Below are 72,089 nucleotides of genomic sequence, written 5' to 3' on the forward strand. Positions count from 1 at the left end.
CTCCGTTGGGTTCCCCTTTTTGGACAGAATAACACTGCAAGCAGTGTTTTTCTGTCCGCGATGTGGTGCAGAGCAAGACGGATCAGTCATGACTCACAATGTAAGTCAAAAGAACACAAAAGAAAACTGATCCGTCCCCCATTGACTTTCAATAGTGTTAACAACGGATCCGTCTTGGCAATTTAAAAGATAATACAACCGGATCCATACGTAACAGATGCAGATGGTTGTATCTTCATGACTTAGGCGTTTTTGCTGATCCATGACAAATCCAGCAAAAAAAAACGCTGGTGTGAAAGTAGCCTAATCCAGATTCAGAAGTGCAGTACATTTCTTGACAGTGTATATGGATGTTTAGCACCACCTGCTGGACACTCCAGAAAATACCTTATTATGTTCTGATCAGCAGCCCCATAATATGCTAGTTTTACCTAATCAATCTCCATGCTCAAATCACTGTGGATTAGCATCCTGTTTTGTTAAAAAATTACGTATATAACTCAGTTGAATGGCTCAAAGCATGGTGTGAACTGAGATTCCTGCAGTGAACATGTTATGAATTTCTGCAAAACCATGCTGTTATGCATTATCTTATAGATTCAGGGTTATGGTTTCCACTCTAGCTTCATGCTGTACATTATGCACCACAATGGTATCCACTATGGTAGTGAAGGTACTTTTTTCATGATGGCAAGTTTTGGGGTTAAAAGGGGCTAGAAAAATAGCTATTTTCTCTACAAACAATGTGTGGACAACTGTGCCATTATTTTTGGAAGAAAGCAGTGATTATATTTTTTTTCCTTCAAACTCCATAAGTCTGAAGCTTTCTTTGGATGGAGGAGGATGGGCTGAACTTTTTGGACCATACAGTAGTTGATGAGCCAGAGCACACCCGGAACAATGTGCTTCCTGGTTTTAGTGCGCGCAGATGCCATGACATCTGAAGGGTTAAAAGTCCGCAACCAGCATTACCACCAGTTGTTGACATTAGCTGTGGGTGTCTGCTGTATGAAACAGCAGGCACCCGACCATCATTAAAGTCCCAGCCAGCGCCATACATGTACGATGCTGGTCGGGAAGGGTTTAATAAGGGCCTTGTATAGCTTTGTCTACATAAATAAATGCTATTTGTTGAAGGGGTTGTTGTAAACTGCTGGAGAATCCAATGGGAGGGGAGACACAAGGTAGACAGCTCAGCCAGCACTCTAACCAGCACAGCCTTCTGTGCACAGAGAGATCTGCTTCCCCAGGCTTGTGCTCAGAATGTCATCAGAGCAGGGAAAGAAGGTGACATCACAGGTCATAGCTAACTAGGAGAACTGTAGCTGTGAATTGAAAATCCCTTACATTTACCTATAAACATACAAAGAACAAAAAAATAACTTGGACAACCTGTTTAAGTATTATTCCAAACAGAAGTATAGAGCCAAAAAACATTATAGTGTATACAAAATACAGCAAGATTTGTCATAGGCCCTAATTGTAATGTGAACATGGCCTAATAATACACAGCCAGCATTGCGTACAGTGGTGGTTCCTACTTGTCCCATTCGCTCAAGCCCAGTGACCGATGATATTTACAGCTCCTTTACCCTGCCGGGTACTGGTATGCAGAACAAGCCACTTTTTGTATTGGATGATTTGGAGACATATAAAAAGTACATTCCTCTTTAATTAGTGGTGTAAAATCCAGTAAAATAAATCAGTGACTTTATAATGACTGGAAAGTGTCTTCAGCTCCATTAAGTCAGTCTGCTTTTAGATGCCCGGTTAGAGCACGTTTACCTAATAGACGTCCAGCTCTTGCTTCAGGAAGACCACAGGGGCAACGGTCAACGCTGGTCTTCAGTGAACTGGCCCATAGACACTTATATGACCAAGTTCGGTTCGGTTAAGGTTTCAGTGAGTAACTGAATAATCAAAGATGAAAATTAAACATGTCATTTGTAAGAGATTCTTCAAGACTCATTGCGTATGGAGTGTATTTCTCTTCTAGCATTCGTTTCCATACTTTTACTGCAAAAAATAAAAGTTCAGTTACATTAGGCATTGGGTAAATAATGGACCCTATGATCAGATGAAGACAAGATGATGACCAATAGAGAACTTTTAGTAAGAATTAACCCCTTTAAGGGTTATTCTACTTTCTATATACATTTCAGCAATGCCATAAACTAGGGATGGCCAACCTGAAGCCCTCCAGCTGTTGGAAAAACTACAACTCCCAGCATGCCCAGACTGCTTACAGTTAGCCTACAGCAGGGCATGATGGGAGTTGTAGTTTAACAACAGCTAGAGAGCCGCAGGTTGGTCATCCTGCCATATACTAATGTGTAATAGCATAAGAATCTTCTATATTGCTTCTGAGATTACCTTAGTGGCATGGAGATGCCACCCTAACCCCCGCCCAGAATGACAGGTACCAATGTAAACACATCACAAAGTCCATAGCTTTACTAAGAGGGGAGAGCTCTGCCTTCTATTGTGCAGGCGCTGAAAGCGTTCAGCACAGGTCCATCATTTCCCTGTATCTCAGGCTTCGGTGGCTACTTAGTAGAAGACATAGTGCCATCTTGGGAAAGCTATGGACATTGCAGCTTGTTTATAGCAGTACCAATAGGCAGCAGGGGGGCAACTCCATATGGGAAAAGGTAAGCCCCAAAACAATGTACTTGGTCCATTGCACATTGGTGTATGGCATTTCTGAAATGTATGAAGAAGGTAGCCAACCATATAAAGACCCTAGACCACCAATGATATATCTTTATGACCTCTAGTTACTGGTCATATCTCATACATCCTAGTTCAATAGGAAAATTATTAATTCATGAATACCAATCATACTTTATTGGTTGCCACACCAAAGGGATTTCCTACTAACTATCAACTCTGCAACCTATGCAGGCACATCCATTTCTTCACAGGCAGAAGAGAGATGATGTAAAAGTGCAGTTGTATTTCCTGTGCAAATACAGACAGGTCAAGGATCAATACTTAGCTGGCAGATCCTTCACCAGCGCTCCAGTTCTCCTGGCTAGGATCCGTTTACTTGGCTGCAGCTGTGACATCACATCAACACCACGTGACCACTGCCCTCAAAAGTGCACCAGAGAGGCTAGTGGGTGGTTGCAGTGGTCATATGTTGTCGACGTGATATCACTGCTGCGGCTGGGTAAACAGATCCCTGGTCAATGAGAACCAACGCAGCGGTACGGGATCTGCCAAATAATAATGATCACTTCTTTATTACAGGCAGATCCCTTGTGTTGTCCGGTTTCAGGAGGCCAATTTCACACAAGCACATTTAATCAGGGAAGCACGCTCCATGTGAGGGCTGTATTTTCCAGACTCAACACTGCTCCTCTGACCTGATTTGTGATGCTGCGAGTCCCTGCTTGACCGTGGGCATACTGAACTGTACTCATTGCATTATGGGAGTACAGTTCAGTAGACACGTGGTCAGGCAGGAACCCATAGCATCACAAATCATTATGATACTGTAAGTTCATGTCAGAGGAGCAGTGTTTCCCTCCAGGGAACACAGTCCTCACATGAAGCATGTTTCCAGGACTGAATACGTACATGTGAAATTGGCCATAGGCCAGATTAGTTTGATGCAAATCTCTGTAAGGTAAGTTCACATAGGGAAGTGTGAGACTCACTGTAGTTTGGCTCATCTGTCTCTTCTATGGCAGATGCTGTAGTAACATTCAGAGACTCCTGATGGCTCTCTTCTGAGACAGTTTCCACATCATTTTCTTCCTCCTCATCCTCGTTCTGTTGCTTTTGCAAAGAGGTAATCATGTCCTTATAGTCTTGTCTGGCCTTCATTGTGAGATCATATAATTTGTGAAAATGATTCTGCAACACATATCAGACACATAAGCATATGACTGACAATTATCCTTATAAATATTTTGACATGTACAAGTAAAACCTAATGACCTTATTAAATAAGCAAAATTACACAAACCCCCAACACGCATATATTTTCTGAAAGAAGAAACACGCACATTGTCAAAATGCCACTCAGCACATTATACACTCAGACACCTTCATGCAAATTGGGGTCCATTCACATGTCCGTAGTTCTGGATTTGCATCCGTTTCGCAATTTGGCAGAATGGGTGCGGACCCATTCATTTCAATGGGGCGCAAAAGATGCAGACAGCACACCGTATGCTATCCGCATCCATAGTTCCATTCTGCGACCCTGCAAAAAAGATAGAGCATGTCCTATTCTTGCTCGCAATGGCGGCCAAGAATAGGCATTTCTATCATGGGGCAAGCAAAGTGCGGTCCACAAAATGCTCAACGCACACAGCTGGTATCAGTGTTTTGCGGATCTACAGTTTGCGGACCGCAAAACACTTACGGAGGTGTTAATGGACCCTTAGTGGGTAAAAGTGTCACAACTCCTAAAATAAAATTATGTTCAATATCTGTAGAGTTCATACATGCCACTGATGCCTAAATTTACATGCACATATCTTCATAACAGTAATCATATGGAGGTATGCAAAGCTCATATACCACAAGTGTATACATCAGTAAGAACTGTGGTCTTTAAAACATTGAAACATATATATATATATATATATATATATATATATATATATATATATATATACATATACATATACACACACACATACACACACACAGTACAGCCCAAGTGTTTGGACACCTTCTCATTCAAAGAGTTTTCTTTATTTTCATTTACTATGAAAATTGTAGATTCACACTGAAGGCATCAAAACTATGAAATAACACATGTGGAATTATATACATAACAAAAAAAGTGTGAAACAACTGAAAATATGTCATATTCTAGGTTCTTCAAAGTAGCCACCTTTTGCTTTGATTACTGCTTTGCACACTCTTGGCATTCTCTTGATGAGCTTCAAGAGGTAGTCACCTGAAATGGTCTTCCAACAGTCTTGAAGGAGTTTCCAGAGATGCTTAGCACTTGTTGGCCCTTTTGCCTTCACGCTGCGGTCCAGCTCACCCCAAACCATCTCGATTGGGTTCAGGTCCGGTGACTGTGGAGGCCAGGTCATCTTCACTCTCCTTCATGGTCAAATAGCCCTTACACAGCCTGGAGGTGTGTTTGGGGTCATTGTCCTGTTGAAAAATAAATGATGGTCCAACTAAACGCAAACCGGATGGAATAGCATGCCGCTGCAAGATGCTGTGGTAGCCATGCTGGTTCAGTATGCCTTCAATTTTGAATAAATCCCCAACAGTGTCACCAGCAAAGCACCCCCACACCATCACACCTCCTCCTTCATGCTTCACTGTGGGAACCAGGCATGTAGAGTCCATCCGTTCACCTTTTCTGCGTCGCACAAAGACACGGTGGTTGGAACCAAAGATCTCAAATTTGGACTCATCAGACCAAAGCACAGATTTCCACTGGTCTAATGTCCATTCCTTGTGTTCTTTAGCCCAAACAAGTCTCTTCTGCTTGTTGCCTGTCCTTAGCAGTGGTTTCCTAGCAGATATTCTACCATGAAGGCCTGATTCACAGAGTCTCCTCTTAACAGTGGTTCTAGAGATGTGTCTGCTGCTAGAACTCTGTGTGGCATTGACCTGGTCTCTTGGACGGGCGCATGCGTGGACGGCACTTCCGGACGCCGTTCGCCTCCCACAACGGACCCACACCTGTATTATGGGAGACTTCCCCATTCACCTCTCTGTCGCTCCACGATAGCGAGGTGGCTACCGCCCCCTCCTTCCATCTGGAATCATTGCACAGGTGTAAGGCATTATTATGTGATTATTTGATATATATATATTTGATGATTGCTATTGGGAACCAGGCACTCCTGAGGAAGCCAGCAAGTCTGGCGATACGCGTTGGGCTTTCTTTCTGACCGCCACAGATACCCCCCATCATGCCAATACCATGATAAGTATTTATTAACTCTTATTCATTGTTGATGGATTTCATGCACTTTATATTATTATATGCTGATAGATGTGGGGGTTCACACATGAATTTGTGGCGATTCAGATGGGCATGCGCCGATACACGGCTTACATGGCCCGGATTTGTTGTATACAACGATTTTAAACTTTTTTATGCTGTGTCTGTTACCCAAATAAATTTGTAAATTTTGTAGATGTGCGGCTCTTGTTTCGGTATTCTTTCTCTCTTTTCCTATATTATGGTATACATACCGAGGGCCGGCACTCTTCCTTCTGATTTTCGGATGTGCCCCTATTTTCTTTGATTGCATGGTCTCTAATCTGAGCTGCTGTTAACCTGCGATTTCTGAGGCTGGTGACTCGGATGAACTTATCCTCCGCAGCAGCAGAGGTGACTCTTGGTCTTCCTTTCCTAGGGGCGGTCCACATGTGAGCCAGTTTCTTTGTAGCGCTTGATGGTTTTTGTGACTGCACTTGGGGACACTTTCAAAGTTCTCCCAATTTTTCGGACTGACTGACCTTCATTTCTTAAAGTAATGATGGCCACTCGTTTTTCTTTACTTAGCTGCTTTTTTCTTGCCATAATACAAATTCTAACAGTCTATTCAGTAGGACTATCAGCTGTGTATCCACCCGACTTCTCCACAACGCAACTGATGGTCCCAACCCCATTTATAAGGCAAGAAATCCCACTTATTAAACCTGACAGGGCACACCTGTGAAGTGAAAACCATTTCAAGTGACTACGTCTTGAACCTCATCAAGAGAATGCCAAGAGTGTGCAAAGCAGTAATCAAAGCAAAAGGTGGCTACTTTGAAGAACCTAGAATATGACATATTTTCAGTTGTTTCACACTTTTTTGTTATGTATATAATTCCACATGTGTTAATTCATAGTTTTGATGCCTTCAGTGTGAATCTACAATTTTCATAGTCATGAAAATAAAGAAAACTCTTTGAATGAGAAGATGTCCAAACTTTTGGTCTGTACTGTATACCATGCTGTATATGTTGAAACCACAGGAATGCACCAACCAATGTTTACATGCAAGTATTGGGAATTCTATAGTATACAAGTCTCTATCCCCTATGTAAACTGTAATCCTAATTAACCCCTTAAGGACCCGAGCCGTACATGTACGGCGCAGTTGGACATGACTTGGGGACCAGCGCCCTACATGTACGGCGCAAGGTCCGCCGGGTGCTGGGGCAGGATCGTGGATGAATCGGGGTACCATGGCTGCTCTTACTGGCAGGCATCCATGCCGGGTAAGGGCAGCATGGTGTCTTTCCACCCCCAATGAAGACCAGCACATCACAGTGCCGAAAGCAGAAGGAAGCTGCGGGTCGGGGTACATGGGGAGACAGGGGACTCCAGTGTTTGGCATCCCCTGCCAGCGTTGCAATTAGCTGGAACAACGTTCCAGCCAATGGCAGCACTATAGCAGCACAGGAAAGAACTGAACCTCTCTGCAGGCAGCCATTCCTGCTGTTGACTGCATGCAGAGAGGTTCTGTGCTTCTCTGTGCTGCTTGTTGGCTTGCTGGGACTTGTGGTGCACCACCACTGTGATCTGAGTTTTTCCTGCTGAAAGAAGAACATCTGGAATTGCTGCACTGATTTTTTTTTCATTTGCAGCTGTTCCAGATCCCTAAACCACCCTCCATCCTTCCCCACCCCCCCCGTCCCTTTTTTTTACGGACGCCATTTGGCCAGTGTGCTTTTTTTTTTTTTACAGTCTTCCAGCTCTGCACCACTTTTTCTGCATGCGTGCCGTGACCGTCAAGTGCTGATCAGTCCGTAAACCACTGTTCAGCACCTGGGCTAATTTTTTGGGTGCAGATATATATTTTTTTATCTGTGCTTTTTATTTTTTAAGAAGTAATAGTTAGAAGCATTACTATACAGGTCCTTCTAAAAAAAATTAGCATATTGTGATAAAGTTCATTATTTTCTGTAATGTACTGATAAACATTAGACTTTCATATATTTTAGATTCATTACACACCAACTGAAGTAGTTCAAGCCTTTTATTGTTTTAATATTGATGATTTTGGCATACAGCTCATGAAAACCCAAATTTCCTATCTAAAAAAATTAGCATATTTCATCCGACCAATAAAAGAAAAGTGTTTTTAATACAAAAAAAGTCAACCTTCAAATAATTATGTTCAGTTATGCACTAAATACTTGGTCGGGAATCCTTTTGCAGAAATCACTGCTTCAATGCGGCGTGGCATGGAGGCAATCAGCCTGTGGCACTGCTGAGGTGTTATGGAGGCCCAGGATGCTTCCATAGCGGCCTTAAGCTCATCCAGAGTGTTGGGTCTTGCGTCTCTGAACTTTCTCTTCCCAATATCCCACAGATTCTCTATGGGGTTCAGGTCAGGAGAGTTGGCAGGCCAATTGAGCACAGTAATACCATGGTCAGTAAACCATTTACTAGTGGTTTTGGCACTGTGAGCAGGTGCCAGGTCGTGCTGAAAAATGAAATCTTCATCTCCATAAAGCTTTTCAGCAGATGGAAGCATGAAGTGCTCCAAAATCTCCTGATAGCTAGCTGGATTGACCCTGCCCTTGATAAAACACAGTGGACCAACACCAGCAGCTGACATGGCACCCCAGACCATCGCTGACTGTGGGTACTTGACACTAGACTTCAGGCATTTTGGCATTTCCCTCTCCCCAGTCTTCCTCCAGACTCTGGCACCTCGATTTCCGAATGACATGCAACAGTCCAGTGCTGCTTCTCTGTAGCCCAGGTCAGGCGCTTCTGCCGCTGTTTCTGGTTCAAAAGTGGCTTGACCTGGGGAATGCGGCACCTGTAGCCCATTTCCTGCACACGCCTGTACACGGTGGCTCTGGATGTTTCTACTCCAGACTCAGTCCACTGCTTCCGCAGGTCCCCCAAGGTCTGGAATCGGTCCTTCTCCACAATCTTCCTCAGGGTCCGGTCACCTCTTCTCGTTGTGCAGCGTTTTCTGCCACACTTTTTCCTTCCCACAGATTTCCCACTGAGGTGCCTTGATACAGCACTCTGGGAACAGCCTATTCGTTCAGAAATGTCTTTCTGTGTCAATGATGGCCTTCTGGACAGCAGTCAGGTCGGCAGTCTTACCCATGATTGCGGTTTTGAGTAATGAACCAGGCTGGGAGTTTTTAAAAGCCTCAGGAATCTTTTGCAGGTGTTTAGAGTTAATTAGTTGATTCAGATGATTAGGTTAATAGCTCGTTTAGAGAACCTTTTCATGATATGCAAATTTTTTGAGATAGGAATTTTGGGTTTTCATGAGCTGTATGCCAAAATCATCAATATTAAAACGATAAAAGGCTTGAACTACTTCAGTTGGTGTGTAATGAATCTAAAATATATGAAAGTCTAATGTTTATCAGTACATTACAGAAAATAATGAACTTTATCACAATATGCTAATTTTTTTTAGAAGGACCTGTATAATAGCTGCAGTAAATTTTTATACTGCAGTGTCTGCACGGACGCACCAAACGTCAGCTTACGTGCATTCTGCAGCCCCGAGCACCAATAAGTACATTTTTTTTAACTGGTCGCTTTTGTGCTCAGTTTTCTATTTTTTGTGGTGCAAAATATACATTTATTGTTAAATAGAAATCAATTTTAGGTAGTGTTGGGGTCCTTTCACACGAGCGTGACGGATTGGCTCCGGATGGGTTCAGTGAAACTCGCACCATTTAGCAAGCAAGTTCAGTCAGTTTTGTCTGCGATTGCGTTCAGTTTTTTCCGAATGGGTGCAATGCGTTTTAATCCATTTTTTACACGTGTGATAAAAAACTGAAGGTTTACAAACAACATCTCCTAGCAACCATCAGTAAAAAAAAAACAAAAAAAAAACTTATCGCACCCGTACTTGCTTGCGGATGCAATGCGTTTTTCACACAGCCCCAGAATATAGAACATGCAGCGATTTTCACGCAAAGCAGAAGTGGTGCGTGAAAAACAACGCTCATGTACACAGACCCATTGAAATGAATGGGTCAGGATTCAGATATCTGTGTGCGTGCGTGCGTGCGTCCGTCCTGCATCCGCTGAGTGCTGATCAGAAACATCCATTTTTCTGACTCGTCTGCTCAGTTTACGCATCTTTGTGCGTGCATCCTGCAATTTTTATTTTTTGTAACTTTTTTTCTCTCTACTCCTTTTCATATATTTCAAATTTATTACAAGCCACGTGTGAAAACACAACATACACACCCTTTACACTAAATAAAGGTTTACACATTTCACACCCCAAAAAAATAAAAATGGCCTGTCCGTCCCAACGAGTATACTCAGCTGGAAAGGCATACGCCATGCTTGCCTCCCATATGGAGTCTGCCAGTGATTAAGAGGATGCCACTTTCCTCTACACTAAACCCTCATAATCATGCGCAGGTAAGGGACCCTCTAGAAGGTGCCAGAGAACAACAGCTGAGGCAGCCCCCCAGAGTGAGCCCATATGGACCCCACCCCGTGATGATTATCAGCCCCAAATTCCGGATTTTGAGGGCAGCTCAGGAATACAGATTGTTCGGGCTTCACTGAACTAGATTTTTTTTCAAAATCTTCTCTGAAGATTTTGTAAATTTAATGGTGGCCCAAACCAATTTATTCGCCCAACAAATCATCGATCAGAACTCTACATCGGTATATGCTAGACCCCTAGGTTGGACCCCAGTAAGTGCAACAGAGATTACGTTTTGGGGACTCTTGCTGCATATGGGCGTTGTAAAGAAGCCAAACGTTAGACAATACTGGAGTTCGGACATTTTCTACCAGACTCCAATTTACAGTAAGACCATGACCCGGAAGCAATTTGAATCAATTAGGAAATTCCTACACTACAACGTCAATGCACAGTGCCCACCCCAAAACGACCTAACATTTGACCGTCTGTTCAAGGTTAGGTCTGTCATTGACCACTTTAACACCAAGTTTGCTGAGGTGTACAACCCCGATAAAAATGTTTGTGTAGATGAGTCCCTATTACTTTTCAAAGGGAGGATTATATTCCGCCAGTACCTGCCTAGCAAACGGCCAAGGTATGGCATAAAGATTTACTAACTTTGTGAGAGTAGCTCCGGGTACAGCCACAAGTTCTGCATTTATGAAGGGAAAGATTCCCGGATAGAACCCCCAGAATGCCCCCCTATCCTAGGAGTTAGTGGGAAGATTTTGTGGGACTTACTGCACCCACTGCTGGATAAGGGTAACCACCTCTGGATAACTATTATACCAGCATACCCCTATTCAAGTCCCTAACTGCCAGAGGTATTGTGGCTTGCAGCACTATGCACAAAAATCCCTAGATCCCTGGTAAGGCAACCACTGAGGATGGGTGAAAGTAGGGCTCTCCTCCATGAGAACATGCTGGTGGTTAAGTACAAGAACAAGAGGGATGTCCTTGTACTGACCACCATTCACACTAACACCAGCTCCCCTGCTTCTGTATGAGGTACCACAACCACTACCCCCAAACCAGTTTGTATCCTGTACTACAACAGGCACATGGGAGGGGGGGGGGGGATCTTTCAGATCAACTTCTGAAGCCCTACAGTGCCACATGAAAAACTAAAGTGTGGTACAAAAAGCTGGCCGTAAACATTGTACAGATGGCAATGTGCAAGGCGCACGTGCTATTTCAATCTGCAGGCCACACAGGAACTTTCCTTCAGTTCCAAGAGGTAGTTATCAAGGCCCTAATTTTTCAAAGGCAGGCCGGGGAGGGTCCCAGTACTTCAGGTAGTCATGGTGCCCATGTTGTACCAGGGCAATATTTTCCAGGTCAAGTCCCCCAGACAGCAAGGAAGTGAAGGACCCAAAAAATGCAGGGTGTGTTCCAAAAGGGGGGGGATAAGGAAAAACACCATTTACCACTGCGAAAAACTGCCCTGAAAAACCCGGCTTGTGCATGCAGGAGTGTTTTAAAATCTACCACTCATCCATGGAGTATTAATTTTATTTCACTAATTATGTACCCTGTAGTTTTACCTCCTTATATCTCCGATTTAGTCCGCATAGCTTACAGATCCCCTTTTCACCAACCACTACATATTCATTTCTGCAAAACATCTGTTAGGTCAAAAGTGCCCTTTCCATCCCTTAAAATGTTCATACAGGGGAGCTCTTTCCAAAATGGACATGGCAGCTAAAATCAATGTCTGCCAATTCAGGTCAGCAAAATCCATATTTTGCTGTTTGCCTCTAGAGCCCTGCTGTGCGCCCATACATAATTTTTTTTAGCACATATGGGGTGTTGCCATATTCGGGGGAAAATGGGGAAGAAAATATGGGGTGCATTTTGTCCTGTTATCCTTTGGGAAACCTTTTGCAATTTTTCATCTTCACTGCCAAGTATCGTATTTTTCGCCCCATAAATGGAGGAAAAACGCAAGTGCATCTTATGTGGTGAATACAGGGCAAAAACATATAAAATGTGCACCACACTGCACGGTACATCGCAGGCTAAGCTGCCTAGAAACACCAGCTTGCGATGTACCAGACATCCGTGCACCTGGAGAGGGAGAGCCCAGCGGCCACAGCGCGTGCTTGTTGATCGGGTGGTAGGGTCAGGTGGTGTGGCTGGTGCACGCTGATAGAGAACGGCCCCGTCTGGTGGAGGTTGGCAGGGACCGGCCGGCCAATTTGCGGCGAGTTATAATTAACATGGGGGAGGTCTGATTGGTGATCTGACCTGAGGCCTAATGAAAAATATTTTTTTCTTATCGTCCGCCTCTAAAACCTAGGTGCGTCTTATGGGCCTGATGCGTCTTATAGGGCGATTATATTATTATAGGGTATTTCCTAACTCTAGCAAAGACCTTTGAGGTCAAAGTGCTCACTACACACCTTGGAAGATTCCTTGAGGGGTGTAGCTTCCAAAATGGGGTCACTATGGTGTCTTCATATGCGACATAGCTCTCAATTACCATTCCAGCTAAATCCGCTCTCCAAAAGCAATATGGTGCTCCTTCCGCTCTGAAGCCTGCTGTTCATAACTGAACTGGTCCTTAAAAAAAATTGGGTTTTGGAAATTTTCTTAAAAATTTTAAGATTTGCTTCTAAACTTTTAAGCCTTCTAACATCCCCAAAAAATAAAATTTCATTTTCAAAATGATCCAAACATGAAGTAGACATATGGGGAATGTAAAGTAATAACTCTTTTCGGAGGTATTACTATCGATTATAAAAGTAGAGAAATAGAAATTTGGAAATTTGTTAATTTTTTAGTATTTTTTTAAAAATAAATAAAAATTAAATATTTTGACTCAAATTTACCCCTGTCATGAAGTACAATATGTGACAGAATGGCCTGAATAAGTAAAAGCGTTTTAAAGTTATCACCACATAAAAGGGACATGTCAGATTTGCTAAAAACGGCCTGGTCCTTAAGATGAAAAATGGCAGGGTCCTGAAGGGGTTAAAAATGATCAATTCCTAATCTAATGTATTAACTAAGGCTGCTTTCAAATCAGAAAAACTACTAGTTTCTCAAGTATATAGCAAATTAAAAGTTGTATAAAATGTATTGATAAAAAAAAAAGCTAAGCAGAAAGAAAATAACAGTGGGTATATACAATATCAATCTAAAATATCATACAAATAAAGCACACAAAAAATGCAAAAATGACAATTTTGGTCTGATGCTGCAATAAAGATTTCATTTACCGTGAGGGCCCCAATCTTTATTGCAGCATCAGACCAAAATTGTATTATTTTTGCATTTTTTGTGTGCTTTATTTGTATGATATTTGTGTGAAATGAATAGCTCAGCTCAATTTATCCTAATGGGCTGTACTTACCGTATTTATCGGCGTATAACACGCACAGGCGTATAACACGCACCTTCATTTTAAGAGGGAAATTTCAGGAAAAAAAGGGTAGCTCAGAACTTTTTTTAATTAATATTAATACCACTTATAAGGTAAATAATGTAAAAAGATGACACTTATGTCATCCACAGATCCCCATAAGTGTCATCTACAGATCCCCATAAGTGTCATCTACAGATCCCCCATCAGATGGATAAGTGTGGAGAGAGGAGGCGGGAACACTCATGGCGGGGCCCGGTGCAGTGACTCTACTCTAATACACCGGGCCCCGCAACTGTTAAACATTCAATCTGACTCTATATCTAATTGTACGGTACTTACTGTAGTACCGGAGGTATAACATTAAGACGGCGCAGACCGGCATCTCCCTCGGTCATGCGCCGCCTGTCTCAGCTCCCTCCTGATGCGCTGCCTGCCCCAGCTCCCTCCTCATGCGCCGCCTGCCCCAGCTCCCTCCTCATGCGCCGCCTGCCCCAGCTCCCTCCTCATGCGCCGCCTGCCTGCTTATCTCACTTTATGAATGAACAGGCAAGCGGCGCATGACAGAGTGAGCTGGGACAGGCGGCGCATGACAGAGGGAGCTGGGACAGGCGGCGCATGAGGAGGGAGGTGCGGCTGGCGCTGCGCCGTCTTAATGTTATACATTCGGTATGTAAAAACATGGCTTCTTAACATTATATCGGCGTATAACACGCATACATCATTTGCCCCCTATTTTCAGGGGGAAAAAGTGCGTGTTATACGCCGATAAATACGGTAAATCTCATTTGTTTACTGATTTGTTTATTGTCTGTATATGCTATTTTATTGGGTGCCCAGTCAGTGAATACCCCTTTTTTTTTTTTTTTTTAAGGCTGCTTTCGGCCAGGGATATAATGGGTTTCATCACTCCTGTATAATGGAGACAACTGGACCTTCTGCAGTTCTTCGGAAAATGAGTTTGAGCAACATTGGTTCTGATAATGCGTGGGAAATTCAGGTGTTGCCTCCATCATATGGGCACAAAAATCTCCTTTTTTTTTTTTTTTATAAAAAAGAGTAATATAGTACTTGTGGATTAGTGAAAATTTATTTTCTGATTGATGGGGGAGATTGATCCCAGAATCCTCCTTTCAGTTTGCGTGCTATAAATTATAATTTCACAGTAGCTGGTCTAAAGTATCTTAGGCTATAAAGCAGCAAGAGCTATGCACCAGGTCTTGTTTTAAAGCAGACAATCTAATCTTTAAAACAAGACAACAGTAATACATCCAAAGATACAGCATTTAGAAATTTAGCTTAGGAGTGAAAGCTGCAGGTACAGTGCCTTGCAAAAGTATTAACCCCCCTTGACTTTTTTCTTATTTTGGTGCCTCACAACCTGGAAATAATATGGATTGTTTGAGGCTTTGTATCATTTCATTTACAGAGCATGCCCACAACTTTGAAGATGTTTATTAATTTTTTATTGTGAAGCAAACAACAAATATGACAAATAAACAGAAAAGGTCAATGTGCATAGCTATCCACCCCCCTAAAGTCAATACTTTGTAGAGCCACCTTTTGTAGCAATCACAGCTCCAAGTCGCTTTGGATAAGTCTCCATGAGCTTGCCACATCTTACCACTGGGATTTTTGCCCATTCCTCCTTGCAAAACTGCTCCAACTCCTTCAAGTTGGATGGGTTGAGCTTGTGAACAGCAACCTAAGTCTGACCACAGATTTTCTATTGGATTGAGATCTCAGCTTTGACTAGGCCATTCCAACACATTTACATGTTTCCCCTTAAACCACTCAAGTGTTGCTTTAGCAATGTGTTTGGGGTCATTGTCCTGCTGGAAGGTGAACCTCCATCCTAGCCTCAAATCACGTACAGAATGGTACAGGTTTTACTGAAGAATATCTCTGTATTTATCACCATCCATCTTTCTTTCAACTCTGACCAGTTTCCCAGTCCTGGCTGCTGGAAAACATCCCCCCAGCATGATGCTGCCACCACCATGTTTCACTGTGGGGATGGTGTTCTTTGGGTGATGTGTTGGGTTTTCTCCAGACATAGCATTTTCTTTGATGGCTGAAAAGTTAAATTTTAGTCTCATCAGACCAGAGCACCTTCCTCCAAACATTTTGGGAGTCTCCCACATGCCTCTTTGCAAACTCACAACGTGCCTTTTTGTTTTTAGCTGAAATTAATGGCTTTCTTCTGGCCACTCTGCCATAAAGCCCAACACTATGGAGCGTACGCCTTATTGTCGTCCTATGTACTGATACGCCAGTCTCTGCTGTGGAACTCTGCAGCTCCTCCAGGGTTACCTTAGGTATTTGTGCTGCCTCTCTGATTAATGCCCTCCTTGCCCGTTCCATAAGTTACATTTGGTTATGATAGATTTGATGGTGCTCCTGGGGATCATCAAAGATGTGGATTTTTTTTTTTTTTTTTTATAACCTAACCCTGACTTATACTTCTCAACAACATTGTTCCTACTTGTTTGGATAGTTCATTGGTCTTCATGGCAGTGTTTTGTTAGTGATGCATCTTGCTTAGGTGTTGCAGCCTTTGGGGCCTTTAAAAAAAGGTGTGTATATGTAATGACAGATCATGTGACACTTAGATTGCACAGAGGTGGACATCATTTCACTAATTATGTGACTTCTGAAGGTAATTTGTTGCACCAGAGCTTTTTAATGGTCTTCCTAACAAAAAAGGGGGTGAATACATACGCACATGCCAATATTCTGTTTTCTATTTCTAAAAATTTGTTTTATTTATATATTTTTCTCATTTCACTTCATCAACTTAAACTATTGTGTTCTGATCCCTCACATACAGTTCAGATTTAAAAACGATGAACTCAAGGCTGCAATGTAACAAAATACGAAAAAAGTCAAGGGGGATGAATACTTTTCCAAGGCACTGTATATGCAGCTTCTACTGTTCTATAACATGCTGCCTTCAAATTGCACTGCATTTTGTTGTGACAGGTTGTGACGAATACCACGCCTCGTGCCCGCTTGACTTCACCTACGTCGAGCTCACGAGACGCGATATGGTCACGGGTTACCCAAAGCCTGACGTTACGCCCTCCAGAGAAGCAGGTAAGGGCAGCTTGGTACAGTTTACACAGACACTTCCTGTCCATAGGGGCACAGAGAGGCAACAAGCTGAGAGAGCCTTTTCACTGCCGCAGTGAAATCAGCACTGTCTCAGCGCGAATATCTGCCACCAGCTTCTCGTTTGATATACGCCCGGTCCGCTAACGGGATTATATAGGGTGAGAAACCAACCCGCGGTAGCTTATAACTAGGCCGAAACACGGACGTGGGGATTCGTGATCGAGATGCAAGACAGCACAAGATTAAATTATATATTTAATCGCCTTGAGGGCACACTAGATGACACAATATACACTAAGAATATATACAGTGGTCTGAGGTTACAGATACAGGTGATATAGGTACAACAGGGTTAAGCAGAACAATAAGTCAGTTACCAGATATACGAGTCCTTTGGGTAGTGATGAGTTCTAAGCTGTATTCACGTCAGAGACAATGATGTCAGCCGGTTGCAGGTCCCTCTAAACACATTGCACGATGTGACCCCCTTTCAGAGAAAAGACATGCCCGCTTGCTGGCACAAGCCTTTTAACCTGTAGCCGGTCCCTCCCCTCCCTGCCTTTGGGAGGGGTCCACCCCCCCTCTGCTGGACTGGCTACAAATGACCCACAAAACCCTTTAGTGTTTAAAGCTCCAGTCCAGAAGGTCACATTGAGATGGTTCTGGGACCAACAGATCCGCCTGGGTTCCGGCTACAACTAGAGTCCAAACATGGTGCTGCTATTGGGTTTCTGTGAGGAGATCTGGATATCTCCCTTCGCGGGCATCCTAGCCTCAAGCCAGGACTACGTGGACTTTGGCTTTGCCCTAGGATCGCAAAAAAGATCATCGAATTATGCTTGGGACAGACGGATGATTTATAATTCCTTATAAATCGCTGTTTCCATACTGTCTGCTAGATTGGATTGAACTGGGGAATGGCATAGACCCCTGCAGGGAGGTTTTCCTGCAGGATCCGTGCTGTCTGAATGGAGGTGTGAAATGTAACCAAATGTGGCCTGCTAGGAGTTTTGTGCTATCTGGCTACTGCTTTGAAGCAAGGCCCTCCTGTGGAGTTCATTACCTCTGCAATCTTTCAGCAAATGGTGGGTGTGAGGACATGGCCGACAGTAAATATTAATCCATATTCCTGACACAGGTCCTCTTTAAAAGTACATTTGTTTGTTGCGGTGTTGTACTGGTTGCTGCTACATGTGAACGTACCCAGTGTCACATGCAAAGAAATTACTGAAGTTCAAGTTACCCTACAGAAGGTTTCATTCTGGGTATTACCTTTTTCTGGTCTTTTACCAGCAGACTGCTGTGGTTAAAGCCGACTCACCTGAGCTCCATCATAGCTGAATATGCCAACCACGCTAACAGGTACAGCTTTGTTCACACATCGACCCAGAGTTTTGCGATTAAGAGCAAACACAAAGGGAACATTCTGCTCACAGGCACAGTTAATAATTGTTTGCAGAGTGTCATCCAAACCCCCTGGAGAAAGACAGATGAAAAGGTGATAATCTGCAGTTCAGCATTTACCCACACTGTGACTAACACTATTTACTGATCCCATTATTCCCATAAAACAAAAACAATATTCTCCACACTATGCATTTATCCATCATAAAAACTTACAATACTCAGAATTGTACACTAACAGGATCTTTTGGACTAAACAGATTTTAGAAGTACCAGTGCCAAAACTCACATAATCTTCTAAAGCACATCATAAAACAGATTAGTTAATCAGTGACAAACTGGTGGATAGTAAATGAACAGGCCATACTTTACATTTCTTTCTCATTTGGTTTGTGTAATTGTTGATCGCAGTTGTAGCTGAGATTGTGATGGGTCATTTCATGGGGTTGTGGTGTTAATACCATTAACATTTTCGCTGCCAGGATATACTAACTTGCAGGGTGGCACATGAGTTGTAAGGAAGTACGAGAAATGTCCTTACTATTAATGGACATATCTCAGGCTATATAGCAGCTAGTATAGTAGTCTTGTTTTAAAGCTGAGAATCTGTTTTTTAAAATGAGATTGTGATTGCAATTTTAGCTGCAAAATATACCTGCAGCAGGTATCACCCCCAACCTAGTTTCTAAATGCGCTGTCAACTAGCACAGCAATCTCTCCTAGATTCCTAGCTTGCAAACAAGATCTGGCTTGTATCTCTAGTTGCAGTATAAACTGAGATAGGCCAGGTTGAAGCAGCTTCCATCTTTCAGCAACATCTGCCAGCCTGGGGGAGGAGAGAGTGGGACCAGTGGGAGAGTGCTGCCTGGCTGCAGGGAGAAGATATCCTCCAGTGTAGGTGGCCACAGAGGGAGGGGTAATATGGACTCCTGTGCACGTTATTACCTCCCTCCATATTAATCAGACAACTTACTTGGGGTCTTTTCTTCCTCCGCCTAGCTCATATCAGGGAGGCTGTCTGGGTGAAAAATCGGGATATGTCTGGGTTCAGCTCTGAAGCTGGACAACCCCTTTAACTCCTGATAATTTCCTGATCATCAGCAGAGATGAGAACTGCAATTGCTAATGTGATTGCTCATCCTCATACAGACTGTTTCTGGGCAGCAGATTGCTGCTTACACAGGATGATCTGCTGCTCAGAAAGTGCAATGTTAAGTCCCGCATCTATGATGCTTTTACGTGATGAACAAGTGTTTGCTACTTCATCAGGTGATCATTGGCACTTTATCAGGAAAAATCAGCCCACCTGAAGAGGCTTAAGGAGTACCATTGCACCTTTGTTTTGATGAGGGATCAAAGCATGAAATCACACAAGTCAATGACTACTGTACAATCAATTAGGATTTATCAGGCAAATATTCCCATTTTCCAATACCTTTAGACTGTATCTTTTCACAGTTAGGAGAAATGATTACACATTTAAGTTTCTTGAGCTTTAAATGTTTCAGCACCTCCCGTAATCCCATCACCAGACGCCTTTTGGTTTTTGCCTTTACTGGGTCTTTAAGGTACAAACGGTCCTGGAAACGCACTAGCTCTTTAAGCAGTTCTGTCACACAACTATCCACTTCTTTGCTGAGAACCTGACTACAGTACCTAAAAAAAAAACAAAAAACATACAGCTAAATAACCAAACATACATCAAAATGAATTATATGGTCAATTACATCACTGTGCTCTCCACCGCTGATCTAAATCCACAATACAAGCAAGTCTAGAGCACTGTTGTACAAGATATGTGTATATGAAAACAAAAAATAATGCAGATAAAACAAATAAGATTCTGAATTTACTCACTCACGAAACCGCCTACTATGAATTTTGGGGAGGTTGGAACTTGGTTGTTGCACAGGAATGGAAACTTCTGTGGCATCAGGAACATCCTGAGACTGGTCATTAAGAGGAACCGTGCAAGCCTCAGCCGATTCTGGTCTCTCTTCTGCAGGAACCGTGCAAGCCTCAGCCGATTCTGGTCTCTCTTCTGCTGTTATGAGATCACAGTTATTAGTCAGTCTAGTAACTATATTATAGTAAACTGGTTTTGCACTACCTGAATAGATTTTAGGTGGAAGTGCAAGCCAAGTTTAGTAGTTCTGCTTTTAGGGTCCAAATAACTACTTTAGGCAATTAACTTTATATATTAAAAAACCTGAGGACTCCATGTGATGTCTAGTCTACATACTTAGGGCATGGTTCCTGTACATGTTCTCTCTTCATGCTTCCTGGTGTGGTGTAAGAGCAGTGCTGTGCCCGATGTCTGACCTTGTTCCATCCCCTTCCTTCTCACAGCATGCAGGCACAAGCCTAACCTGCATCTCGCTAGCTTTACACCTTTTTTCTCTTTACCGTCCCTTTGCTCTCAATAACAAACAAAATGATACTTTTACAGAAATGATACCTTTTAATGGCTAAAATAAAATAAAATAAAATAAAAGATGCCAAACAGCAAACTTGACACTTCTTGGGTCTCCACCAGGCAATGGTATGTATATATTGCTATGTTGTTACTTTTATTGACTGCAATAAGACTTTTCAAATGGCTGACATAGTAACAGTTTTTTTTTCCTCTTTTGACACTATTTACTGTATTAATCTAGATAAGGGGTCTCAAAAACACGGGGTCCCTGACGCAATTGTCTGTGGCAGGAGGGGGGCTTTAAAATTTATAGGGGCATTTATACAGGATGCAGCACTAAATTTGAGGGGGGGGGGGGGATTCTAATACATGGGGCACTACTGGGGGTCATAATACAAGCCAGAGCACTACGGGGGGGGGGGGGGGGGGGTGGGGGGGGTGGGGGGATGGGCAGAGTGTGAATAGAATTTTAGCCAGCGAGAGCCATGCTCAGCAATGAAACTTAGCGTATGAATTAAGTGAACGCCAGAGGTGCAGCCACAGCTAGGAGATAGCGTACTGTGAAATAAACAGTGTGCAATAGATGGAACACAGAAGATGTATGTGGTAACAGGATAGATAGACATATAGTTACAAGATAAGGTATATTGTAGCTAGATACATGGTTACAAGCTAAGGTTGCCCTCTTGTGGATTCACTGTAACATACTATTACAATTACAGATGAAAGATAGCCAGTGATAGAGCAGGGCACAGCTGAAAATTTTAATTATATTAGTTCTAATGTACGCAATTTTTTGGATAAGTAATAAACGTAAAATTTTAGTATTAAAGTGACACGTGTCAATTTAGAGACATTGGTGGTCTATTGACCAATTGCAAATAATTAAGTTTTTCACGTCTCAACATGTGTTATAGGGTCCAATGTAAATAAAGTCAATATAATACAGGGGGCACCACTGGAGGCAATAATATAGCCAAGGGCACTACGGGGGCTTTATAATACAGGTAGCACTAGAGGGGTGTATAATAATACAGGGGGCACTACAGGGGGATGAACTGCAGGAGGCCATTATAACTACAGGGGCACTGCAGGGAGCATTATAACTACATAGGGAACTACAGGGGGGCTTTTTACTGGGGCTACTACAAGGGGCATGACAAATACTGGGGCCACTATAAGGGGAATTATAACTACTGCAAACACTATAGGGGGCTTTATTACTACTGTGGGCACTATAGGGGGCCTTGTTTCTACTGGGGTTAGCATGGTGTCATAATTACTACCGGGGGTACTGTGGGGGCTTTATTATTGGGCACAGTATGGAGGCCATTGCAACTAAAGGGGGCAACCTTGGGGAGCATTATCGCTATTGCGGGTACTGTAGGGGGCACTATCTGTATGGCACTCTTATAATTTGCAGAATCGTGGTTTTGGGCATTGGAGAGCAGAGCGGGTACAGTATTGGAGGGGCAGTAAGATGACAATGTTGGGGCACAAAGAAGGGGAGGTGGTGGAAAAGTGAGGAACCTAAGATGCAGTGAGGAACAGAAGTATTTGAACACCCTGCGATTTTGTAAGTTCTCCCACTTAGAAATCATGGAGGGGTCTGAAAATCACATTGTAGGTATAATTTTTTAAGAATGTATTTGTCTTGCACTGCTGAACATAAGTATTTGAACACCTGAGAAACAGCAAGAATTCTGGCTCTCAAAGACCTGTTACTGTGCCTTTAAAAGGTCCACCTCTACACTCCACTCATTAATCTAACTTAGTAGCACCTGTCTGAGCTCTTTAAAAAGACACCTGTCCATCCTACAGTCAGACGCCAACTACTACCATGGGCAAGACCAAAGAGCTGTCAAAAGACACCAGAGACAAAATTGTGGACCTCCACAAGGCTAGAAAGGGCTACGGAGCAATTGCCAAGCAGCTTGGTGAAAATACATCAACTGTTGGAGCAATTGTTAGAAACAGGAAGAGGCTAAAGACGACTGTCAGTCTCCCTCGGACTCTGGCTCCATGCAAGACTCACCTCGTGGGGTATTACTGATAAGAAAGGTGAGGAATCAGCCAAGAACTACAAGGGAGGAGCTGGTCAATGACATGAAGAGAGATGGGACCATAGTTTTAAAGGTCACTGTCGGTAGAACACTATGCCGTCATGGTTTCAAATCATACATTGCACGGAAGGTTCCCCTGCTCAAGTCATCACATGTCCAGGCCCATCTGAAGTGTGCCAATGACCATCTGGAGGATCCAGAGGAGACATGGGAGAAAGTCATGTGGTCAGATGAGACCAAAGTAGAAATTTTTGGTCTAAACTTCACTCGTCGTGTTTGGAGAAAAAAGAAGGATAAGTTGCATCCCAAGAACACCATTCCTACTGTGAAGCATGGGGGGTGGTAACATCATGCTTTGGGGGTGGTTTTCTGTGAAGCGGACAGGACAACTGCACTGTATTAAGGAGAGGATGAATGGGGCCATTTATTGTGAGATTTTGAGCAACAACCTCCTTCCCTAAGTCAGAGCATTGAAGATGGGTCGTGGCTGGGTCTTCCAACATGACAACGACCCGAAGCACACAGCCAGGATACCCAAGGAGTGGCTCCGTAAGAAGCATATCAAGGTTCTGGAGTGGCCTAGCCAGTCTCCAGACCTAAATCCAATAGAACATCTTTGGAGGGAGATGAAACTCTATGTTGCTCAGCGACAGCCCCAAAACCTGACAGATCTAGAGATCTGTGTGGAGGAGTGGGCCAAAATCCCTGTTGCAGTGTGTGCAAACCTGGTCAAGAACTACAGGAAATGTTTGACCTCTGTAATTACAAACAAAAGTTTCTGTACCAAATATTAACACAGATTTTCTCAGGTGTTCAAATACTTATGTTCAGCAGTGCAAGACAAATAAATTCTTTAAAAGTCATACAATGTGATTTCCTGATTTTTTATTGGGAATGCACCTACAATATGAATTTGAGACCCCTCCGTGATTTCTAAGTGGGAGAACTTGCAAAATTGCAGGGTGTTCAAATACTTCTGTTCCTTTACTGTATGTGTGCCAAACTCTACAGAGACGAGAAGAGGCTGAAACATGTTATAAAGGAGGTCTGATCTCTAACTGGAGAAGAGGAAGAAAGAGAACATCTACATCTGGAGACAACATTGGATGTAAGAGGTATGTGGTGCTGTATAATATCAATAATAATTTTGTATCGTAAGTGCAGCCCATATATCTGGCAGAGTTTGAGACCCCTGGGTTAATGTAAAGAACGTAGTACTGACAATAGCCATTTCCAGATCAAGTGAACTAACTGGGAAAGTTACATATACTATTCTTACTTAATTACCAATATCAAGAGGATCTGGAGAAGGTGAGGAGTGTTCAGGTAGGGCTTGGCTTTCTGCTGCAGAATCTGTACTACAGGGAGGCTGAGTTGATCCTTGGGATTGCAACAAATTGTGCTGTTTGCGTTGTTCTCGCTCTTTCAATATTATCTATGATAGAAAATTTATATATTTTTTTTAAAACTTCAATAGCCAAGTAAGGTTTGAAAAAAAAGGAACTAAACATGCAACAAGGTTCAGACAACCACATTCAGCTCATTTACTTATATATTCTGTCTGCAAGAGAAAGCCATATTCGTTAATGTCTCCCCCCACAGGTCTTTAGAAAAATAACAGGATGATTGGTTGCTATGGCCAAAGCAGCCATTTTTTCCATTTTAGATTTCTCCAGCCATTTTGATAAATCCCTCATTGTATTTGCCTTTTAGACCAATGTGTATATTAATAATTCACAGAATGTCTCAGTTATTGAATTCCCCCACTGTACACCATATTATAGGAAAACGAACAGGACATTATGGCACTGTCCAAAATGTTCTTGCACATTACTAAATGCTTCTTTTATGCCTCTTCTATATACAGCTTTAAGGGCCAAAACGCTGCCAGCAGCAGTATGGTTACAGAATCCCACTATTTTCAAAGGTAGACTGTGCTGTTGTTCATGCGGACATGGTTTATAGCTGTGACTGCACCAAGAAAGAACATGGCCATGCGGCTGTCTTTTTTTTTTTTTGGGGCACAAAATCTTTGCCAAATTGTTTTTGCAAAAGCCACTGTGACTCGCCCCATAGATAAGCCTGTACTGATCCATCCATAACTACCAACAGTCCCAGATCTGACAGGACAGTCGCAGACTCCGGTGGCTATCCCTCTGTCCTAGGATGGTTGTGGCATGTCCCACTCTCAGCTGTCTCGGCATTTGTAGGACACAGAGACAGTTGAGTGCAAATTGTGAAGCAGGGAGCTCTCATCGTGGCGAGGCCAGGGAATGATCATACCCCGGCCTCTGCACTCTTCTGCTAACCACAGCAGGTACAATGATGTCACTTCATCACGCCTGCTGCTGGGGAGAGCATGTGCTCTATTCACTAGGGGAATGGGGCCAGGTGTAAAGACACTAAAGAGGTCATTCAACTATGTGAGGGCCACTAAAGGGGGAGCTCAACTATGTGGGGGCCACTAAAGGGGGAGCTCTACTGTGTGGGGGCCACTAAAGGGGGAGCTCTACTGTGTGGGGGCCACTAAAGGGGGAGCTCTACTGTGTGGGGGCCACTAAAGGGGGAGCTCTACTGTGTGGGGGCCACTAAAGGGGGAGCTCTACTGTGTGGGGGCCACTAAAGGGGGAGCCTCAATTACATTTTCTGGCAGAATGTAACAGAATGCTGGTTAAAATCTATGTCAGACTATGATGACGGAGCAATTAAAAAAAAATGTTTTTTAAAACTAATAAAACATAACAAAAACCTAAATACATTTTACATGCCACCTTTACAGTGGAGTGAACAACATGAAAACAAAACCCTAAAAACTATGGTGAAATTGCTGTGTTTTGACTCAGTCACCCCAAAAGATGAAAATTACTCTTACCGGCAATTGGATTTTCCTTTAGCCTCCACAACGGCACCACCTGGAGGGAACCCCACCTTTCCAGGGACAGTAAACAACTGTGAGATCAGCCAATAAAAAGGCCCCCTCCCTCTTACCTTCTCCAGTTAATAACCTAGGACTCAGAGGTAGATGCCACAATTTAATATATGTTGAAACATAACAGAAACCAAAATAACTTGTAATGCCTTTGTTATATTTCTCAATAAAACAAAAATTTACAACCAAAATAACTTGATCCAGTTACATGAAAGAACAAAAAATTAATAATTACTATTTCAATAGAGAATACCTGGGTGGGATTTCCTCGTGCCGTTGTGGAGGCTAAAGTAAAATCCAGAATTTTAAATAATATTGGAGATATGGCACTCAATATCTGGGAAATTTGCTCAAAACAAGTCGCTTTATTGATGCAATAAAATAATTAAAATGTCATACAAAGTACGTAATTTGTACAGAAATTAAATAACATAATGATAAAAAGTCACAATTGACAATATAAAAAATCACTTATAGTGTATATATAAACACACATCAGACAGCAAATGGGTACTTGTCTGTAATCTGATTGAATGGATCCAGAAAGTTAAATTCTCAGCACTAGAGCACTGAATGTGTTATTGCTCAATAGTTTTCAAATGAGAAATTAGTCGAATGTCACCATTGATTCGGTATAAAATAATCGCCGATTATCATTATTGTGGTGCAGTCGCAGGATTTTCGGATTTAATAGTAGAAGTTATTCCGAATATGCATATATCACAGTTCATGGAATTTATCGGATTAAAGTTCAGAAGTTGTTAGCTCTAGGTGGCGTCCCACCTTTTTTCAAGCTACTTAAATCCCTTACCTCCACTTCTCAATACGGTTTGTTCAGTCACAGTTTCCTCAGCGTCCCAAATATTCGATTTCTCCTTGCTTGTAAATCAGAGTGTATCACTCTGAGGAGTTTTCGAGCTTGATGTAGGACGAGTTGATCACTTAGGAGGTTATTGGTAAGGGAGGTGTAGCTGTAGATCTCCTTGCGTACGCCAAAAATGGTGGTAATGTGGGGTCCAGGTTCCTCCCAGACGCGTTTCGAAGTCCCAAGGGGTGCTGACTTCTTCCTCAGTGGTGACCTGGCTCCCCCTAAACCACCTTTTTTATACCATCTTTGTTAATTGGTTCCAGATGTCCCAAAGATCAGTCCTGGATCACAATCCAGGTACCATAGTGACAAAATCTGGTCTGGATTATTACAATGTACTATACTCAATGATAAAATTGAATATTTTAATGATAAAGTAAATTCAATCAGAGATATAGCTCCCACATTTCTTCCCTTCATTAGCACCTAGAGGCTCCGTCTACCTTCAGAAACTGCCACCGCCGAGCGCGTCCCTCCAGCCCGCCCATCTCCTCCTGAATGCGATCCTCCTTGTGAGCGTATGTATTCTGCGCATGCGCAGTGAATGTCTGACCGCTTCCTTGCTCAGACATCTCCACTGCGCCTGCGCGATGACGCCATAGTGCTCCGAGGAACAGGCGCAGTGGAGATGTCTGAGCAGGGAAGCTGTCAGACATTCACTGCGCATGCGCCGAATACAGGCGCTCACAAGGAGGATCGCATTCAGGAGGAGATGGGCGGGCTGGAGGGACACGCTGGGCGGCGGCAGTTTCTGAAGGTAGACGGAGCCTCTAGGTGCTAATGACGCCCCCATAGCACCTAGAGGCTCATTAGCATATTAATAAAAGTTCTTTTTTTAGCAAAACGGCTGCCCCAAAAGCAATTATATTAGGATGGTTGGGCAGAGCAGACACTAGCGGATCGCTAGTGTCTGACAGCTAAATATGTGACACCGAAGTGGTAGAAACCCTATAAAGGAGACCCCTGGGCCAAGGAATCGATAAAGCATCCACTTGAAGATGATCCCGGAAGGACAGGGAGTAGAATTTTTCCATCTTCTTGTTTTTCTTTGAAGCAAATAGGTCGATCTCTGAAAAACCCCTTCTCACACAGATCTGATTGAATACCTCTGAATTCAGACTACATTCTCCCCATTCTCCCGCTTAGCTTTTCCCTGCACAAAAAAATCTGTCATTACATTTTTTTATTTTCCTTTTACATGAACGGCAGAAACAGACAGTAAATTCTCTTCGGCCCTGATAAAGATCCTCCTCGCAATCAGGTATAGATCATACCAGTGTATTACTGTACTGTGGCGGCAGCAGGGAGCGCATGGCGTCATAGCAACCCATGACGCCGTGCGCTCCTGCACTCAGCAGGAATCCAGGCCGCAGTTCCACAGACCGCTCACGGCCGTGTGCATTCGGCCTCACAGAGAGAAAACAACTGTTTCCCCCCCACCTTGTTTATTTAGATAAGCCACAGTGGTGGTATTGTCTGATAGAATTCTCACGTGGTTCAGGCGGAACAAGGGAGCAATGACTTTTAGGGCTTGCCAAACTGCACTTAATTCTCTCATGTTGGAAGATGCGCACTTTAGCTCTGTCTGCCACAATCCTTGCTTCACGGCCCCCTATTCATGTGTGCTTTCCAACCTTGATTGCTCGTGCCGGTTGTGATTACTAGTTGATTCGTCTGCCGCCATTCCAATCCCCGGGTCAGATTTTCCAGTCTGACCCACCATGACAGAGAGGCCTTTACCTTGGACTGAATTCTTATTCCTTTGTTCAAAGACGCCTGCTTTCTGTCCCAGGACTGTAACAGGAAAGCCGGAAGAACTCTCGAATGGGCTTGTGACCACTTCACCGACGGAATAGTAGATGTCATGAGGCCCAGAATTGTCATGATTTCCCTGATTGGGGCTCTGTTCAATCGCTGAAACTTTAGCATCTTCTGATTCAAATTTTCCTGTTTCTGTAAGGGGAGAAAAGATGACATCGGACGAGAATCCAGAAGAACCCCTAAAAATATCCTCCTCTGTTTGGGAAGAAGATTTGACTTCTGAAAATGTATTATCCAACCCAGATCTGAAAGAGTGTCTAATACTGTCTGAAGTTGAACCGGCAGGTGCTTCTCCGATGGAGCCGAGATTAGGAAGTCATCCAAGTAGGGTACTAATAAAATTCCTGCCAGATAGAAGAACTTTGATACATCTGCCACTATGTTTGTAAAGATTCTCGGTGCAGAGCACAGACCAAAAGGAAGCATCCGAAATTGAAAATGAAGCAACCTCCCTTTAAACCATACCGCCATTCTCAAATATTTTTGTTAATCCATGTGAATTGGTACATGGTGATAGGAATCTGAGAGGGCTATCATCACCATGAAGCAGTCCCTTGACAGCAGATTGTATACAAGAAATTCAAAATGGAGACAGTGAAATCTGTAATCAATGTACCTGTTCAGATTTCTGAAAATTTATTATAGCAATTATTATAGGGACCTTTTGGCTTCTTGACCAGGAAGATCGAGGAGTAAAAGCCATTTCCCTGTTCCTCCGCAGGGACCTGCACAATTACTTCCTTTTGCAGCAACAGAGATGCTTCCTGGCTTTTTCCTCTCAATCTTGTATTTACAAGATACCTGTCGGGAGGGATTTCCAAAAACTCTAAACGGTAACCCACGGTGATGGTGGAGAGCACCCAGAGAGGGGCTCGAAATTTTTCCCAAGCCAATCCAAACTGCTTCAGCCTCCTCCCCTACCGGACTTCTGGCATCATTGGGAGGAAGAACGGGAGGACTTGTCAGGGTTGAACAGGAAAACGAGATTTTTGTATAACTTACCAGTAAAATCTCTTTCTCGCTCTTCCTTGGGGGACACAGGAACTCTTGGGTATAGCTTATCTCCATAGGAGGCGTGACACTAAGTAAAAGACTGTTAAGCCCCTCCTCCAGCAGCTATACCCTCAGCCTGGAGAGAGAGACTTCCAGTTATGTGCCCAAGTAGTGCAAGACAAAGGCAAGGAGTAACCAAACCAATACCAACAAGTCCGAAAAAAACACCCGAAGGCCAACAAAAAAAATAATGGGCGGGCGCTGTGTCCCCCAAGGAAGAGCGAGAAAGAGATTTTACTGGTAAGTTATACAAAAATCTCGTTTTCTCGCCCAATTCCTTGGGGGACACAGGAACTCTTGGGACGTTCAAAAGCAGTCCACAAACAGGGAGGGACCACAATCAAAGCGAACCAGGCACCGTAAACATTAAGGCACCGCCGCCTGCAAGACCAAGCGGCCCAAAGCAGCATCCGCCGAGGCATAAGTGTTCACCCTGTAAAACTTGGTGAACGTGTGCAAAGAAGACCAGGTGGCCGCCTTGCACAGTTGTTCAGCCGAGGCACGATTACGCTGAGCCCAGGAAGCCCCGACCGCTCTGGTAGAATGAGCGGTAACACCAAAGGGCGGATCCCTGCCCCGAGCACGGTAAGCCTCAACAATAGCCATCTTGAGAAAGCGGGCAACAACCACCTTAGACGCCGCCAGCCCCCTGCGCGGACCCTCCGGAACCACAAACAGAGAATCCGTACGCCGAAAGGGTCTGGTCACATCCAGGTAGATCCTGAGAGCCCGAACAACATCCAGACGGTGAAGCTCCCGCTCCCGGGGATGCGACGGGGTCGGACACAGAGAAGGAAGGACAATATCCTCATTCAGGTGAAAGGCGGACACCACCTTCGGAAGAAATTCCGGAACAGGACGGAGAACCACCTTGTCCTGGTGAAAAACCAAGAAGGGCTCCACGCAAGAAAGAGCCGCCAACTCAGACACACGCCGAAGAGACGTGATAGCGACGAGAAAGAAAATTTTGCAAGACAACAAGCGAGGGGAAACCTTGCGCAGAGGCTCGAAAGGGGAAGATTGGAGAGCCGCCAACACAATGTTTAGATCCCAAGCAGGAACAGGAGGGCGATAGGGGGGAGCACAATGAGCAACCCCCTGAAGAAAGGTCTTAACCGGACCGAGCGGAGCCAGCGGACGCTGAAAAAGAACCGAAAGAGCCGAAATCTGACCCTTCAGGGTACTGAGACCCAAGCCCAGAACCAGACCAGATTGCAAAAAAGACAAGACCGTAGGAAGGGAAAACCTCAGAGGGGGAGTCCCCAAGGCCTCACAGAAAGCCAAATAGGCCCGCCAGGTACGATAATAAATCCTGGCCGAGGCCGGTTTCCGTGCACGAATCATGGTACGGACCACGTCAGCCGAAAACCCCCGCCGCGTCAGGACCGCGGTTTCAATAGCCACGCCGTCAAACGTAGCGACCCTAAATGCTGGTGGAAGATCGGCCCCTGAGAGAGGAGGTCTTCTCTGAGAGGCAGAGGCAAGGGAGCGTCTGCCAGAAGCAACATAAGGTCGGCGTACCACGGACGACGCGGCCAGTCCGGGGCGATTAGGATTGCTGGCGTGCCTTCCGCCGCAATCTTCCGAAGGACCCGCGGAAGAAGAGGCAGGGGCGGAAACACGTAGAGGAGCGAAAACTCCGTCCAGGGGAGGACGAGCGCGTCCGCGCCGTAAGCGTCCGGATCTTTGGCCCTGGCCACGTAGATGGGAAGTTTGTGGTTGAATCTGGAGGCCATGAGATCCACGTCCGGACGACCCCAACGGAGACAAAGAGACTCGAAGACGTCGGGGTGCAGAGACCACTCCCCCGGGTCGATCGTCGTCCGACTGAGGAAATCCGCCGCCCAATTGTCCACCCCCGGAATGTAAATGGCCGAAAGGGCCGGAACATGAACCTCCGCCCAGCGAAGGATCAGAGACACCTCCCTCATCGCCGCCGCGCTGCGAGTGCCCCCCTGGTGATTTATGTACGCCACAGCCGTGGCATTGTCCGACTGGACCCGAACAGGGCGACCCTGCAGCAACGAAGTCCAGTGTCGGAGCGAGAAAAGAATGGCTCTCAGCTCCAGAACATTGATCGGCAGTCTGGACTCCGACGGAGACCAAGTGCCCTGGACGGACCGGGGAGGAAACACTCCCCCCCAACCCCGCAGACTGGCATCGGTGGTAATCACCAGCCAAGTCAATGGCAGGAAGGACTTCCCCTGAAGAGGGGTCCGCAGCCACCAGAGGAGAGAGGAGCGAACCTGGGGGGAAAGGGGAAAATGCCGATCCAGACTCTCCTGGGACTTGTCCCAAGCGGACAGGATGGCCGTCTGAAAGGTGCGGGAGTGGTACTGCGCGTAAGGAATCGCCTCGAAGCAGGACACCATCTGACCCAGGACCCGCATGCTGAACCGGAAAGAAGGACGGCGGTGGGACAGAAGGCTCCGAACCGACCGATGGAGGAGCAGGCGCTTCTCCAACGGAAGACGAACCACCGCAGAATCGGTATCCAGCAGCATCCCCAGAAAGACCAATTGCCGGGAAGGAACAAGAGAGGATTTGGGTAGGTTGATAACCCAACCAAACTGGCGCAAGGTCTGCAGCGAGAGATCCACGCTGGCTGAAGTCAGTGACAGAGAAGGCGCCTTGATTAGGAGATCGTCCAGATATGGAAGCAGAAAAACTCCCCTGGAGCGAAGTAAGGCGAGGACCGGGGCCAGGACCTTCGTGAAAACACGAGGGGCCGTCGCCAGCCCGAAGGGAAGGGCAACGAACTGGTAGTGTTCGGACCCCACTGCAAAACGCAGAAAGCACTGATGACACCGTGCGATTGGAATGTGAAGGTAGGCGTCCTGGATGTCGATGGAGGCCAGGAACTCCCCCTGTTCCAGAGAGGCCACCACCGACCTGAGAGACTCCATCCGGAACCGCTGAAGACGAAGGAATCGGTTCAGCCGTTTCAGATCCAGAATGGGTCGCACCGAACCCTCCTTCTTGGGGACCACAAAAAGGTTCGAATAGAACCCCTTGAACCTGTCTCCCATAGGAACCGGGATGATGACCCCTTTGTCTAGAAGAGTCCGAACGGCAGCAAAGAAATCGGCCGCCCCTCGGGAATCCCGGGGAACCCGAGAGCGAAAGAACCGAACTGGGGGAAGGGACGCAAGCTCGAGTTTGTATCCGGAAGACACAACCTCGAGAGCCCAGGCGTCGGAGACGTGCGCCTGCCAGAAGTCCCTGAACAGGAGGAGACGTCCCCCCACCCGGGTGGGTGGGGGCGCACCTTCAGGCGGGGGGCTGCTTGGTCGCGGGAGCGCGAGCAGGTTGAGATTTGCGCCAGGAGGGCTGGGTCCGAAAAAAGGGTTTCTTACGCCTGTCCTGGACAGGGTTAGCGGACGGACCAGAGGCGGAGCGAGGAGCGGAAGCCCTACGAGAAGACCTGAAACGGGAGAAGGTGGGACGACCACGAGTGGAGCTCCTAGCCTTGGATTGGGGAAGATGGGTACTCTTCCCCCCCGTGGCTTCCGAGATGATTTCATCCAAACGGGTTCCGAACAAACGAGCACCAGAGAAAGGAAGGCTAGTAAGAGACCGCTTTGACGCGGCGTCCGCCGACCAAACCTTTAACCAAAGCTCTCTCCTAGCCGCCACGGCCAGAGCAGACGAACGGGCAATAAGAGCCCCTGCATCCAGGGATGCTTCACATACAAATTTTCCAGCCTGAACGATAAGTTGAGCCAGGGCACGGAGGTCTTGAATAGGGACGTCAGATTCAAGCTCCAGATCCAGCTGAGATGCCCATTCTGAAACCGCCTTACCCGCCCAAGCGGAAGCAAAGACTGGCCTAAGCGCGGATCCGGAGGCCGAAAAGACACCCTTTGTAAGGGCCTCTATACGACGATCTTCAGTGGATTGTAAGGAAGAACCATCTGCGACGGGAATAGCCGTGCTCTTGGACAAACGGGCCACAGGGGGGTCGACCTTAGGAGGAGACGCCCAGTTTGTGATGCAATCCGCAGGAAACGGATAACAAACATCTAACTTTTTTGGCGGGGTAAACCGTGCATCAGGACGGGCCCAGGCCTTAGAAACCACTGACGAAAAGTCAGCATGGAGAGGAAAAACCGCTGAAGCCTGCTTCTGGCGAAAAAAGGAAACACTGGTTTTCTCAGGATCAGGAGGATCATCGCGAATTTTAAAGGTATCACGGATACTGTTTATGAGGTGGCCCACAGCGGAAGCCAGCTTTGAAGGCAGCGCCGAATCCATATCCCAATCGGAATCAACCAGCTCCCCTTCAGAGGGCAAATCCTGCAAGGAGGAAGGGCCCGACTGAGAACGCACCCTTGGGGGGGATACCGAGGCATCCGAGGATGACCGGTGATCCGCCCTAGACCGCTTCTGGGATTGGCGGACTCTGGAGGAATCGCCTGCAGAGAGAGACTCAGACGGGTCGGCCAGGACAGCGGACCCGGAGGGCCCAGCAGGGGAATCATCCGGCTGCGACAAGGGCAACACATCTGCAAGTCGGCCCACAACGCTAGTGAGACTAACCACAGCCTGGGAGAGGGATCTAGCCCAGTCAGGGGGATCCAACAGGCCAGGGGGTGACACAACAGACGGCGGACCCTGCGATGGGTCTTTGCAAAGCGAACAATGCGGGTCAGGCTGCCCTTGAGGAAGGGGCGCCTTACATGCGGTGCAGGTATGATACCAGGGTCCCGCAGGCACTAAGGGGTCAGACATGTTGGTGGAAAAAAACTGCGTCCAGGCCAGGGGGCTGCAGTGGAGGAAAGGGTCAACAGTCCTACCAGGTCACAGAGGAGCAGAACGGCAGCGGCAACAGCAGCAGATCAGCGGCGGCAAGCAGTGGTCCGTTCTGAAGTGAGGATCACAGAATCACGCAGGCACGAGAGGAGGCGGGACCAGTGAGGCGCGGGAAGAAGAACATCCGGCCCCTGACTGAAAACCAGCAGGACGCGGCAACGAAAAAAACTCCGCCCCCCGCCGAACACAATTTCGCGCGCGCGCGCGATTCAATCCGCGCATCCAATCACCACATGTCCCACGCCGCAGCGAAGCGAAAGGCAGGAGCCGAAAAGACAGGGGCCTGTAGAATAGCGGCCCTGCGCGAACGGCCATCACAAGACCCGGCCGCTCCTAACAACCCTCCCATGAGCGCCGCTAGTACTGACAAGTAACATTAAGACACCGCCGACAGGCCGCCCCAGAGTCGGAGCAACAAGGTCAGCAGAACGGAGTACAGACAGAGCGGAGGAGAGGAAGTCACAAGGAAGGGAGAGGGAGGGAGGGAGGGGGAGCGGGGGAGCGGAATGGCTGCACTAGCCACCTCACCATGTGATGTCTTCACCCTCTTGTCCATCCAGCTGGGGCCGCCCCTTCAGCCACTGGCACAGAAGTGACAGTAGCTGGAGAGGGGCTTGCAGGTGGGCGACCCAGTGCTGGCGGGATGCAGGGGAGCAAGAGCTGCCCTGGTCCTCCTTTTCTTCTGTGGGGGAGGCAGCAGGGCGGATAACCGGCCCTGGCGCAGCTCAACCCCGGGAAAACAGAGAAGTCTGCTGCGACTCTGTTGTCCCTGTGAAAAAAATCAAGTGAAAATAAAATAAAAAAGTAAAAAATCAAAAAATCTTCACAAAGACAACTCTGCAGTGCAGAGGGTGTCTTGCCTCCTTGACACTAAGCAAAAAACTGGAAGTCTCTCTCTCCAGGCTGAGGGTATAGCTGCTGGAGGAGGGGCTTAACAGTCTTTTACTTAGTGTCACGCCTCCTATGGAGATAAGCTATACCCAAGAGTTCCTGTGTCCCCCAAGGAATTGGGCGAGAAATATACTTTTCCTTTTAGCAGACTGCTAGAAAGAACTGGATTCCTTTTTCTTTTGGTCAAATCTAGCACCTTTTTTGGGGGCTAAAGGAGCGCCTTTGGTGAAAGAATTTTGACTACGTAGGAAATCCCCTTTTCCTGTCAGAGGCTTTTTCTAGAATATCGCCCAGTGCAGTACTAAATACTCGATCGCCCTCACAAGGAAGGGAACATTATCTATTCTTAGATGAAGTATCCCCTGACCAAGATCTCAACCAGATTGCTCTGTGGGAAGCGTTAGATAATTGCTGCAGTTCTTGCTGACAGTTTAATGATGTCTGCGGAGGCATCCGCAAGAAAATTAGAGGCCTGCTGCAATACAGGGATGGAAGCAAGGATATCCTTCCTGGGAGTACCCGATTCAGTGTGCTCCTCGAGTTGGCTCAACCATAAAGACAGAGTCCTTGCTGTGTAAGTGGCTGAGATCCCAGGTCTTAACATAGCCATATATGACTCCCAGGTTTTTTTAAGGAGAGATTCTAATTTTTTTATCCATCGGGTCATTCAGCAGACCCAGATCTTCAAACGGTAGAGAGGACTTTTTGGAGATGCTTGCTTCCCGGAGCATTGACTTTTGGAGGTTTATCCCAAGAACTGGAAACCTCTTCAGAAAAAGGATACTTCCTCTTAAACCTCTTAGATGCATCTTGCCTATTTTCAGGATCTTTCCACTCATTCAGTATAAAAGTGTCTTAATATTACTATGAACAGGAAAAACCCACCTTTTCCTGTCCGCCAGCACCAGGAATATTTGGTCCTAAACAGAAAGAAGCTCTTTGGATTCTTCAAAATTTATCGTAGCCCTGATAAGTTTTTAACATGGATTCCATATCCTCAATGGAACAAAGCGGACGTCCCGAGACCTTCTCTGAGACACTAGAGTCCGTATCAGAAGAAAATTCTCCTTCATAACCATCAGAAGCCTGCTCCTCCAGTATAATAGCTTTAGAAGTTGAGGCTTTAGGAGAAACGGCAGATAGCTTTGCTTCAACTGCTGCACCAACTTTAATCATGGCTCTTAAGCTCTCTACTAGAGAAGGAGTTTCTTCAGAGATCACTTTGTTAAATACATTTTGAGCATATAGTGACTTTTTGGAAGAAGCAGAGAGCCCTTTTTTTTTTTTTTTTTACAAAGAACATTTCCTCTTATGGGATGGCTCCCCCTTCATGCTTTCCCAACCCGGGCTGGAGGGCATGGAGGTGTCAGTGGCCTTGCATGTGGGTTCATTCTCTGTCTGTGAAGACATTCTCCCGAGAGGTAGACACGCTGCTCCACTGTAAAAGGGATGAACGCTTATGCATCAGCGTTCTCCCTTCTTATACTCCACTTCCTTGATCGGCGTGATGACGACGTTATAACGCAGGCGTCGGGTTCAGTTGGCGCCAACATCACACCGCAATGCCCTGGAAACTGCAGGAGCACTCCCCGCCCAAGGGAACGCCCCCAGCCACTGCACCATACGGTGACCGACCTGAAGAGAAGCCCAGGGTAGCCAGCACACGTTGGAATTATACCAAGAGGAGGGAAGAGCGATTTACATTGCTCCACGACCCCCCTCCTCCTGCAGCGGCCCTCTGGAAGAACCGGGAAAACAAACCCTGCGCTCCGCAAGCTGATCCACCACATGCCTTGAAAGGGACAGGAAACAACTGGAGAAGGTAAGAGGGAGGGGGCCTTTTATTGGCTGATCTCACAGTTGTTTCCTATCCCTAGAAAGGCAGGGTTCCCTCCAGGTGGTGCAGTTGTGGAGGCGTTGGGAAAAAATGTTTATAAAGTTATAAAATTAATTAAATGTACCCGAAAATAGAGCCATTAAAGTGTTTTTGCGAGATATTTTTATTGATGACCTATACTCGGGATAGGTCATCATTATCAGATCGTCAGGGGTCAGACACCTGGCACCCCACCAATCAGCTGGTTGAAGAGAAGGCGCATGCTGTGCCAGCGCTGCCTTCCATTCATTGTTTACCTGCTCGCAGTCGACATTGCAGCAGTGAGCAGGTGTAATTACAAGAAGCAATCTAATTTACTTCTATGGGACAGCCCTTCCTATTCAAGTGTATAGGAACAAGCTGTCCCATAAAAGTGAATGGGATTACTTCTTGTAATTACACCTGCTCACTGTTGCGATGTCGACGGCGAGCAGGTAAACAATGAAGGGAAGGTTGCACTGGCACGACCCTCGGCCTTCTCTTCAACCAGCTGATCAGCGAGGGTGCCAGGTTTTGGACCCCACTGATCTGATATTGATTACCTATCCTGATAAGTCATCAATAAAAATATCTCAGAAAACCCCTTTAACCACCTCCCGACCGCCTAACACAGGTATACGTCCTGCGGGCGGCCGGGTTATTCCTTCTTGATGCATCGATGCGTCATCTCGCGAGACGCAAGATGACGCGCATATCCGGCCCACACATGCGCAACCACAAGCCATATAACACATTATATTTATAAATCTAATGTGTTAAATGGCTTCTGTGCTCTCTGCTGGGTCCTTTTCGTCGGTTGGTCCCAGCAGAGAGCACAGATCACAGTGAGTACACCAAGCACTACATATTTAGCCCCTTGATCACCCCTGTCAATCACCAGTGAAAGGGAAAAAAGTGATCAGTGTAAACTGTCACTTTTTTTTTTCACCAGTATTGACCGTTAGGTTTAGTTTAGTTTAGGCCCCTTTGGTAGGTAGTTAGCTTCAGTTAGTGCCCAGCCCATCGCACCGCAGTCACCGATTCGCGTATCGCTAATCAGCATTGGTACTTTATAGTATCTGTAAGTGATCAGAACTGATCACAGTCAGATCTATAATAGTATTAGTGTCACTTTAGCTCGCCCTCCACCCAAAACGCAGGCCCGATCGGTCGCCCACACGTGCGTTCACCCACGCCCGCCCCGCCGCAGTGACAAAAATTGTATTTTATTTTTATCACTGCACAATCACTACACAAGCGCTGCGGCAATAAAAAAAAAATCTGTTTTGATATTTTTTATCAATCGCAGCGGCTTCCTGTACTTCGCTTTTTTTTTTTGTTTGTTTGTTTGTTTTTGGCAGAGATTTTTTCATCCACATTGATCGATGCGAATGAAGAAATCTGTGCTGTTCATTTTTTCTTTCAGCCCAGAGGCTGAACAGAAAAATAAATAAAAAATCTCATTATCCGTATGCTCAATATAAGGAGAATAGCAGAAACTCCTAATGCTGGCCATACATATAATGATTGCGGAGACCCTCAAATGCCAGGGCAGTACAAACACCCCACAAATGACCCCATTTTGGAAAGAAGACACCCCAAGGTATTCGCTGAGGGGCATATTGAGTCCATGAAAGATTGAACTTTTTGTCACAAATTACCAGAAAAGGAAGACTTTGTGAGAAAAAAAAAAAATCATGTATTTTTACATATACCCGTGCTGAGGGAGAGAAATCTCTGTAAATTGACAACTTTGTATTAAAAAAAAAAAAATGTAAAAAGTTGTCATTTACAGAGATATTTTTCTCACACAGTATGGATATATGTAAAAATATACCCCAAAACACATTGCCCTACTTCTGAGTACGGCGATACCACATGTGTGACACTTTTTTGCAGCCTAGGTGCGCAAAGGGGCCCAATTCCAATGAGTACTTTTAGGATTTCACAGGGCATTTTTACGCATGGATTCCAAACTACTTCTCAAGCTTTAGGGCCCCTAAAATGCAAGGGCAGTATAAATACCCCACAAGTGACCCCATTTTAGAAAGAAGACACCCCAAGGTATTCCGTGAGGGGTATGGTGAGTTCATGTAAAATTTTATTTTTTGTCACAAGTTAGTGGAATATGAGACTTTGTAAGAAAAAAAATATATAATTCAATTTCCGCTAACTTGTGACAAAAAATTAAAAACTTCCATGAACTCACTATGCCCATCAGCGAATACCTTAGGGTGTCTACTTTCCGAAATGGGGTCATTTGTGGGGTGTTTCTACTGTCTGGGCATTGTAGAACCTCAGGAAACATGACAGGTGCTCAGAAAGTCAAAGTGCGTAAATTAATTTTTTTGCACCATAGTTTGTAAACGCTATAACTTTTACACAAACCAATAAATACACTTATTGCATTTTTTTTTTTTTTTTAGCAAAGACATGTAGAACAATAAATTTTGAGAAAAATGGATATACAAATGTTGTTTTATTTAAAAAAATTTAAATAGAAAGTGAAAAATGTAATTTTTTTCACAAAAATTTTGGTCAATTTTAATTATTATCAAAAAAAGTAAAAATGTCAGCTCCAATGAAATACCACCAAATGAAAGCTCTATTAGTGAGAAGAAAAGGAGGTAAAATTCATTTGGGTGGTAAGTTGTATGACCGAGCAATAAACCGTGAAAGTAGTGTAGTGCAGAATTGTAAAAAGTGGTCTTGTCATTAAGGGGGTTTAAGCTAGGGGGGGCTGAGGTGGTTAAAATTCAACTCATCCAGCAAAAAAAAAAAAAAAAAAAAAAAAAAAAAAAATTTAAACGGCTACGCCAATAGAAAAGTAAAAAAATAAATATGGCTTTTGAAATGCAGAAAGGAAAAATTGAAAATCAATAAATTTAAAAAAAACACTGAAAGTAACCATTAGTTGCTTAGAGGCAAATTTAATAATTAGGATCAATATGGTGGCATTTTCAGTTACTTTAACTTTTCAAAACGGCCTCTACAACAAAACAAAGAAGTCATAGGTTTTCCCAAATTGACAAATGACTAAATACCTTTTTAAGTGAAGTTGGTTTTTTAGCTTTGGGCACCTCTCTCTGTTTTCCCTTCTTGACAAGCGGGGCACTGGAATCGAGGGGGTTGTGAGGCGCCAAACCCTGTTTTGATTGTGGGTGCTTTACTACAGCAGCTGAATCTCTGGATTTCACATGGACGCCACTCCCAACTGATATAAATAAAAAAAGCAATCATGATTTTACAGTTTATTCCAACATGGTCCATGTAGTAGTGGTCCATGAGTAACTTAGTATATACACTGTATTGGTTAATAGCATACTGTTCACAAGTTTAAGCTGCATTCACAATTCAATGGATGCGCAAGACGAAGCTGCAAATGCCTCCCCCTCCTACAGCCTCAGATGACTCACAAGGGATAAGGATACAGTATCTCACAAAAATGAGTCCACTCCAGGCCTCGCCATGGTCAACCAAAGAAGTTGAGTGCGAGTTCTCAGCATTATATCCAGAGGTTGTATGAGTGCTGGCAGTATTGCTCCAGAGGTTACAGGGGTGGGGGTGGAGGGTCAGCCTGTCAGTGCTCAGACTATACACCACACACTGCATCAAACTGGTCTGCATGGACGTCGTCCCAGAAGGAAGAATATTCTTAAAATGATGCACAAGAAAAGCAGACTAAGTACATGGATTACTGGAACCATGTCCTGAGGTTTGATGAGACCAAGATAAACCGATTTGGTTCAGATAGTGTCAAGCATTTGTGGCAGCAACCATGTGAGGAGTACAAAGACAAGTGTGTCTTGCCTACTGTCAAGCATTGTGGTGGTTTGGGGCTGCATGAGGACTGCCATATGTGGGGAGCTACAGTTCATTGAGGGAACCATGAATGCCAACATGTACTGTGACATAATGAAGCAGAGCATGATCCCCTCCCTTCAGAAACTGGGCCACAGGGCAAAATGCCAACATAATAACGACTCCAAACACACCTCCAAGATGACCACTGCCTTGCTAAAGAAACTGAGGGTAAATGTGCTGGATGGGCCAAGCAGGTCTCCAGACCTAAACCCTATCTGTGGAGCATACTCAAACAGGTCTCTAACATCCACCAGCTCCATGATGTTGTCATAGAGAAGGATTCCAGTGGCAACCTGTGAAGCTCTAGTGAACTCCATGCCCAGGAGAGTTAAGGCAGTGCTGGAAAGTAATGGTGGCCACACAAAATATTGACACTTTGGCCATTTTCACTTAGGTGTGTACTTACTTTTGTTGCCAGTGGTTTGACATTAATGGCTGTGTGTTGAGGCCACACCAAATTTACACTGTTATACAAGCTGTACACCGACTACTTTACATTGTATCAGATTGTCATATCTTCAGTGTTGTCCCATGAAAAGATATAATACAATATTTACAAAAATGTGAGGGGTGTACTCACTTTTGTGAGATACTGTATAATACATGCATGCGTCTTGTGATAAAGATCCCATGTTGTATTTACATAGGACTTGCACATATATGTGTACATAGAAAGGAGGCCAAACCTCACACAGCATGAAGCAGACAGGCTCCCCTGACCCCAAGCAGAGTGCTTAACCTTATTGAAACTGAGGGCCCTGCCAAGATGGACCTAATACAATGAAACCAGGAGTTAAAGGGCATCTGTCAGTAGATTTTAATCTATAAAACTGGCTGACCTGTTACATGTGCACTTGGCAGCTAAAGGCATCTGTGTTGGTTCCATGTACATATGTGCCCGCATTGCCGAGAAAAATTATGTTTTAATATATGCAAATGACCCTCTAGGAGCAACAAGGGTGTTGCCGTTACTCCTAGAACTATAAACAAAAAAGACCCAAGACGGCCCAGGATGTATCAAAGTAATAAAGATTAATAGCCAAAGGCTAGGTATATGATCCTGTTTCTGGCCTAGATTTTAAAATATAACTTTTATTAAAGGGGTTGCCTGGGTTCAGAGCTGAACCCGGACATAACTCAATTTTCACCCCGGCAGCCCCCCCGACTTGAGCATCGGAGCAGCTCATGCTCTGATCAATCAAAGGGAACCTGTTATTAACTTTATGCTTACCTCACTGACAGACATGCTGATGTCAGCGGTGTGTCACTCATGAGCTACAAGTGATTGCTGAGAACCAGCATCATAATCATTACAGCCCAGGCCTTGAAGAGTCACATCTACCTGAGAAGAGTCCTGGTTATACATAATCTCCTGCTCTCCTACCCACCCGATGATGACTGGCAGTTCTCTCCTAGAGATGGGGAGAAAACCAGGTAGAAGCCTTCCAGTCATCAGCAGGTGGGCAGGAAGTCATGGAAAACCAGGACTCTTCTCAGGTGGCCGGGACTCTTTTCCAGGCCCAGTCTGCAATGATTGTGATGTTGGTTCTCAGAAACCACTTACTTGTAACTTATAAATGACCGACCGCTGAAATCAACTCATCTGTCTCTACTTTATACTGCTGTTAGTATGGGCAGCAGAAAGGCGATGACAGGTTCCCTTTAAATAAGGCTCTCTATTACCAAAAGGGGAGAGGAGTATAAACATGATGTGGTCAAGAGAGTGACCTCAGTATAAGTGTTTTCTTATAGAAAAGGAAGAATTGATCTGGTTGTTGTGAGGCATGACTAAGATGGCCACACCCTGAAGATTTCCTCCGGCCTACCAAGACGATTAAGGCTACTTTCACACTGCCGTTTGGTGCGGATCCGTCATGGATCTGCACAGATGGATCCGCACCGATAATACAACCGCTTGCATCTGTTCAGAACGGATCCGTTTGTATTATCTTTAACATTGACAAAAGGGATCCGTCTTGAACACCATTGAAAGTCAATGGGGGACGGATCCATTTTCTATTGTGCCAGATTGTGTCAGTGAAAATGGATCCATCCCCATTGACTTACATTGTGTGCCAGGACAGATCCGTTTGGTTCAGTTTCATCAGACGAACACCAAAACGCTGCAAGCAGAGTGTTGGTGTCCGCCTCCCAAGCGGAATGGAGATGGAATGGAGGCAAACTGATGCATTCTGAGCGGATCCTTTTCCATTCAGAATGCATTAGGGCAAAAGTGATCCATTTTGGACCGCTTGTAAGAGCCCTGAACGGTGAAAGTAGCCTAAGCTGATTCTCTGCAGTCGTGAACTTTACAAATGCTGAGAAGTCAAACTATTGTGGTGCATTTTATCAGACCTTGTTGGGTGCAGTCACTGGCAACAGCCTGGAAAGTTGTGAGTGCCAAATGACAAATGTGCACCCAATTAGGAGAAGCCCAGTCAGGTCACAATGCAAGACCAAGATCAACCTGTCAAATGTCAGCGACTTATCACTTTAACTTATAACCTTCAACGACCAACTGTGAGCGACAATTCATGCCGAAATCTCTATGGTATGGCCAGCTTTAGCTATATTGGCACTGTTCTGCAGGCAGAAAGGAGGAATAGGAGCTTGACAGCATTCACACCTTGCCAACTCAGTGTGTTTTTAATCAGATTTTGATAAAAATAACTTTAGATGGAGAACATTTATTGAAGACAGTTGGTACCCACATGATACTGGCACAGTGGTCTCTATCCTATTTATCTTAAAAGCAAGAAGTGGTCCGTGGAACATACACCCTATGTGTATACTAACTGAAAACACACATGTAGCAAACGTTAACGTGGCACCTAATATGTTAAAGGAACTTAAACATGAATGGCAGGTAGGCGTGGACACAGCTTCCGTCTGTCCACGCTAGACATGAGACCACTGCAGCCAATAAATAACCACACTGACGTGTGCAAGAATGGTACATCAAAAGGTGAATGGAGTTATCTTTTAATATACCCTCCTGTCTGACACCCCCTTATCTACACTACTGCAGCAAACTTTAAATTGACACAACAAAAGCCATTGAAAAGTCATTAAAGTGTGTTGCAGCTATTAACATGTTAAAGTGGTTGTCCATGTTCATAGCTGAACCCGGACATAAGCCCCCTTCACTCATTTACCATGTATGAGTGGAGCATCGGGGGATTTCTAGCGTCCATGCTCCCCCTCTCCCTGCATCACGCAGGACAAGGCCTGTTTGTTTACAGGCAGTGACGTACCCGGTGTTTTCTCAGTATGCTAGGCGGAGGCTTCTGCTCAGCAGTGTTCCCAGTGACATCACTGGCACTAATCTGCGGTCTTTAGCGCTGCCCTAGCTTGTAAAAGCGCTAAAGACCACCCATTTGTGCCGGTGATGTCACTGGGCTCACAGCTAGGCGGAAGTTTCCGCCTAGCATACCCATGTGAAGCCCAGTATGTCACCAGTAGCAAAGAAAAAAAGCCCTTGCCCTGCACGATGCAGCACAGGGCAAGGAGGAGCATCGGAGCAAGAAATGGTCCTATGCTCCACTCATACCTGGTAAATGAGTGGCGGGGAGCCTATGTCCAGTGTCAGCTCTGAACCTGGACAATCCCTTTAAGTGTCAAGTTTGCTCCAGATGTACAAATAATACAATATGGCGTGTAGAAGGCAGTAAAAGAGGTTGGCATCGCTTACCAGAAAAGACTAGTGGTTTAGCGATTTGCTTGCTTTTCTCTGTAGTTTGTCTCTGTTCCAATGCAGTCAGCATGCCTCCCAAATCTAGCTGCACTGGTTTCTTGCTCTTTTTGCGGCCACGTTTTTGATTTGCAGAGTCCTAAAAAGTTAAAACATACAAAGATTAATCATTTTTTTACATTTTGAAGGTCACCTTGGGAAAAAAAATAAAAAATAAAAAACATTTATTTACATATATTGGATCAATTTCTGTCCTAATATTTACTGTCACTCCTAAAATTCTGTTCCCTCTGTAAACTATTCCCTTTTGCCAATGCAAGAAGGCCTGGACCAAACTAAATGCACCCAATCTACACGTATTTTAAAATGAATGCCTGACATGGAGCCCTGATGATGTTCTTCTTGTAACAGTCCAATGTGGAAATGCGTTTCTGATGGTATATCCATATAACTGGAACCAAAGACTGATACTCATGAGAGACTTTCTAGAACATACATTTCAGCGACATGACTCTTCATGCACATTGGCTCGGGAGGTATACTCAATGTGCCACCAGTCAAATGCTGCTCACACTACTACTGTAAGAGCAGGCACTACTGCCAAGAAAAATCCAGCATCAAGTACACATGAAAATTTTGCTACAGATCCCCCGTGGATTAGCCACAGTGGAAAATATCTGCCACGTCTGGCCTTACTCTAGTAAAGAAACAACTGGTTAATGCTACAGTGTTATTCTCATCTTGTAAAGTGATGGTCTGATAGGAGATGTCACCACTTTATGACTGGTGATGGATTGCCAACTTTCAGAACAAAAGGGAGAATAAAGTGCTGATTTGGCACCACTCCCAGTCACCCACTTTGCAGTGAGCCCCATTGAAGTGAATGGGGGAAGCGCTGCAGTTTGCTGCACAGCTGGGGGTCAGGAGTGTTGCTTTGCAGGAAAAACTTTGCCGGGATGTATTGCTAAATTCTAGTGACACATCTTGACTATATGAGATGGGAATAAACCTCTACGGTGTTCTGCTACACAATATACTCCAGAGATGTATGTGTGTACTGAACACATCTCTGATACAGTAACCATACATCTCCGTGTCCATGAAAGGGATTTTCTGGGAATTAAAGATTAATGTTCTATCCTCAGAATAGGTCATCAATATTAAATTATGCGGTCAGAATCTCAACATCCCTGCTGATCAAGTCAATAGGTCATCAATATTTACTTTAATGCTAGTGTGGGGTAACGCTTAAAACAAAATAATAATTTTTTATTGAAATATAATTAAAAGTAGGTAGGAACAAAAAAAATAATAAAGTACCGATGTAAACGGCAGGAGAGCTGTGACCCCGGTGAGGAGGGAACAGGAGTTATGGGGAACCAAAAATAGCCCCCACTAGTCCATCATACGTGGAGCCCACCTGGCCAAATATGGCTCAGTCTAAGGACTCTTTGACACGGGCGTCACGTGTGAGGGCCGGATAAGATGCATATGCGTCGCGGGAAAATGCACAATTTTTTCGCGCAAGTGCAGAGCGTTTTAATGTGTTTTGCACGCACGTGAGAAAAATCTGCATGTTTGGTACCCAGACCCGAACTTCTTCACAGAAGTTCGGGTTTGGGATCGGTGTTGTGTAGATTTTCTTATTTTCCCTTATAACATTGTTTTAAGGGAAAATAATAGCATTCTTAGTACAGCATGCTTAGTAAAATGTCCATTGAGGGGTTAAAAATAACAAATTTAACTCCCCCCATCCACTTGGTCGCGTAGCGGATCTCCTCTTCTTTCTTCAGGACCTGGGTAAAGGACCTTTGATGACGTCACTGCGCCCATCACATGATGGCCCATCACATGATGGGCGCAGTGACGTCATCAAAGGTCCTTTACCCAGGTCCTGAAGAAAGAAGGGGAGATCCGCTACGCGACCAAGTGGATGGGGGGAGTTAAATTTGTTTATTATTTTTAACCCCTCCATCCCTAATTTACTTTGCATTCTGTATTAAGAATGCTATTATTTTCCCTTATAACCATTGGGTCCCCGTCCCGATCGTCACCTAGCAACCATGCGTGAAAAATCACACCGCATCCGCACTTGCTTGCGGATGCTTGTGATTTTCACGCAGCCCCATTCACTTCTATGGGGCCAACGGTACGTGAAAAACACACAATATAGAGCATGCTGCGATTTTCACGCAACGCACAAGTGATGGGTGAAAATCACAGCTCATGTGCACAGCCCCATAGAAATGAATGGGTCCGGGATTCAGTGCGGGTGCAATGCGTTCACCTCACGCATTGCACCCGCGCGGAAATCTCGCCCGTGTGAAAGAGGCCAAGGCTACTTTCACACTTGCGTTTTTCTTTTCCAGCATAGAGTTCCGTCCTAGGGGCTCAATACTGGAAAAGAACTGATCAGGCATATCCCCATGCATTCTGAATAGAGAGTAATCCATTCAGGATGCATCAGGATGTCTTCAGTTCAGTCTTTTTGACTGATCAGGCAAAAGTTAAAACCGCAGCATGCTACAGTTTTATCTCCGGCCAAAAAACGGAACACTTGCCTGAATGCCAGATCAGTCCTTCCAGTCTGCGCATGCACAGACCGAAAAAAGGGGGGAAAAAAAATAAATGTCGGATCCGTTTTTACGGATGACACCGGAAAGACGGATCCGGCATTTCAATGCATTTGAAGACGGATCAGGATCCTGACCAGTCTTACAAATGCTATCAGTTGGCATACGTTTTGACGGATCCGGCAGGCAGTTCCGGCGACGGATCACTCTGCCGCAAGTGTGAAAGTAGCCTAAGGCCTCTTTCACACAATCATATGGCTTTTTCAGTGTTTTGCGGTCCGTTTTTCACGGATCCGTTGTTCCGTTTTTGTTTCAGTTGTGTTTCTGTTCTGTTTTTCCGTATGGCATATACAGTAATTACATAGAAAAAATTGGCCTGGGCATAACATTTTTAATAGATGTTCCGCAAAAATGGAACGGATACGGAAGACATACGGATGCATTTACGTATGTGGTCAGTTTTTTTTTTTGCGGACCCAATGACTTGAATGGAGCCACGGAACATGATTTGCGGGCAATAATAGGACATGTTCTATCTTTCATCAGAACGGAAATGGAATGCATATGGAGTACATTCAGTTTTTTTTGCGGAACCATTGAAATGAATGGTTCCGTATACGTACCGTATACAGAACGCAAAAAACGGCCCGTAAACGGAAAGAAAACGGTTGTGTGAAAGAGGCCTAACTCCCTTGACCCCAATAGTGGTCAATTAGTGGGTGGTTCCCCTAATTCCTAAAAGCTAGAGCTCTATGAGGATAGGCTGGGGTCATGGGCAAAGCCTATAGGAGCATCTATTTTACAAGTCAGAGGGATATCGTTCCTGTCTTACAGTGTAGTATTAGTTAGCTCCATAAAACAATGGCTGACCCCAGCCTATCCTCACACAGCTGTAGCTGTTAGGAATTAGGGGAACCACCCACTAATTGACCACTATTGGGGTCATGGGAGTTAGGGCTCATGCATACAACCATTGTTGTTTTGCGGTCCGTTTTTCACAGATCTGTTCCGTATCTGAGGTTTTTTTTTCCCTCTGATTTAAGTCCTCTTCCGTTCCGTTATTCCACAAGACATATCCGTATGGTTTCCATATGCGGTCCATTTTTTGCGGATCGGAAACAGAAACAGTAACTTATTAATCACCAAACACATGAGCAATATGGGCTGGGCATAGCATTTCTACAGTATGGATCCGTAAAATACAGATATGTTCCGTGTGCGTTACGTATTTTTTGCGGACCCCCTGACTTGAATGGGGCCTCGGACCGTGATTTGCGGACAATAATAGGACATGCGCTACTTTTTTTGTGGAACGGAAATACGGAAACGGAATGCACGCGGAGTGCCTTCCGCTGTTTTTGCAGACCCATTGAAGTGAATGGTTCCGCATACGGTCCGCAAAAACGGAACGAAAGCGGAAAGAAAATACGTTCGTGTGCATGAGCCCTTAGACTGAGCCATATTTGGCCAGGTGGGCTCCACGTGTGATTGACTCGCATGGTGGACTAGTGGGGGCTATTTTTGGTACCCCATATCTCCTGTACCTCCTCACCAGGGTCACACTTACGGTGTGGGCGGTCCTTCTGCCCCCTTCCCCGGTTGAGTTATGTAGTTGATATCGGTGGTGACAGCTCTCCTGGAGTTTACATTGGTACTTTTTCTTTTGTTCCTACCTACTTTTAATTATATTTCAATAAAGAATTATTATTTTGTTTTAAGCGTTACCCCACACTAGCAGTGAATTTTTTTTTATTGTGGGACGCTCAAGTACCTATCGATATAGCTGTGAATTGCCATTAATATTTACTTCCCTTTAATTTCACATGGAATCTGTGAGAAAATAGTAGCAAACTCCATCAAATTCCTTATTAAGTCTGATGCACACAATCGTATTTTTGGCCCGTGGCATTTTTTTGTGGATTGCACACGGACCCAAATATTTCTACGAGTCTGCAAAAAAATAAAATAAAATAGGACAGCACACAAATGTCGTCATCCGTGTGCTGTCTGCAGCCGTGCGGCCGGGCCGCAAATGATAGAACCTGTCCTATTTTTGTCAGTTTTGCGGGCAAGAATAGGCTTTTTTATAGGGAGTCCCGCGAAAATTCCAGGATGCACATGGAGCACGTCTGTATTTTGCAGATCTGCGATTTGCAGGCCACAAAAAGGATACGGTTGTGTGCAAGAGGCTTTAGAGACATCCCCCTTAGAACTAGAACCACATATGGCAGCTCCATAATACATTTATTATGTAGAGAAAGTTAATACAAGGCATTTACTAATGTATTGTGATTATCCATATAGCTTCCTTTACTGGCTGGATTCATTTTTCCATCACATTATAAACTGCTCGATTCCATGGTTACGACCACCCTGCAATCCATCAGCGGTGGTCGTTCTTGCACACTATGGGAAAGAGCAGCAGCCTATGTGCGCTTTCCACGGTCACCATAGAGGCCGACATTTTTTACTATAGTGTGGAAGCACGACCACCGCTAATGAATTGCAGGGTGGTCATAACCATGGAAACAGGCAGTGTATAATCTGATGTAAAAATAAATTCAGCCAAAGGAAGCAATATGGAGAATCACAATACATTAGTAAGTGTCCTGTATTAACTTTCTTTACATGATAAATGCCATTTGCTGAAGTGAGACAACTCCTTTAAGGTGACTTGGGTCCAACCACAAATACGTGTAAACACATTTTACCCAAAATGCTAAAAGCATCATATTCATACATTAAATCCTTACCACTGACCCCCCAGGTCCCCAGCTGTGGCTAGAGAGGTTTTTATTTTCACACTTAACACCCGCAGAAGAGGAGACCAGGTCAGGGAATTCTTCATCATCCTGTGTGGAAGAGGTATTGTCGGTGAGTGGGGTTTCTGTTACTCAAAATAATAAACTCTACATACATGCAGATTATTTCATGAGATATATATATATATATATATATATATATATATATATATATATATATATATATATATATATATATAAAAAACAAAAAAACAAAACCAGCAGCACAAGACCAAAAAAAAGATGTGGGTGCAGAGATATCCTCAAAGCCGCAGGCTCAAACGGCTATAGATGAATATAGATAGCAAAAGGATGAGGCAGCACTCCAACTTCAGGTGAAAAACCGTGGATCCTTTATTCCCTTGTGCAACGTTTCAATCGCTCATTGATCAACGATTGAAACGTTGCACAAGGGAATAAAGGATCCACGGTTTTTCACCTGAAGTTGGAGTGCTGCCTCATCCTTTTGCTATCTATATATATATATATATATATATATATATATATATATATATATATATATATATATATATATATATATATATATTATAAAATCAGCCATACCTGAAATCTTGGGGGCTCTTGATATACAATATCTGGCACTTCACTGTTGCTACTTTTCTTTTTTTGTGTTCTTTTTTTTGTTGTTACCACTTTCTCAGTTTCCACTTTTTGAGATGTATTCGGTGTTGGAGACAGCTGCAAAAGTACATCAATGGTGTATTAGTTCTAACAACATGAATAAATGATGGCGGCCTTTTTTTTCCCCCTAACACTCACCTTTGCTGGAGCTAGTTTGTCAGGATTTATGCTTGAAGATGCCGACATACTGCCTAGTAGAACGTTATGGTATGTTTAGTGCCAATGGGATTGCCATTCTGGGCATGGCTTTACATTTTATCCATATGTTAATGAAAAATGTAAAACTTATTCCTACATGGAATATATATATATAGTATATGATGAGATGGGACGGAGGCTCCAAGCACATGGTCATAGTTGTCCGGTGTGCAGGCTAATGACGACATACATTTTCAACCTCAGGCTTTACGTATACAGGAGATGTGGCTACACAAACATGCTATTCACACTTGATGTCACATCCAGGGGACACTAGGGTTGTTTGTTCAATGTTTATTTTAGCAGGACATCCAGATATCAAGCCTCAAATTTATAGCTACACAGTTCTAATGTTGCACTGACATCAGTGCGTTACTGTTCACGCAAGACACTTTGCTGGTTTTAATCACTTCCTAATGGACCCATTCTCTACTGATGTGTTTTAACATAAAATAGAAATAGTTCAGTACATTTATGAAAACAGTCTAAAAAAACAAAACCAAACAGTCTTTGTTGCCGCTACTGCATGTAAAGTCGCTATCTGTGCTGCTTCAGTAAGCGCCGCTACTTGGAGCAATAGCACAATCGTGAGATTAGAAGAGCCAGGCAAGATGTCCAGCCCTGTTGATCTTTACTTTTGGCTAAGCTGATCTTTACTTTTGGCTAGTTCGGCTGTTTTGATGCAGATTTTTCAAGTTTATTTTACTTTGTAGCAAGAAAAAGTAAGTGAACCCTTAAAAATTACATGGATTTCTGTATTGATTACTAATAAAATGTGATGTGATTGTTTGTCTGCAATTGTGACTTTGATTTGTCTGCAATCTAACCAAAATAATAAAAGACAAACTGTTGTACCATCTTTTATAGAGTCCATCCAGTGCAGGAAGAAAAGAAAATTAACCTCACCCTTAGGGCTCATTCACACGGCCGTAGGTGGGCCGCTCCGTGCATTGGGGACCGCAATTTGCGGTCCTCAACGCACGGGCAACCTCTGTACGGCCGCTGGGATGAATCCAGACCCATTCAACTTAAATGGGTCTGCATTCGTCCATTCCGCAAAAAGATAGGACATGTTCTATGTTCTTGCGCAACAGAAGCACGGAACGAAACCCCACAGAAGCACTCCGTAGTGCTTCCGTAAGGTTCCGTTCCATGCTTCCGTTCCGCATCTCCGGTTTTGCTGACCCATTCAAGTGAATGGGTCCGCATCCGTGATGCGAAATGCACACGGAACAGTGTCCGTTTATTGCGGATCAGCATATGTGGCCTTAATGACATGTCCAAGAACCAATTGGCAAAAGATTTTCAAATCAAGGAGATAAGATTGGGAGTGTCTGTTTCACAAGTGATTTGGCCATTAAAGCCTGGTTACTGGCAAACCTGTTCTTCTCAGGAAAGACTAAGTGTGAACCATGCCTCAATGCAAACAACTTTCAGAAGACCCCAGAAAAATATGCAGGGAGCTGGAAAAGTCTACAAAAGCATTTGGTAAACACCTGGGTGTCCATTAAGTGACACTTTTTACTACTCTCCTTAGGACTGGTCGTCTTGTTAAGATAACTCCAAAAGCACAAAGGGCAATCCTAAAAGATGTGAGGAAAAGTGGGTAACAGCAATAGACCTACTGTAAATGCTATAAACTAGACATAGCTCAAAGGGTGACTCTAGCTGCTATGATGTCTACCACACACAGCACAAACAAAGAAGGTGATCCTACTCCCCTATCGCTCTGTAGCACACCTTTGGGATAAGCAGGAGCAGCACGAAGGAGATTATACAACAGTACTAAGCAGTGTAGCTGTGAATCCACCACTGGGTGGATTCACTAGAGCCTTCAGCAATGTCTCAGTGTGTATGTTTTCGCCTCCCTTGCCCTCTGACAGCTGCTTCTTCCTCCACTCTCTGTAGGCTTATGTGGACAGTATATAACCTGATCCCTTAGTGTGTCATAATATTTCTTATGTCATACTGTCTTGATATTGATTTTCCTTTGGTTTAATTCAATTCTGTATGTTAAGTTTCCTCTCTTTGAAAATCTCAATAAAAATATTATCACTAAAACAGATTTTAGCAGGAGTTGTGAGTCAATGTTCAGTGCAGGAAGCAAGGTGAAGAAGTGGCCCTTAAGTTGAAAAAGAGGCATATTTCTCTAATACGATATATTACAAAGTTTCCTTGTGCTATTGATTTATACGGCTTATTGAAAAAAAGAGGGCCAATGAGTGACATGTCTAAATAGGTTAGGTGGCACACCAATTTCAATATCGTGGAATGCAGGAGATGGTTCCCAATCAGAATAAGAAAAGAAAACTCCTGTAATCCAATGATTAACATGTGACTGTTAGTAGCAGTGGCAGCCTTACCGTATGGTAACCTGGTATTTTTGGAGCCCTGGTTTTGCTGGCGGCAGAAAAGGTAGTCTTTACGGAGGTAGGTGAGGAGATCACATTCTTTGGAGGTTGCTTTACTTTGCTAGCCCATGACAGAGTCTGAATAGGTCTTTCAGAAGACATCTGAGCCACATCTAGAAGTCAAAAATTTACAAAAGTTTCATAGATCGGTCAAGGTATTTTTAAATGCAAGGGGAGACATAGAGAAAGGCATCATTCACATCAACATATGCTCTGCTCTATATGAGCCCGAACATTGAGTCAATGAGGTCAAATAGGCAGCATTTTTATATACTGTATGTATTGGGCTCATGCTTTTCCAATAGAAGTGAAGAAGAGAAAAAAATCTAAGCCTTTTATTTTGAGCTGCATGTCAGCCCATACCTTCTTTGTATGAGGCTGGATATATCAGGATAGATGGTTTTGGTCCTAACTGATTTAGATAGGTTTCACTCCCTTCCTACATGAGCACATTAAATATTTATTATTTTGCTCCATTTTAAGCGTCCTTTTTCATTATATTTGCATGTTAGCCCATACTAATCTGGGACCAAGTAACACTGAAGCAGATAAATATGAATACAGGAGGAGCGTTCTTCTAAGGGTCCATTCACACGTCCGCATCCGTTCCGCAATTTTGCGGAACAGGTGTGGACCCATTCATTTTCAACGGGGCCGGAATGTGCTGTCCACATCCGCAAAAAATAGAACATGTCCTATTTTTGTGGACAAGAGAAGGCATTTTCTATGAGAGTGCCGACGATGTGCGGTCTGCAAAATGCGGAACACATTGCCGGTGTCTGTGTTTTGTGGATCCGCATTTTTCAGATCCGCAAAACACATACGGACATGTGAATGCACCATTAGCGCTATATTTCATCCCGTTTGAAGAGGGGGCTCTGACTGGAGAAATCATACGTGATCTTCCTCTCATTCTTTTTGTTAGGCTCTGCTTACACCTGCAGCAAAGCTTCATTTTTTGACCGATCCATTTTTAATAGATGGAAACAGAGGCCTAATGGATCTCAGTGATGAAGGGGCTGACTCCGCGCAAACCTTTTTTGTAGATCGTTAGACGAAACCATCAACGTCCAATCAGCAGGGCCATCCCACTGTAAGGCCTCTTTCACAGGTCTATATCCGGGATGATGTCCGTAACAAGATGGACAGTCTTTCATCCATGAAGGATCCATGTTTGGTCCATGTGTCCCTTTTTTGCCCTCCAGGGGTCATCCATGTTTCATAGGCACTGCTAGGCTGAAAATTAGTTTCCAGAGTACCTCCTACCAATGGTCTGTGAAAATCACTGACAGAACATGGATGTCATCAGTGTTGTGTCAGCGGTTTTTACAGACCCATAGACTACAATGAGCGTGTTGGGTCCACATCACTGACTAAAATAGTGTGTCTCCCTGATTTTATCACTGACCCTGGTCAGTAAAAAAATAAAATAAAAATCACTGATGTGCAAATAAACACATTAAAGTCTATGGGTACGTGTGCTGTCTGTTGTAAACATGGACAGCACACATCCACAAATCCTGACAAGTGTCAGCTACTTTCTGGCTACTGTTGACCAATGTGTCTGTAAGATGATTAGACGGCACTTACTAATATAGTCTGTGATATTCTGTGCCATATTTCATAAGATATGCCCCCTTGTTGGCCGAGGCCTTGGGGGACATTTATCAAAACTGGTGTAAAGGAAAACTGGCTTAGTTGCCCACAGCAACCAGATTCCATCTTTAATTTTTGAGAGATCCTGATTGGTTGCTATGGGCAACTAAACCAGTTTTCCTTTACAACAGTTTTGATAAATCTCCTCCTGTGTGCTGTCCACATGTATGTCTTGTCCATAAGATGGCGGCTGATGGAGGGTCATGTGACCAGAGCCTCCTCCATTCAAATACACTGCATGTGTGCTAAACTCCGAACAGTACAAGAGCAGATGGCAGGTGCAGGGTATTTGAATGGAGGAGGCTGGGTGGTTTGTCTGGTCACATGACCCTCCATCAGCAGCCATCTTATAGACAGGACCTACAGGTCGACCGCACAAAGACTTGGCCAACAAGAGGCTTAGGAAATATAGAAAATGGCACAGAATTTCAACAAAGGCTATATTAGTAAGTGACATATAGTCATTTTACATACACATTGGGCAACAGTAACCAGAAAACAGGTCAATTAGGTTCCCACATGGTCTGTCAGAGACTACAATGGTCTGACCATGCGGCCTCATATCAGAGCTGAGCAATGGATTCCAGAGGTTTGGGGTGTGGATTTATTTCATTCAGACAATATGGATTGCCTAGACTGGATACTAGTGTATGAAATGTAGGATAATGCACCATGTGGCGGTAATGCTGGGATTTTCTGCACTGGATTTCAACAGCGGCAAAGTAGAGAACATCCACTGGCTGCAGAATATGTCCACAATGAATCCGCAGATAACTTGACCTGCGGTGGCACGCGGATTTCTTGAGCAGATTTCACACTTTGTAATGCAGTGTGTGAAATCTGCAGCAAATGCGTGGAGAAACCCACATGTGACCCATGCAGATTTGATCACGGACTCGCTGCGGATTGGTAACTAAATTGTGCTGTGGATTTTCCATTACAAAATACATCCTGAAAACGGGCAAGATCAGGATGTTACTCCGTACGTTTCGCTCACTGTGGATGATTTATTTTTTTAACACCAGTGAAAAAAAACTGACAAAACATGGATGCCCTCTGTGTTCTCTTCGAGGTTTTCACGGACCCGTAGAATGGGTGTTTGGTCCACAAAGCAGTGCACATCTCCATTGTTTTTCCACTGCTCTACAGTCCAGGGAAAACTTGGATGTGGGAATAAACACACTAGAATCAATGGATTCCTGCGGAGAACCCAGCCAGCACTACATGACCGACCAATCTTTCCAGATGCAGCAAAATCTAATTATTAAGTTGTGTACACCGATGTCCTGCCTTAGGTGGTCCAACATCTAAACCAGCCCCTCCAGTCTTGACCGACACCCGACTAGCTGCCACAGTCACCACCATCTTCCTCAGGGTCTCCCAAATGTGCCAAGTCCTGTGACCACTTTGCGGCCCTGCCCGTGGACCACCTGAACGTGTTGAAGGAGGCTAGAGACGACTATGGTGGCGGGGGTGTCGATCAAGACTGCTTCATACTGTGTGAACGCCCACTTGACTCCTGACATGCCCTTAGCATAAGGTGTGCACTATGTCACACATGGATTTTTAGCAATTTTGCTCAAAATGGAGGAAAAAAAAAAAAAAGGGATGAACATGTTTGGAAACAGGTCATAAGACACACTGGCGATTTAGAGTGTAAAGCTCACTACTTTATCAGGGATGGGTGAAGAATGAGGCCTGGCATGGCCCAGACTCCCTAGTCACAGACATTCTGCCATATTTGGGGGATTCCAGCTCTAGTCTAGTTCATATTGGGCGACAGATACACTGCTTCTTCCGGGTGGCAGCGCCCCCTGGTGTTAGGCGCTTTTAGCACACCAAGTGCAGTACGTAGTACAATTGCAAATTGCATAAAGGCCGCCCAGGCAGACAGGTGTCAGAGCAGCAGTAAGTCACCCTGTATTTCCTCCACTGAAGAGACCCATGGCAGCTTGTATAGAAGGAGGCGCCCAGTACCTACCCCCGGGCTGCAGGGCAGCCATGTTCAGTGCTGGAAGCCAGGCGCCCGTTCACTAGCAGACGTCATCTGATACCCACATTCCCGGGAATTCTACAAACCGGAAAAACATGCATCATGTGCTGCGAGACAGTGACTGCCGTGACGTCAGCGTGGGCTGTAAACATTGACGGGGAGGAGGCGCGCCGTGCTGTCCGCACGCAGGCGGACATTTTGGCGAAGCCCACGGTATACTGCTTGACACTGTAGCTCCGGGAACATGGCAGCATAAGTGTCATGTTCCCTGCGACTGCTCCCCCTTATATTAATTTAAGACCACTATTGACACAGGTTGAACTTTATATTGAATGTATGAAGTCACTGGGGAAGATTTATCCAACTGGTGTAAGGGGAAACTGGCTTAGTTGCCCATAGCAACCAATCAGATTCCACGTTTCATTGTTTAGCGGTCCTTTGGGAAAATGAAAGGTGGAATCTAATTAGTTGCTATGGGTAACTAAGCCAGTTTTCCTTTACACCAGTTGTGTTCCCTAACAATTAGCTCATTGACTGCAGTTAGAGGAGGTCCATTGGCACACTCACACCTGCAGGGATTTTAATGCAGTTTTTGAAGCCCAGACTAGGAAAGGGTTAAGGAAGAGATGTAGTCTATGCCCTTCACCTTTTCTCTACTTTTATGATCCACACCAGGGGTTCTTGGGGGCTGACTAAGTTCTGGCTTTCAGACAACCTGTGGAAGGAAGATTATTTCACCTCTGCTCGGTGGCGTAAATAGAAATGACTAGGCCCCACAGCAAATTTTTTTAACAGGCCCCCGCTCACCCCAGAAACTTCTTTGCAACCTCCACTCCTGTGACTAGTCAGGATCACTCCCTCAGATCAAGCTCGGCAGCTGCTCCGTCCGTTTCCTACAGGTATATAATGTCATTGTATAATACTGTTGAGGGGGCTCCTGGGTGGACCTCTTCTGATTTTGGGCCCCAAAGCAGCCCCTTCCCCTATAGCTATGCCCCTGCCTATGCTTATTATTACTGTGTGCTGCCAATGCCGCAATCTGGGCCATGATCAGGGGCCTACCTATAGAGAAAGCGGCTGCTACGGGGCCCAAACTCAGAATGGCCCCGTCCGGGAGAAGGATTAAAAGATTGTATTGTAAACAGTACTATACTGTGACAGGACACTATATACAGTGACATGACATACAGTATATAGACGTAAAATAATGGACAGAGTGGTGGCTTGGCTTGGTCTGAGAGAGCGATATTGACTAGCCACAGCACTGAAGGTTGCACAGATGGAACAGACAGACAGACAGACAGAAATTCATTTTTATATCTGAGATTTGCACCTTTTTGAGCATTTTACACTAAAATAGTATATTTATCTGCTGTAGGCAGAATGGAAGAGAACAGTCCAGTCTCTGAATGGGGTGGTGATGTGCATGTCGGCCCACCGCTCCATTCACTCCTATCAGGGTGATGTAGACAGAGATACATCAGTCCCTTAGATGTCGTTTTTTTCCCTCCCTATAGAGAAGTCTATGGGAAAAGGCCTGAAAAAACGCTACGCCCAGAACATGCTATAATTTGGAAAAAGCATGTTAGAAATTGTAGTTTCACAACAGCTGGAGTGCCAAATGTTGCTGACCCCTGCTATAGATGTGTGAGCTTAGACAGGCTGTCTAGACCTGCACACGAATTATCATAGTAACCTAGTACATAAGGCCGAAAAAAGACATTTGTCCATACAATTCGGCCTGTCGTCCTGCAAGTATATCCAGAGGAAGGCAAAAAAAAAACTGAGGTAGAAGCCAATTTTCCTCACTTTAGGGGAATAAAAATTTCCTTCCCGACTCCAATCAGACATCAGAATAACTCCCTGGATCAACGACCCCTCTCTAGTAGCTATAGCCTGTAATATTATTACGCTCCAGAAATACATCCAGGCCCCTCTTGAACTCTTAGTGAATTCACCATCACCACCTCCTCAGGCAGAGAGTTCCATAGTCTCACTGCTCTTACCGTAACGCTGGGTTCACACCTGAGCGTTCTGAAAGGAGCGCTCTGTATGCGCGATTGTACCGGCGTTTGCAATCGTGCATACAGAGACAAGCGAACGCCCATTGTCGCGCGTTCCCGAAAGTCTATGTACGGGAACGCGCGACAAGACGCCCCAAAGAAGCTCATGTACTTCTTGGGGCGTCGGGCGTTTTACAGCGCGATCGTACGCGCTGTAAAACGCCCAGGTGAGAACCATTCCCATAGGGAATCATTGGTTTCTCCTTGTTGAGCGCTCAGGTGTGAACCCAGCCTCAAGAATCCTTTTCTATGTTTGTGTACAAACCTTCTTTCCTCCAGACGCAGAGGATGTCCCCTCGTCACAGTCCTGGATGGGAGAGATCTCTGTACTGACCCCTGATATATTTATACATAGTAATTAGATCTCCCCTCAGTCATCTTTTTTCTAAAGTGAATAACCCTAATTTTGATCATCTTTCAGGGTACTGTAGTTTCCCCATTCCAGTTATTACTTTAGTTGCCCTCCTCTGGACCCTCTCCAGCTCTGCTATGTCTGCCTTGTTTACAGGAGCCCAGAACTGTACACAGTACTCCATGTGTGGTCTGATTAGCGATTTGTAAAGTGGCAGGACTATGTTCGCATCACGGGCATCTATGCCCCCTTTGATGCAACCCATTATCTTATTGGCCTTGGCAGCAGCTGCCTGACTCTGGTTTTTACAGCTCAGTTTGCTGTTCACTAAAACTCCCTAGGTCCTTTTCCATGTCATGGAAAGGTCCTTTTCCATGTCATGCCATGAGTGGCCGAGGTCACTCATGGCTGCCCATTAACCCCTGAAGAAGTCAGAATACTGGCGAAACATGTCAGGGGGCAGTGTTAGTTTTTAATCGCTGTGCACCACTCCACTGTTAACCAGCAACTAGCGGTCAGGCTGGCCGACGTTGCTTGGTTTGGTTTAGCAATCAAGTTAGTTGTGGTTTTGGCTACTGTGCACCGAGTCTGTGTTGTGGTGTTAGTTGCCACTAATCCCAGTCTGAGATCGACTGAGACGCTTTATGCGCCATTCACTTAGTGGGTTGATATTTCCATTTATCCCACCACTCTATATGGTTGTTATCACAACCATTCTCAGCTGGCAGAGTCACCGCGGACGGTGGAACGGTAGTGTTCTGCCCTTACAGTGGTAAGGGTGAGAGATGGTGCACATCTCTTCATCCCGCCATAAGTGGTGTACTGTGTTTTTAACATCCCTTAATTTTTTGGTTCTGTTTAAGTTCCATTAAAGAGTGCACCTCGCACACACTTAGCATTTAGGTTTTACTTGTATTTAAATAAAAGTGAAGTATTAATTTATACCTGGGTCAAGACAGGTTCTATTGCCTGGATAGGCATTTGTAAATAAACTAGTAAAATTACCTTACCCAGGTCAGGTCCTAATTATATTCTTTTTCATGTCGGTGTTACAGAGTGTTTTACCATTTAGTATGTACGGGTGACTTGCATTATTCCTACCCATGTGCATAACCTACATCAGGGCCGGTGCAACCATGTAGGCGAACTAGGGCACAGGCCTGCTTGGGGGCGCCCTGGTGGGCTCCCCCTGACTGGGGCTGCAGCCCTAGGCAAGTGGCTCTTGAGCCGCCCCCAGCGCCGTTACAGGGGGGCCAGGAGGTGGAGGGCCTTCTTAAAGGGATTCTGTCATCAGATTTGTGCCCTATAAGCTAAACATATGGCCATGTCGGTGCTAATAACATGAATCCTAAACTGCCCTTATTAAACCTGCTTGTGGCTCTATTAGCCCAAAAAAACTGTTTTTTATAAGCCGTCACTCACCTACCTAAGGTGCCCAAGGGGTTTTGCGTTAATCCAGGATGCCTGCCTGCACCCCTCGCCGTCTGGTGCCCTGCGCCGCCTTCCTCACCTCAGCGCCACCTCCTCAATCCACCCGTCCCTCTGCCAGATCCTGCGCCTGCGCACTAGGCTCAGCCTGATGCGCCGCAGATTCCTGGCAGCGGCTTCGTTGAGCGAAGTGCGCATGCGCCGGCCTGATGCGCATGTGCTCTTCGCTCAACTAAGCCGCTGCCAGGAGTCCGCGGCGCATCAGGCTGAGCCTAGTGCGCAGGATCTGGCAGAAGGACGGGTGGATTGAAGAGGCGGCGCTGAAGTGAGGAAGACGGCGCAGGGCACCAGACGGCGAGGGGTGCAGGCAGGCATCCTGGATTAACGCAAAACCCCTTAGGTAGGTGAGTGACAGCTTATAAAAACCTTTTTTTTTTATAAAAAACGTTTTTTGGGCTAATAGAGCTACAAGCAGAAGGGCAGTTTAGGATTCATGTTATTAGCACCGACATGGCCATATGTTTAGCTTATAGGGCACAAATCTGATGACAGAGTCCCTTTAAATATGGCAGACGAGGCATCTGCTTACCCTGATGGCAGCAGGTGCCATCAATTACTGGAGGAGAGGATGCGGGCGGCAAGGGAGGCTGTTCTAGCAGCTCACCACTCCTCCCTCGTGCACCCTTGGTGATGCCGGAATATGACGTCATTGCGGCCCCGGCATACTAAACGGCGCGCTGGATGACTGAGGAGCTGCACCACACTGGACCCCAGGGAGGTGAGTGTTTAAGTGTTTGACTGAGTGAGTGTCTGCCTGTGTATTTATGTCAGTGAGTGTATGTATGTCTTTCTGTCAGTAAATGTATGTGTCTGTGTATGTCAGTGAGTGTGGATGTCTGTCGGTCAGCAAGTGTCTGTTTGTCAGTGAGTATGTGTATGTGTGTCTGCCAGTGAGTTTCTGTGTACGTCATTCAGTGTGTGTCTGTCAGCTTTTCTTTACACCAGTTGGATACATTCCCCCCTGGGGCTCAGGCTGGATGATACATGTGGTGCAGGGACTCTATACCAACTATTGGTTACTTTAAGACAGATTGTCACGTCAAATTGTGCCGCAAAATGGTGTATCCTAGGCTGTGCCCCTTTTTTTGAGCATGTCGGGAAAAAGTGTAGAAACCCTGGATGAGCCGAATTGCAACTTTTTTTAGAAAGATTTTTGGTGCAGATACATTAGTAATTCTGGGCCATAAATGTATCAAAAAGGCACACAAATTGGCGCATCTAGGCTTTGTACACTTTCTCTACATGCCCGGCAAGGGGATGATGCTTCATAGAAAAGCTTAGGGTCTGCTCTCTACGGCAGGCGGTTCCAGCAGAGAATGCCAGGAAGCAACCAGGCAAAAACCACCGTGTGCAATAGTTTTGTCTGTCGGGACGACACCTGGCATATTTGCCGGGTAGCAGCTGGATCTCTGCCAGACCCCTTTATAGTCATAGGGGTCTGGCAGGCAGGGAGCAGTATTCGGCAAACTCCAGCAGTCTGTTACGGTATAGAACTGCCAGCTGGAGTTCTCCGGATCTGGCATTGCCGGATACTGCTGCCTGTCCATCGGACCCCATTGACTATACTGGGGTACAGCAGAGATCTGGCTATTACTTGATTAACGGAAGTGTGAAATTAGCCTAAGATGCACCATTTTGCTTCAAACATCTGGATGCTGCATTTTTCCAGTATCAACGTTGTATGGACAAGGCCTCCCCCCGTCTATGTGCAGATGAGGGGGATTCAGCGTTTGCTCAGCTTTATTACGTTTGAACTGGAAAATGGTCATAAAGGAATTTGCTTCGGAAACAAATGGTGGCCAATAAGGCCCCTTGCATACGAGCAGTGTCACGCTGCGAGTCGGCAGCGCAGCTCCCAGCATTATATCGATTTATGATGCTATGTAACCCTTACAGTTCTGGAATGCTGCTAGTGTTATCTAATACATTCCAGAACTGTAAGGGTTACATAGCATCATAATTCAATATAATGCTACACGACCCAGTCAGGCCAGGAGCTGCGCTGCGGACTCACGGTGTGACAAACGCTCGGCTGCAAGGAGCCTAAATGTTTTAGATGTTGCAGCACTTTCCCAGTGCTCCAAGTAATAGGACCTTAACGAGTGACCGTCTCATAGCTTAGAACAGGCATCCTCAAACTGCGGCCCTCCAGCTGTTGTAAAACTATAACTCCCACAATGCCCTGCTGTAGGCTGTTTGGGCATGTTGGGAGTTGTAGTTTTGCAGCAGTTTGAGGATGCCGGGCTTAGAAGTAACAGGTTGTGTTCCGAAACACGTCAACCAGATAGTAGTGTTTTTTTTATGTTGCTGTGATGTATCTCAAGCTGCGAACATAGGTTTTATACAATGTTTAATGCAGTCCACGTTTGTATCAGGTTCAGTGACGCTGAACTTCGGAATCACCGTCTCGGCATTTGTGCGTCGTGTGCACAGGAGGTAGCACTCATCTCTCATGCAGCTAATGACATTCAGGGAAGATGACCAGTCCTTTCAGGTTTGACAGCAAACTGCCACTTTCGCAGTGTTCTAACAGAGTTGGCGCTGTAGCTTCATCACATCTCACCCACACATGACAACCTCATGACCAAGCAATTTTCCATATTTTACGCCCTGCCTTCCCACATCCGTAACTTTATTTTTCTGTTCACATAAGATGTAGGAGGATGTTTTTACAGCAATAAATAATCGTAAATGACCCCCAATGTTCTTAGTATCACTCACAACCACCTGGATACTAACATCACTGTTTTTGAAGTAAAAATAAAAAAGTCACAAGAACCCTTTACCGCAGATCTCACCCTACTGTTGAAAAGGGTGAAATGTTCACAAAGAAAAAATTTTTGGGGATATACTGCAGATTGAAAAAAATGCACACAGCAGGTCAGTTTCTGCACAGATGATGAAAAAGCACAGCACGGCATGGGTAAGTTAAAATTACAGTGAGCGCTGACTTATGGACACCACGCGTGCGCACTCAGGGTTAAGGAGATCTGACGATCTTTTGTCTTATTAAATCTCCACACTTCAGATTTATTGCTGGCTGGCTTCAATCCGCACGTGCGCAGTGTGAGGGAAAGGAGATTTAACAAGACCGTCAAATCTCCTTACCCCTGAGAGTGCACGCACTGTATCCATGCGCGCGTCCATGTGTCAACACTCTCTGTAGTTTTAACTTATCCATGCCCTGGTACTGCGCTTGGAGGCGCACACCCCCGGAAGTCACGTGGGGGTAAGGGAATCTGACAGAACACCGGCAAAACAGAGGATGTTAAAGTGTGATATGCTGCTGGCAATTTACAATTTGTGTGACCACATGAATGTTGGGATTACATAATGAACGAGCGTTTTGCTCCTTCATCAGGTAATCAGCAGCACCCTTACACTGCCAGCTAATCGCTAACAAGTGTTCTTCTGAATTTGGTTGCAATTAACTGGTGGATTCTTGGCCCCAATGGTACAACCCTCACCGATCTAGTAGTTATTCCTAGAATAGGTGCCAACTTTCTTTACTCCTTTAATTTATTCATGCAGGATTCCAGTAGGGATGATATCCGCCAATTGTGGTCACATTCGGTGTCTTGTTACAAACGTGAAATTGCCATCTTATTTCGCATGGCTTCAAGTCACCGTTGCACCAGCTCGATTATCCAGGAGTCTAAATAATAAAAAAAACTGTCATTGGGGGTCATTTACAAATGCCAGGCACAAGCTACTTTTTGGCATCAGTGCAACATTTTGTTGCACATAGCATTTGCACCGTCCTTGCGACTGCCACGGGGCCAACATCCCTGGTAACATTTACACATGAAAACTGGCATAAAAACGGAGTGGAGTCGTTTTTCACTCCAGGCACACGGACAACCCAGTCATAAATTAGGTACATGCCTGGCAACATAGGGCGAAATCAAAGATCGCTGAAAAATGACGGTCATTTACAAAGACTACCATTGTGCCCATGCAGATAAACCAAGAATCTTAATTTTTTTTAGCCAAAGAATGGGGCTTTCAGTTTTATTGAGATGAAACACAAATGTCATACATTCAAATACTGATCAGAGGGCCCCATGGCCTGCCGCGTAGTGTACTTTGCTTTTAAAGTCAGGCCAGTCCCATTTGTATAATGATCCAGCAGAAACTTTTGTAGGCAGCATCCGAAACCGAGACTTCCAAACGTTATAAACTTTAAAAAATAGCTTCTTTTCACACTTTAGCATAGAGAACACAATTAGAAGTATCAAAAGGTGTGTCTTGTGCTGTACATTTCACAAAACGTGGCCACACTAGGGTGCATCATATCTACATGTACCTGAAATGCAGAACACTTCCCCCAAACCAAACTAACCCAGAACCTAAGAGCACACTGCAAAGGAACATAAAAACTTTATTAACCAGTGGTGTAAGAGAAACGTCACACAGATGTGAGGGCGCAGACAGAAGGAAAAGGTGATAGCAGCTCCATCATGTAGACACATTAACTGAGCGCTTGTGCTGTTAACAATACAGCTCTTGCACAGCTGTGGTCATAGTCATTGTATTCACTGAATACTACAATATACCGGTATACACATCGTCCCAAAAGGTAGAAGCGAAGAGTGGTTCATTTCTGTTGATCTTTTGGAAGCGGTCTTCTGAAAAGCAGTATGTGAGGTTCTGCCAAGGGAAAAAAAATTATTATAAAAAGGTTTATCATTGGAAATGAGAGCGAGTGTAGCAGTCTCCAACATCACTCAGGTGAAGCCCTGGGGACTCCGGGAACTAGATTTGGGATCACTAAATGTTTTTTGTGGGAATAGTTACTGGTTTACACATGTTTCTATAAAATCTAATATCATTTTATGACCTCAGAAGTTTTAGAAGAGGGTGTTTGGTCTGTGAAACACCATCCACATTTTCCCTGATTCACTGTATCAGCTCAGTCACCAGGCCGCAAGTACCGTATTTTTCGCTTTCTGATTATACGATGCACCTGCCCATAAGACGCACCTAGGTTTTTGAGGAGGAAAATAAGAAAAAAAAAATATTATGAACCAAAAAGGTGTGCTTTTGGTGGATTTTGAACTACTGGTCTGTGGATGACACACTGTTATGGGGGGGGGGGAATCTGTGGATGACACACTGTTATGTGGGGGGGGGGGGGGGGGAATCTGTGGATGACACACTGTTATGTGGGGGGGGGGGGGGGAATCTGTGGATGACACACTGTTATGTGGGGGGGGAGGGAGGGATCTGTGGATGACACAGTTATGGGGGGGAGGGAGGGATCTGTGGATGACACAGTTATGGGGGGGAGGGAGGGATCTGTGGATGACACAGTTATGGGGGGGAGGGAGGGATCTGTGGATGACACAGTTATGGGGGGGAGGGAGGGATCTGTGGATGACACAGTTATGGGGGGGAGGGAGGGATCTGTGGATGACACAGTTATGGGGGGGAGGGAGGGATCTGTGGATGACACAGTTATGGGGGGGAGGGAGGGATCTGTGGATGACACAGTTATGGGGGGGAGGGAGGGATCTGTGGATGACACAGTTATGGGGGGGAGGGAGGGATCTGTGGATGACACAGTTATGGGGGGGAGGGAGGGATCTGTGGATGACAGTTATGGGGGGGAGGGAGGGATCTGTGGATGACACAGTTATGGGGGGGAGGGAGGGATCTGTGGATGACACAGTTATGGGGGGGAGGGAGGGATCTGTGGATGACACAGTTATGGGGGGGGAGGGAGGGATCTGTGGATGACACAGTTATGGGGGGGGGGAGGGATCTGTGGATGACACAGTTATGGGGGGGAGGGATCTGTGGATGACAGTTATGGGGGGGGGGGGATCTGTGGATGACAGTTATGGGGGGGGAGGGATCTGTGGATGACAGTTATGGGGAGGGGAGGGATCTGTGGATGACAGTTATGGGGGGGAGGGATCTGTGGATGACACAGTTATGGGGGGGGAGGGATCTGTGGATGACACAGTTATGGGGGAGGGAGGGATCTGTGGATGACACAGTTATGGGGGGAGGGAGGGATCTGTGGATGACACAGTTATGGGGGGAGGGAGGGATCTGTGGATGACACAGTTATGGGGGGGGAGGGATCTGTGGATGACAGTTATGGGGAGGGGAGGGATCTGTGGATGACAGTTATGGGGGGGGAGGGATCTGTGGATGACAGTTATGGGGAGGGGAGGGATCTGTGGATGACAGTTATGGGGAGGGGAGGGATCTGTGGATGACAGTTATGGGGGGGGAGGGATCTGTGGATGACACAGTTATGGGGGGAGGGAGGGATCTGTGGATGACACAGTTATGGGGGGAGGGAGGGATCTGTGGATGACACAGTTATGGGGGGAGGGAGGGATCTGTGGATGACACAGTTATGGGGGGGGGAGGGATCTGTGGATGACACAGTTATGGGGGGAGGGATCTGTGGATGACACAGTTATGGGGGGAGGGATCTGTGGATGACAGTTATGGGGGGGGGGATCTGTGGATGACAGTTATGGGGGGGGGGGATCTGTGGATGACACAGTTATGGGGGGGGGGGATCTGTGGATGACAGTTATGGGGGGTGGGATCTGTGGATGACATACTGTTATGGGGGGTGGGGGTGGGATCTGTGGATGACACTTATGAGGGATGTGTGCTGTGACACATAGGGCCATGAGGAGGGCCAGCATAAGATGCTATATGTGTGGATGACACACATATAGCATCTTATGCTGGTCCCCCTCATGGCCTTAAGTTTCACAGCATTACAGTACTTTATTTTTTGTATGTAAAGTCTCTCTTTAATCCTGAATCAATCGCTCTCCTTTTGATAAACTAGCCCAATCACCTGCATCAGTACTCACTATGACTGCAGCGTGCGGTCCGGCCGGCGTGTGACTGACGTCACTCAGTCAGCCACGCTCCTCCCACTTCATTAATGAAGCAGGATGAAGTCCTGCGTCGGAGGGACCGCATGCTGCATTCATAGTGAGTACTGATGCAGGCGATTAGGCTAGTTTATCAATAGGAGAGCAATTGATTCAGGATTAAATACTTTAATACAAAGATTTCTGTGCACGTGGCCCAGTGTAATAGTGACTGCACCGGGCCCTGCTGTGAGTTGTATCAACAGCCACGCTGTGCAGCATAGTGGCCAGCGATATATCAGTGTCAGCCCTACAAAAAAAAAAAAAAATCAACCATCGTTTTATAAGACACACTGCCATTCCCCTCCCCTCCCCCCCCCCCCTCTTTTGGGGGAAAAAAAAGTGCGTTTTATAAAGCGAAAAATACGGCAATTGTAAAACCAATCACAGGAATGAACTCCAATTTCTTCCCCCCAGTAGTGCTAAACTCGAGGAGGTCCCTGTGTAGCCCTAGTCTTACACATACAGCAAATTCCTAGAGACCTCAGCATTTTTGAGCCCGGGTCTCAGATGAGGGAGTTTTCCAGAAGCTCCTTCACTCTTCATCTGACCGCCTACAACAGCTTCACTTGCAGTAGTTGTACCAGTGCCTTACCTGGTTCATGGATCATATAATGGACCCAGCCAAGGCTCTGCTGAACTCCAAGCCTTCTCCACTCTTCTTCAGACATCAAATGTGTTTTTGGCACTTGTTTTGCCAGATCTTTTGGCAGCATGACATGCCTAATAAAAATACATGAAACAAACAAACTTTTATGAACTGGAAAACCATTATTTGTGGTCATCCTACAAAATACACATTATAAGACTTACTGGCCATGCTTTGTGTGAGGCTGTTTTCACACTAGTGTTCGGGACATCTGGCAAGAAACAGCCTGCCTCATCTCTGGATCTGAAATTACCAGAAGCAACATGGATGCCGTATGGCCCCATTAACTACAATGGACTGGTTGAGATTTGGCCACAACCGGGCAAATATGCAGAGAATCGGCTGGAATACCGCTGTGCACATTTGCCAAGTTGTGGTTGGATCACCACCAGTCCCCATTAGTTAATGGGGCAGGATGACATACATGTACCTTCTGGCAATGTCAGATCCAGAGAGACCCCAAAGGCTGTTCCCTGCCAGATCTCCCAGACACTAGTGCGATACCGGCCTGAGCCTGACCAGCAGAATGAAGATACAGCCCCCCGGATCCTCTACATGAAGCAAGCAGGAACCCTTTTAGACCTTCACACTTACCATGGACGGATCCGTTTGTATTATCTGTAACATAGCCAAAACAGATCCGTCTTAAACACCATTGAAAGTCAATGGGGGACAGATCCGTTTTCTATTGTGCCAGTGAAAACGGATTTGTCCCTATTGACTTACATTGTGTGTCAGGACGGATCTGTTTGGTGTCCGCTGCCAAAGCGGAATGGAGACGAAACGGAGGCAAACTGATGCATTCTGAGCGGATCCTTATCCATTCAGAATGCTTTAAGGCATGACGGATCTCACAAACGGAAAGCCAAAACGCCAGTGTGAAAGTAGCCTTAGGGCTCTTTCACACTCGCGTTGTCCGGATCCGGCGTGTACTCCCCTTGCCGGAATTACACGCCGGATCCGGAAAAACGCAAGTGAACTGAAAGCATTTGACGACTGATCCGTCTTCAAAATGCGTTCAGTGTTACTATGGCAGCCAGGACGCTATTAAAGTCCTGGTTGCCATAGTAGTAGTGGGGAGCAGTATACTTACCGTCCGTGCGGCTCCCGGGGCGCTCCAGAATGACGTCAGAGTGCCCCATGCGCATGGATGATGTGCCATGTGATCACGTCATCCATGCGCATGGGGCGCCCTGACGTCACTCTGGAGCGCCCCGGGAGCCGCACAGACGGTAAGTATACTGCTCCCCCGCTCCCCACTACACTTTACCATGGCTGCCAGGACTTTAGCGTCCCGGCAGCCATGGTAACCATTTAGAAAAAGCTAAACGTCGGATCCAGCAATGCGCAGAAACGACGTTTAGCTTAAGGCCGGATCCGGATCAATGCCTTTCAATGGGCATTCATTCCGGATCCGGCCTTGCGGCAAGTGTTCAGGATTTTTGGCCGGAGCAAAAAGCGCAGCATGCTGCGGTATTTTCTCCGGCCAAAAAAACTTTCCGGTCCTGAACTGAAGACATCCTACTGCATCCTGAACGGATTTCACTCCATTCAGAATGCATTAGGATAATCCTGATCAGGATTCTTCCGGCATAGAGCCCCGACGACGGAACTCTATGCCGGAAGAAAAGAATGCAAGCGTGAAAGAGCTCTTAGATGGCCTGATGAACAGGTGAGCAAACACTCGTCGCCAAACACTGCTCAGTATAAACATGATGAGCCAACAAGCAAATGCTACTTTTTCATTGATCTTGCTGAAATTTAAAGGGGTTGTCCGGGTTCAGAGCTGAACCCGGACATAACTAAATTTTCACCCCGGCAGCCTGCCTGACATGAGCATCGGAGCAGTTCATGCTCTGATGCTCTCCTTTGCCCTGCGCTAAATTGCGCAGGGCAGAGGCATTTTTAGGAGTTCCGGTGACGTATCGGGGCTCGCTATGGGACTGCCAGGAAGCCCAGTGACATCACTGGCACTGATGGGCAGGATTTAGTGCTGCCCTAGCCAGTAAGGGTACTTTTACACTTGCGTTGTTTGATTCCGGCAGGCAGTTCCGTTGCCTGAACTGATCAGGCAAACTGTATGCAAACGCATGTCATTTTTTCAGACTGATCAGGATCCTGATCAGTCAGAAAAATGCATTGCAATACAGGATCAGTTTTTCCGCCATCAGGCAAAACAGATTCAGTATTTATTTTTTTCTAATTTTTAAAAGTCTGCGCATGAGCAAACCGGAAGGACGGATCCAGCATTCCAGTATTTTGAATGCCAGATCCGGCACTAATACATTCCTATGGAAAAAAATACCGGATCCGGCATTCAGGCATGCTGCGGTTTTCTCTTTTGCCTGGTCAGTCAAAATGACTGAACTGAAGACATCCTGATGCATCCTGAACGGATTGCTCTCCATTCAGAATGCATGGGGATATGCCTGATCAGTTCTTTTCCGGTATAGAGCCCCTGTGACGGAACTCTATGCCGGAAAAGAAAAACGCTAATGTGAAAGTGACCTAAAACAGCTAGGGCAGCTCTAAAGCACACCCATCAGTGTCGGTGACGTCACCGAACATACTGACGGCTGGAAGCTTCCGCCCAGCCGTGTGTTATTGTAAACAAAAGAGCCCATGCCCTGCAATCTAGTGCAGGGCAAGGGAGCACATCGGAGTGTGAGATGCTCCGATGCTCAAGTCAGGGGGCTGCATGTAATACAGTACAAGTGAAGTGAAGGAGATTAGGCAAATCTCATCTACACCTTGTCTTCTTTTTTCCTTCGTTGCGGAAATTGACCAGTGATGTGGATTTTGCAATCTGCAGCATGTCAATTTCTGCACTTTTCACCCTCTCCAACAGAAGGTGGCAAAATCCCATCAAATCTGCACAAAAAAAGCGCAATACTATGGATTTATGTGCGTTTTGGGGGCAGATTTTCTGCACATAAGCCTGCAACATATGCACATTTCCCCCTGTATATGATATGCTGCCAACATTACGACTGCTCAGTCACATACAGAACTGAGGATGGCTCCATGTAGAAGGCCCCAATGTCTGCAGGCACACCGCTCATCATGGTTTCTGCCATGGTTCTTCACTTCAGATGTTACAGACCCGGTTGTGGATTAGCCCCACTGAATGGAGCTACACCACAGACGAACACCAGCGGCACCCACCCAGACACTGCCGACAGTGGTTCCTTCCACTGAAAGCAATGGGAGGCAGACACCACGTGGCAGCTGTCAGAATTTCTGTGCAGAGTCTCTGCCAAAATTATGGCATCATAAACCAGTGTGTGAATGCGCCCATATATTGTAAGGACAGCCACTATCCATTAAGGCTACTTTCACACCAGCGTTTTCAATTCCGCTAATGAGATCAGTCATAGGATCCCAATAGCGGAAGAAAACGCTTCAGATTTGTTCTATGTTATTGTCAATGGGGACAAAACTGAACAAAACAGAGGGCACCTGAATGCATCCTCTTCAGTTTAGTTCAGCGTTTTTCTGTTCCCGATGTGGCGCGGAGCAAGACGGATCCGTCTTCTCTGACAATAGATGTTCATGACGTATGCATGCGGTTGTATTATGGTAACCGAAGAGTTTTTGCAGATCCATGACGGATTCGCAAAAACGCTTATGTGAAGTAGCCGTACCCTGTCCAGCCTCTATAAGCCTGAACAGTGCAATAAAGTTGCTGTTTAGAGGCAGACCCCACTCGCCCTGACTGCACTTTACAGACGCCTATTCATTTGACTGATCCCCACTAGAGATGAGAGAAGTAAGCTTCGGATGCTACAGCTAAAGCCGCTTCGCTAAAAAATCCGTTAT

At 45.3% G+C, this 72,089-nt stretch overlaps 2 protein-coding genes across 3 annotated transcripts in view; both read right to left on the reverse strand.

Annotated features, from left to right (window-relative positions):
* Nucleotides 1–1,379: 1,379 nt before the first annotated feature.
* Nucleotides 1,380–56,935, reverse strand: SECISBP2 (SECIS binding protein 2). 2 transcript variants are annotated; one of them, XM_044273412.1, is made up of 12 exons: nt 56,799–56,935; nt 53,114–53,274; nt 50,475–50,609; nt 49,863–49,961; nt 44,537–44,675; nt 40,026–40,195; nt 24,040–24,187; nt 20,131–20,314; nt 19,709–19,929; nt 18,191–18,345; nt 3,663–3,861; nt 1,380–2,016 (listed from the first exon to the last, which is right to left on the reverse strand). In XM_044273412.1, exons 1-12 carry the CDS (start codon nt 56,818–56,820, stop codon nt 1,919–1,921), a joined length of 1,731 nt encoding a protein of 576 aa, XP_044129347.1. In that variant the 5' UTR covers nt 56,821–56,935; the 3' UTR covers nt 1,380–1,918. The 2 variants fall into 2 exon arrangements, with proteins under 2 accessions (XP_044129347.1, XP_044129341.1); XM_044273406.1 differs by having other exon boundaries at nt 20,131–20,317.
* Nucleotides 56,936–64,685: 7,750 nt separating this feature from the next.
* The window catches only part of CKS2 (CDC28 protein kinase regulatory subunit 2), a 9,193-nt gene continuing 1,789 nt past the window's right edge, over nt 64,686–72,089 (reverse strand). Inside the window, exons 2-3 of the mRNA XM_044287496.1 lie at nt 68,217–68,344; nt 64,686–65,363 (exon numbers count right to left, since the gene is read on the reverse strand). Of these exons, the coding sequence (XP_044143431.1) occupies nt 65,311–65,363; nt 68,217–68,344 (181 nt within the window). The 3' untranslated portion in view covers nt 64,686–65,310. The remainder of the gene's footprint in view (nt 65,364–68,216; nt 68,345–72,089) is intronic.

The sequence above is a fragment of the Bufo gargarizans genome, chromosome 1 (assembly GCF_014858855.1).
Source record: "Bufo gargarizans isolate SCDJY-AF-19 chromosome 1, ASM1485885v1, whole genome shotgun sequence".
NCBI classification, from domain to species: Eukaryota; Metazoa; Chordata; class Amphibia; order Anura; family Bufonidae; genus Bufo; species Bufo gargarizans.

Bases quoted from the DNA above. Each gene is read 5' to 3' on its own strand.
- SECISBP2 (XM_044273406.1), bottom strand. From the start codon at position 56,820: ATGGCTGCCCTGCAGCCCGGGG. The intron at 53,275-56,798 runs GTAGGTACTGGG...TTTGACTTCTAG, and splicing joins GGCTGCCCTGCAGCCCGGGG to ATGTGGCTCAGATGTCTTCT. The intron at 3,862-18,190 runs GTGAGTCGGCTT...TATGTGTTGCAG, and splicing joins TCAGCTATGATGGAGCTCAG to AATCATTTTCACAAATTATA.